Consider the following 72,089-nt stretch of genomic DNA (forward strand, 5'->3'; position numbering starts at 1 on the left):
AAGAGTGAGGTCGAATCCCATAGAGATTGATAGATTGAGCAACTTTAGTCAATGGGATATTCTAGTTGAACAAAGCATTTAATGGAGATTGATTGCACGAATTTAAATGGCAAAAAATGTAAATGGCTTAAAATAAATGATTGAAATTAAAGTGCAAAAATGTAAATTGTTTGAAATGTAAATTGTTGGAAAGGTAAATTGCATAAAGTAAAGGAAAGTTAAATGATTGGAAATTAAAAAGGAAGGGGATGATGAGCATAAGAGTAAACAAACAGAATAAAAGAAAGGGATAGATGAGAATAGGGAGGATCATTGGGTTTAGGAGATATTGAATTCTCCGGATCAATGTAATCTCATCTCTTCTTCAATCATGCAACATCATTGATATCTTGGCAATCATGAGTGATTGAACCCTAATTTCTTGGCAATTCAATCTCTCTAAACTTGAACAATTGCCAATTCCTTGATCTAATTGCTCATGAGAAGAAATGAAGTTTGGTCACTGATTATACCACACACTTTTCTAGATCAAAGCATCGGGAGGATTATATGTCACTATATCCAACCAACACCCAATCTAGTCCAGTATGAGAAAGAATTTCTAGCGGTATTCCATCATTCCTCTTCCAAGGGTCGAATAGAATCCATGTATATTCAATCTCTTTTCCAAGACAATTGAATAATTGAATGAAGCACGAAATCTTTCAAGAAAATCAAAGAGAGGTGAAGAGAAGAAGAAAACAAGAATTACTATTGATCCATCAAATTACAATAGAGCTCCCTCCCCCAATGAAGTGGGGTTTAGTTGGTCATAGCTCTAGAAAACCCAAAAGAAAGATGAAAGTGCATGAAAGTAAACTAAGTACAAGCAAAAAGAGAAGAGAGAAAAGTAGTATCTAGCTAAGACTAACAAAAGTTTCCAATCCCAGATCTCGATCCCCTTTTTAGTTTAAAACTTCACTTATTTATACTACTTCTCTAACTTCAAGTGAGTCTTTAAGTCTCTGGTTGTGGGCTCTTAGCCTTAACTGAAGTAAGTTAGGAAAACTCAGGCCCTTCTCATAGCGTTGCCATTGGTGTTATTAACATTGCCAACGTTGCCTCTTGTGCGTACGCACTCTCGCTCATGAGTGCGCATCCTTGCCAAATCTCCTCTTGTGCGTACGCACACTATGTTGTGAGTACGCACACTAGCCAATTCTTCCAATGCATTAGCAAAGACGTTAGTGTGGCAGCGTTTGGCGTTATTAACGCTAGAAATAGCATTACTAGTGGTGTTATTGGTGTTTGCAATGCCCTCCTGGTTGCTCCTGGTGTTAGCACTAGCGTTACCAGCGTTGGCAACGTTGATGCTGGCGTTATTGCCAGCGTTGCCAATGCCCCCCTTGGTCCCTTGAGGCTGGCGTTACCAACGTTGGTAACGTTGATGCTGGCGTTATTGCCAGCGTTACTAGTGTTGGCAACGCCCTTGGTTCCCTCTTGAGCTGGCGTTACCAGCGTTGGTAACGCCACCTGGTTCCCTGCTTTCCTCTGCTTCTTCTTGCTTTGTCTATCATCAATCAAATAAGTACATCAAAGCTTTGCTATTTCATGAATAATCACAAGATATTTCATCATTTATTACATCACTTAAATCTTGCATTAATCTCATGAAAATGATTGTAATTTACTGATGTTTGATGATTCAAGACATGCATATATAATTCATTCGAATGCTTGCTTATTGATGAAGATAATGCATGAAACTAGCTTAAAACTTACTAAAAATTGGCTTGTAAAACTAGCCAAGATGCCCAGGCATCACATTGGATATTTTATTCTCAGTCCAGTAAAAATCCTTAAAAAAAACATACCCCAAATTTAAATAACCCCACCATAAAAATGTATTCAAAGTTTTGACATTCACCGTAGGAATCACAGTAACCACCCCTCCAACATATTTCAGAACTCCATTCATGTTTCTCTCAAATCGTCCCTTATGATGATACACAAAAGTTATATGATTTGCCATCTGTTTATCGAAAAACCCTCAATCAAACTATAGAATAACCAAATTCAAGTAGTTTGTGCACAAATTGATGCATTTTCATATTATGACACAGATACATGTAAACACTACTTAGATTAGACAATAAAGAATAATTTGGCGACCTATTTCATTCAATGTAGCAACAAACACATATTTAAGGGAAGAAAGCATTACCTTTGATATTAGCATTAGAGATGAGTTGAGTTCCACAATTTATGAATTTAGGAATCAATTTAATCATTTTTAAAAGTCAACAAATTTGTATGAACGTTCACAATTTTAGAAACTAAACTTTGCATTGTTTCTTTAATTATATATATCACATAACTTTTTTTATGTTATAATCTCACCATCTTTCTTATAGGAAAAAGGGATAAAAGCGGTTAAACTTGTTCAAATAATGGTTGTTAAGAAGACTTTAGTTGTTATTGTTATAAGATACTTCAACAAAAAATAAACAAAAAAATTTTGTGAATTTGGGATATGAAGATCTATGTCTGTAGAGAAAAGAGGGTTACTACTATAGAGAAGAGAATGATGATTAAATTTGGGGATTAAAATTTTTAATTTTGATTTAGGGACCAAATTGCACCATAAAAGTTTACTAATCCACGTCAGCTAGCTGTTACCTGGCCAGCATGTCACGGAGGAGTCCAGATCAGCTTTCTGGTGGTGCCAGGTGGACACAATGTATCGAAAGGACGAATCTGAGTCTCAGAGTGCAACTTCAGGAATGAATATGGGTAACTTTTCAGGGATTACTATGAAGCTCGAGTGCAACTTCAGGGACCACTTTGAAACTTGTCTCGATTTTACATCCTAAAAGCCACGTTTACTTGAAGTAAGAAGTTGTAGCTTCTGCTTTCTCTTAACATGTGTATCATTTTTAGTATTTTCTTTCATATTATAAGAATTTTCATATTTGTTTCAAGTTATTTCAAATATTTTAATTTTTTATTATTTTTAATATTTTTTTGATATTTTGATTTTTTTATTAAATTTTTTATTATAATTTTATTATAATATGAATTACTGATTTTATTAAGAAAGGCAAAATAAATAAAAAATTGATCATACATAATAATAGAGTATAAATAATAAATTTTATGAATAATTCGCTACTACAAAAATAATAGAATTATAAGAGAGAAATAATGTAAGGGTAATTTTTGCGTAAATTAAGCCTTCTATAATAAGTAGTAGTGTGCGTATTCATAGATCAGCATTGGGCAACACATGAAAGTACTTCTTCATGAAAGCTTGTTTGTTATATTAATTAATGAATTAATAGCTTAGGAGTATAACAACACATATAAGTGAAACTTTGTGGCAGCAAAGAGTCAAAGAGAAGTAGTTTAGTGTAGTCCCATAGAAAGAGACGATAATAAATAATATAGAACACAATGAAATTAATTAAAAATAATTTTATTTTATTTGATTAGAATTCACGTATGCAGCTAGCAAGGCAAGAGGATGGATGCAGAAGACAAAGAAAGGGAGAGCACATTTTCTGCAGAGATTACTTGATCACATGTGTTGGTGAAACGTATGCACTTCTCAGCTGTGCTAACACAAACTTCTTTTCATTAACAGTGAATAAGCGCTCTTATTGTATTTTATAGAGTATATGGTTAAAGGTGTGTTTGGCAAACGTGTTAGAGAAGATAATAATACGTTTAGGAGGATAAAAGTATGTTTAAATTTTAAAAAATTATTTTTTTGGTATTTTGTAATTTTTTTTGCTCTAACGTTAATGTAATTTTGCATCTTAAAATTACGTTCACTTGAAGCAAGAAACTGTAACTTTTCTGTTCTCTTAACGTTCGTACAATTTTTAGTATTTTCTTTAAATTTTTAGATTTGTTTCAAGCCATTTCAAATATTTTATTTTTTTTAATTTTTAATACTTTCTTCCATATTTTGATATTTTTATTAAATCTTTTATTGTAATTTTGTTATAATATGAATTATTGATCTTATTGAAAAAGATAAAGTAAATAAAAAATTAATGATACATAACAATCCAGTAAAAATAATAAAATTTTACGGGACAAAATAATACTAAATAAAAGAATATTGAGAATTTTAAAAAAATTATAAAATATTTTTTTGTTTGGCATATAAAATTTATTATTGTAATTTTTGTGCATTATTTATTATTCTAATATTTTATAATATGTATTATTATTTCTATTAGAAATGATAAATTAAATAAAAAATTAACCATAAATAATAATAAAAACATAATTAATAAAAGTTAGAATCCAAAATAATAATAGAAACAAGATTATTAAGAGTATTTAAATAGAATAGTAAAATATATTATTTTATATGTTATTTTTAAATTTAATAAATAAATATTAATTTTTATTATAAAAAGAATTCTTAAAAATTATTAATTTTTTATGTTATTTTTAATTTAATAAATAAATATTAATTTTTATTATAATAATAAAAAATTATAACATATTAAAATAGAATACTATAAAAAATACTATATAAAAAAATATACTAAAAGAAGTATAAAAAAGATTAAATATACTTAAAAAAATAACATTATAATTTAATATTATATTTTTTAGTAATTAATTAATTATTTTTTAAAAATAATTTTAACTAATATTATCCAAGCAATATTCATTTTATCAAAATTAATTTTTGTATAAAATTATCAAATATAAATTATGTTGGTACAAATTTACTTCTATCCAAAATCAATTCTATAAAACCACCTTCATTCAAATTCCAGTTTAATAAATGGCAATCCAAACACACACTAAAATGATATTCGAAAATTTCTAGCGGCGATAAAAATAATTTTAAATGGTGCAAAAGACAAAAAAATTTCTTAAAAAATTTTAAAATTTGACAAAAATATCCAAACTTAAAATCATAACTTCAGAACGAAAAATATTGGTCTGATATTACTTGAAAATTTTTATATTTTAAAATCAATGGACATATTAAAAAATCTGATTGTGCCCTAATTTTAATTCCAATATGAAAGCTTGTTTGTTATATTAATTAATGAATTAATAGTTTTAGAGCATAACAACACATATAAATAAAATTTTGTGGCAGTGAAGAGAGGTAGTTTAGTGTAGCCCGTAGAAATGGACAATAGTAAATAATATAGAACATAATAAAATTAATTAAAAATGACTTTATTTTATTTGATTAGAATTCAAGCATGCAGCTAGCAGAACAAGAGAATGGATGCAAAAGATTGGAAGAAGAAAAGCACATTTTCTGTTGCGATTACTTGAAATCACATGTGTTGGTGAAACGTGTGTACTTTTCAATTGTACTAACACAAACTTCTTTTTATTAGTAGTGAATACGCGTCTTTCATTCATTATTGTTTTTATTGTATTTTGTAGAATATACAATTAAAAATATATTTAACAAACATGTTGAAAAAGATAAAAATACGTTTAAGAAGATAAAAGTATGAAAAAAATGGCGGCTAAAACTCGTTATCATTTTCATACACAAACACATGCAGGAGGAAAAGAAAGAAAGGATTATAATTTCTCTCGTTTTTGGCATATATAGTAGTCGTCACATTAATGTGAGACTCTTATAATTGCATCGTTGTGCTGTGAAAAATGTCAACTACATAGAAATTTCAATATGTTCGTTGGTGTCTGACTTGAAGGTGTGGATTATCCAAGACACTTTAGAATAATTTTCCTATTTGAACCGAGTTTGAAATTAAACTTTTCCTCAAAAGAATAGGTGAAACAATTCAGGTGGAATCATATAGATATAGGATCTCAGTAGTACGGAGATTATCATAACTCCTTCCTTTTCGAGTATTCATACATTTCTTATCAGCATATGGATAATTATTTTTCAAGCATAGGTTTAGGTTCGATTTTAGTGAAAAAAAAAAAAAACTAAGCACTTAATAAGATATCTTCACAAACCAAAAACTATGAAATCCCCCATTTTATTATTGGTAATAACACGATCGCATCATTCAAGCCCCTTTTTCATACTTTATTATTTAGTGTTTGCAAAAATTGTAATAGAATTTTTCTAATATTCCCTTTCTAGAAATAAATTCTTTTTTCTTTCCTGGACTAACTTTTGTTGGTTATAGAACATTTTTTAATAAAAAAGAATTTAATTTTAATGTATTATCAGTATAAATTGTAAAATAATTTTATATATGTATTTAATTTTATAGCATTGTATCGGTAAAAGCAATTACTTTTCACATTCAGCGCGTAAATAGTTATATAAAAGAATAAATATGATTGAACATTATGTAAAATATTTTACATCATTTTTCTTTATTTTATTAGCTACTTTGCTGGAATGCACAAATATTAATTAACGTTATATTATTATATTTTTAGATTTCATTTAGTTTTATTTATATTTTGGTTTAATTATTCGATTGGTCTCTATAATTTTACTAAATTTTCAATTAGGTCTTTATACTTTTTTTTTTCTTTTCGATTGAGTTCTTATATCATAATAAATTTTGTAATTAAGTTCCTTCCGTGACAAAAACATTAAAATTAACGAATATTCCATTAAACAAAACGAATATACCTAACATTTGATTGAATATTCTGTATAATTTAACAGAATATTCTGTGAATTTCAATATTTTTATTACGGTAGAGATTTTGTTAAAAAATATTATATGATATAAAGATCTAATTAAAAAAAAATATCGAAAATTAATTAAAATTTTAATAAAACTATAAAAACCGATAAAGTAATTAAACTATACGATTTTTTTCCTTCTAAGTTTGCATATAATAATTTAGGTAAATTTTATCTTACCCTCCCTAGAATAACATATAATTTACCTTCTATAATGTGTTATCTTCTAATTAAATGTAATTAACTATATTTATAATTTGAGTTACTTTAACTTAATGAGAATTAATATCTTAACTATAATAAAAATATTTTGTAATTAAAATATTATTTAAACTGAATAATTATATAATATAATGTATATTGATTATTTTTATAATTAACAAAATAGTTCTAACTCAAATTTGACAAAGTTAAAAATGCAAAAAAAAATTGACCCAAAAAAACTTGGGTAAGGAACTCCTATGATCGGTGCTTTTGAGGTATCTGAATAAATTGTATGAAATTGATCCATTATGGATTAACTCTTATTGTATTCCTTTGTTCAAATTGTAATGGCTAAAGTAAGTACACCCTTAAAATTTTCTGCAAATAAAATACTGTGAGACACTTCATCTTATGCAATTCAAGAACATAGCGAGAGTGAATCTTGAAAAAAATGACGTCGTTTTTTTTTTGTCATTCTTTTTCAGAATTCACTTGTCAGCCTTAAAAGTTTGTTTTCATAAAATTACAGAATGCGTAAAATATTGTTAGGGATCGATTTTCTTTTTTTTTTTAATTATAAAATAATCTTATTATGATTAAGATATTAACTCTAATTAACTTAAGCAACTCAAATTATAAGTTTTAAAAAAGATACAATAAAATTCACCAATAATTTAATTTGTTTCACAAGTTTGATCGGCGGAAGTTGGATCTAAGAGGAGCTAAAGTGGGTAGAATAATCGGGAATTGATCTTTTCAATTTTTTAATAATTGAGGGGTAAAGCATGATCTTTAATTTTATCATTAACTTTATAAGTGGGATCAAAAAAAATATAAAAGAGAATAACGAAAGATTAGAGATAACACTTTACACTCTCAATTTGTTTTAACAATTGAGAGGATCCATTCCCAAAATAATATACCTCTACCATAAATAAATGATACTTAAAAGATAATAATTTAAAATTATTTTATTTTATTTGATACCTATAATTTTATATATATAACATTTAAAATTATTTATTTATTGTATTTAATATGATATAATTATTTTAAACTTAATTAATAAAATATAAAATAGAATCATTTTGGAATGATTTGGAGTATTTTTATTGTCAACAAAATATTTTTGTGTCGTTGAATGGTACTTAGCACATTAAATTTTCAATCTCGCTGACAGATCAGACATAAATTATGTATCGATATATAATTTTGTAGAGCGAGATGTTATACGTTCATGTAATGATGTAATCAAGTTAGTCTAACACAAAAAAAAATTTAATACCATTAAATGAAACGTGAAATACACGCGCTCAATGCATACGAAATTGCTCAACGCTTCTTTTCTCCCACACTTCTTCTTCTTCTCCCGAGCTTCTTCTTCTTCTTTTCACGCTCGTTTACGCACGGAGCGTCTTCTTCTTCTTCGCGTTCCTCCTTCTCCTCGCTTTTCGCATTCCCTCTTCTTCACGTGTTTTCTCCTTATCGTCATTCCTTTGTTGTTGTTGCTGCTGTATTTTTTTGTCTTTTCCTCCTCTCTCTGGTGAAGAAGCAGTAGAAGGTGAGGAAGAAGAGTTTTGAATAGTGCAGAATGAACCGAACACAGTATTCATAGTGAACCGAACACAGTACTCATGGTGAACCGAAATTTTAGTTATGGTGAACCGAAATCTTAATTACAATGAAACAATTATATAATACTTAGGGAAGAAACAGAACATATTGGTCTAATTTTTGTTAAATTTCTTTATGCGGACCGAACCGAAAACATGAAAGTGATGAACTACCTCTTTAGTACTTAATGAACCGAAAAGTTACTCACATTTCCTCAGAGTTACTCACATTTACTCAGAGTTACTCACAATTACTGACACTCACAATTACTCACAATTACATATTATCAATTCAATTGAATTCAATTCAGATGTAGATCACCTCAGTCCATTCAATTCACTTCAAATAAAATTAGAAAATTTCATTCCATTAAATTCGATTCAAAATTCAATAATCCAAACCTCATCAAATTGATGCGTTTGAAAAGAATCATCAAAATCGCACTCATTCAACTGATTTGAAGTTGATTCATTCATTGTTTCAATTCAAAAGTGCAGATCGAAGAAGAAAACGAAGAAGATAAACGACGAAGATAATTGCATTGAATCAATCCAGATCCATAATGTAGAGAAGAAAAATGCAAAAGAAGAGAACAACGAATTTAATTAAGTTGAAAAAGAAGAACACGAAAGAGGTTTACGTTATATGAAAAAATTTACACTGAAAAATGTTGATAATACAAAATAAAAATTTATTATATAAATTATAAAAAATGTGTGTAAAATAAACAGGAGTGTGGGACGTAGAGTAAAAATTATTTGAATAATCGAAATACGTACCTTACCTTAGTGATTAGTAAATTATTTTGATTCTTGAATAACACTAACTAACTAAGAGACTTAAAATCTTGACGTGAGGGGACTTTTATATATATATATATATATTATAGAAGTTCGGATGCAGTTTTTCATGTAAAATTTTTTAGTGACTAATTTTTTATGTAAAATTAATAATTAAAAAATATTAAATAATTTAATAAATTTAATTAAATTATTATTTAATGATTATTATCAATTTCATAGACAAATTAATTACACCCGAATTTCTAATTATATATATATATATATATATATATTACAGAAATCTTTGAGAACACTTTCTTTTTTATTATGGTATACGATAAATGTGTGTAGATGCGTATACGAAAAAACTAAAGAAGATCCTACACTCCATAAAAGAAAGGTATATATATGTTCGGCAACAATGAACCTGTCATGATTACACAGCCACCAAACTATTCCAAATAAGAAGGAAATCGTCGCTATCAAACTAATTATAAAGTTTAAAAGAGAGAGATTCTAATTATAATATATAATTCATGTGTAAAAAATAAAAAACAACTAGATCGATATTCATGGAAGCAAAAAAATCTCTTAGAAGAGTGACCACTTCAACCTGGAAAATAGTTAAGACATGTATCTTTTGCCATTAATTACCTTGAATTGAAAATAGTGTACAAAGGGAAGCAAAACTTAACATAATCAGCACTATGAATATTTGAAACTAATACACAGTTTCCTAATTATATAATCTATAATTATATTGGAATGTTTTTCACAATTTCCTAATAATGTGGTTGGAAGATATGGGAAAATAAAAGTAGTTCATAATCTGCAAGGCAGTAGTGACAGGAAATAGTACGAAGCCATTGATCTTGATCGGAGGAAGACCACCATTTTGTTGAAAGATTAAGATTATAATTGAGCATCATTTTGCCACTGGTTTGGCATGTGTTGGAAGAACACAAGAAAGAATGATGATTAAGCATAGGAATGTTATTGAGCCACATGCTCCTAACAAAATACTTAACCCTCTTTCTACACCTTCTTATGCACGTGGACGCATTCAACGTAAGAAACAGTTCAAGTCCCTGTTTTCTCTCTTTATCGCTGCACATCAGAATCATTGAATAAACATACTTCCCTTCATCGTGACCGTTCATTGCAGCCTTCTTCAATTTCTCGAGACCCCGATCAACGTCGCCGGAACTGAAATATTCCACCATTCCTTCACGATATGCAATCTCCAAATTCCCACTTTCTCTACACCGCTTCAAGAACCAACATTCTTTCTGCTCGGTGAACCATGGAAGTGGCACCAGGGAAAAGTTCTCCATGGATGCACGCTGATACACGTGATCGTTCTCCGCCGCATTCAGAAATTCCTTGCAACTCAGTTTCACCTTGCACAGATCAACAATGGATTGTGATGCCACCTTCCCGAAAATCTCCACCAACAACTCATTCGGAAGGAATTTTATGCCAGAAGAGAAAGAACAAGAAGAAGGGAACACATGATCCTGACCTACTTGCTTCTTCTTCTTCTTCTTCATCTTCTTCATCTGCTTCTTGTTATTGATGACACCCAAATCAGCCATTGAAGGAGAAATCCAACCTTCTTGTTGTTGTGTGAGTCAAGAATTCAAGAAAGAGATAAGAGCGTTCTCTGTTTTTATAGGAAACAGAAACATGTGAGAAATACCCACCACGTTTTCTTTCTACTTTTTACAAGGATCTGTCATAGATCTAACTAATTTATTCTCATCTTTAAAGAAGCAGTTTTTAACTAACTAATTATAATCTACTCGTATATAAATATTTTGTACTGAAATATAATTATTAATCATTTATATTTTACGAATCCGCTTATTTAATATTATGATTATGATACCTAAATTGATCCAATCAAATCAAATCCCTAATGTATCCAATTTCCATAAATTGGCGGTTTGACCAGGTCAAAATCAAAGGTTAAATATTAATGCCACGTGTCAAAATTAAGTGGGAGTAGGTGTTTGCTTTACTTTTGGTTTCTGTTAAGGTGGCGCCGCCGGTGACCGGCGTTGCATATTAATTGCGAGACAGAAATCAAAGGAATCATCAGTGATGCTTGATGATGGATGGAAAGAGTGAGATTCCGACGAAGCTGGATTATTACGATGACATGTGGAAGCTTCAATCCACTGCCACACTCCTTTCGCATTTCAAGGTTTGTGAAGAACGAAGCCTCTCGAAATTTAAAAATTGATTTCATTGATTGTGGTTATACCTGAGAATAGTTGAACTGCAGGGAGAAGATGGAAGAGATGTATTGATATTGGATCGTACTATATTCTATCCGCAAGGAGGTGGTCAACCTGCTGACCATGGATTCGTCCGCATTGGCAATGGCGTTGACTCTTCCGATTCAGGCTCAGCCATCAAGTTTGTGGTTACTGATGTCCGATCCAAAGATGGCGTTGTCAGTTTTCACTTTTCACTAGTCAAACTTACCTTCTCTCTCTAGGCTGATGAATTGCTTGTTTTGCTTATCATTCATTGTGTTCTTTTAGGGTTTATGGTATAGGATTTTAACATTTATTGTTTAGAATTTTATGTTATTGGTATTTTAGAATTTAAATTAAAAATAATAGTAAATCTACAATACTGATATGGAAGATAATTAATTGATCCTTTACTGTCAGAGCATGTAAGCATTTCTCATTGTTGTGTATGTAGGTTTTTCATTATGGTTTCTTTGAGAACATGGTTGGGGAAGCAGAATCCCAACTTCACAAAGGGAAGGAGGTCTCACTATTTGTTGATGAGTCCAGGCGCAAGCTCAATTCCAGGTGCTGTTTCTTGATTGAGTTCTAAGTTGAAACATTCTGCCTTGCCTTGTTACAACCACTGATTATTAAATTATTGGAATTGAAGAGCAACTCAAAAAGATTTACCTTCTATGCTTAATTTATGATCCATTTTTAATTTTTCTGAGGTGTGGTATTTTCAATCCCATTGTTATTTCTTTGTGTAGGTTGCATTCAGCAGGGCATTTGCTTGATGTTTGTCTTCCAAGAATAGGATTAGGTCATTTAGAGCCTGGCAAAGCTTACCATTTTGCTGATGGGTATGCACTTTGCTTTCTTTTGAGTGTTTTGTTATTGCATACTTCTAAACTTTGGTAACCTTGACTATTCTCTTCCTGTTATATTCTTCCCAGGCCTTGGGTTGAATACAAAGGTACAGTTCCACAAAATGAAATGCAGAATAAGCAAAAGGATTTAGAGTTGGAAGCTAATAATTTAATTTCCATGGGAGCAAAAGTAAGTTAACAGTGTTCATAATTTGCAAATTCATAAGTGGCATCTGGTTCTGAAAACCTTCACTTTTCTGTTTAGGTTCATGCTGATATATTACCATATGATGAAGCTGCTAAGCTTTGTGGTGGTTGTCTTCCTGATTATGTTCCCAAGGTCAGTCTATAGAAGATACATCATGTTGTCTTCCTGATTCCTCTTTGCTGTTTGTCCTAAACTGGTTGTTGACTTTGTTATGACTTATAACCTGTATGGCTGTCGCCTCGCTTAGATATCGTTAAGCCCCCTTTTCAGTTTCTGCTTTAAAATTGTTTCAGTTTGTTCTCTAAATGGATAAACCAATAACACTCAATTCGATTTGATGTTAAGGGGCGATTGACAGCATTATGTTACTATATAAGTATACATATCATCCCCTATACTGTGTCAGGAATATTGCAGCTTGTCTCATTGCTCCCATTGGCCTCCAATCTCGAAATTCTTCATGGGAAATAATCACTCATACTTGTAGTATCCTAACCACTCTCTCATAACTTCAAAATATGGTTTGTTGAAGATGAAAACATTTCTTTCCTGTCATTGTAATCTAAACAATGTTTTATTGTAATACAAGTATCAGTATTGGTGAATGGACACATTGTTTTCTCTGCACTGTTTTTGGGATGAGATCATAATATTAATTGAAATGGAGGAATTATTTTGAATTAGCTGACAGAGAGCAGTATTCTGTATGTTATGATTAATGTACATAACATGCTTACAAATCCATGAAAGAATGGAAAACAATTAGAATTTCATCTCTAGGCTAGTTTTTCTACTTCAGGTTTATTTCTCTTCTCTTGCACCAGAGTATCCATTGATAATACTAATGCACGAAGTCTAACAGGAAAGCGCACCTCGAATTGTAAGGATAGGAGAGAATCCTGGGTGCCCCTGTGGTGGTACACATGTTACTGATATTTCAGACATCATACAAGTTAAGGTATGAAATCTATTTGCTTACACTGATCAACATGGTATGGTTATCTTATCTAATTTTTTGTAAGTTCTTGTCATTGTAATGAAGTCATGTTATTGGAGCCAGATGGAATCAAAACCTTGTAGACTTAGATATTCTTAATTTTGTCCAGTTTGTTTTGATTGCCTGGTAATCCTTTTCTATTGTATGTTCTTTTTTTAATCAGGTTTCCCAAATTCGCTCAAAGAAAGGACTGACAAAAGTCTCATATAATGTTGTATCAAGTCTCAAGATATAGAGTCAGTAATGTATAAATTCTACTGACAAATTATGGTTTTCATACCATGGCTGTTGAATAATAAACTACAAAACTTTGTATGAATACTGTATGTGTGGAAAGAACAATTATGCATTAGATTTGGGGTGTGGTCCTTATAGTGACACATAAATACAGCATAGCATGCCAGAAGTCATTAGCATGATGACAATAATAATATTGTTAGGTTTGATATTTGTAAAATAGAAGTACTTTCTTTACATATTCTGGTATAGGATTTCAAATTTTTTTTTCTTTTTCCGCAAACCGGACGTAGTTCTTAGTCAATCTCAACAATCACCCTTATTAATTGCTTCAAACATACGCATATTGGTATTATGTTCACATCCTCCTAATCTAAATCCAATGAAAATGGTTAAAATATTTAATGTATGCGGATCATATAATGATTTTGATCGTAGTCATTTATCCCATGGCTTCTGATTTTGATCAGAATTTGGAATAGTGTCTCCTGAAATTAAAAGGGTGGTAGTGATGAGTTTGGCACCTTGTCCAAACCTTTTTGTAGCTGTTTGAACCAAAAATGTCGGGTGCATAGCTTGGGATTATAATGTGGTCCATGGAAATCTACATGGAAGGTATTAGTTGGGGGCAACTTTTTTGAGTTTCTATCAGCCGTCATTCTTTTATTGGTCAAGTAGCATCCCTCACCAATATGGACCATAAATAATAATCCGCGAGAGTGTGAGGCATCATTACTTGGTCAAAAGCATGATAGCAACCAATCTCAAGATTTTATGCACTAATTTGAAGTTTTGGATTTTTGGTTGGTGAGCTTTAATTTACTCAAGAAACCTCTTTTAGAGAGACTAGCAGGTACAACAATCATCCTCATAAAACAGTGGGAACCCAAAGTTGAACCATCCATTGAATTCAGCGGCAGCATCTATCCATGTTAGGCAATAATACAGCACACTAAGCATCCTATTCCACGGCATAACTTAACATGATGGTTCATGTAAGTAATGCTATGCTCCCCCTCCCTCCTTATAACTAGAGATATATTTGCTCTTCACTTAAGTAAGATGCATACACAATAACACAATGCACTTTTTAAGGCTTGCTTATTTTAACACATTTCAACTAAGTAAAAGCTTATAATTATCCAACAAGGGAAAAAGATCCAATATTCGATATCAACTAAGGAGCAAATTTTTTTTTTTTTTTGGTTGGTATTAGTCAATCTTAAATCTTAAATTTTAATTCAAAATTTTAAATTTTTTAAACAAATTACAGTTAAAAAGTAATTTATAATAAAAAATTAATTAACATTAACTAAAAGAATATAAATTATAACAATAAAATTTTATAAAATAGCACACTTAGCACCTAAAATTAATTGATTAGTAACTCTATGGCTTATTAAAAAACAAAAAGAAAAATAGACAAAGCTATATTCTTCTGAATTGGTGGAAGTGGAGGGATCCATTTTAACTAGGACTCAAAAGAAAAAAGGGTTTTGAGTAGGGGTGTTTGCGGTGTGGTTTGGATCAATTTTGAGTAAAAAATTTATCCGATCTGAACACTAATTTTACTTGCGGTGCGGTTTGAATTCGATGCTTTAAAAAAAAAAAATCCGATCCAATTTCAAACGATTTGGATTGGATTGGATTTACGATTTTATAAATTAAAAATTAAATATATACAAAAAGTCTTAACATCAAATTTTAAATAATCAACAATAACATAACAAGTCTCAATAATATATTAAAAAACCAACGATAACATAACAATAGAAATAAAATTATAAGTTAGTTAAATAAATAAATAAATAATATTTTGAACATAAAATATTTATTAAATAATAATACTTGAATAATATAAAAATGTATAAAAAATTGAACATGTTATAAGTATAATTGTAAATATAATAATATTATAACACATTATGCGGTTTGGATTGGATTGGATCGATTATGAAAAGTAGATCCAAAATCCGATCTAATCTAGTGGTTTGCAAAAAATTAAATCCAATCAAATCCAAATTAGTGCAGTTTTAATCGATTTTTGATTTAAATTAAATTGAATGAATTGTTTAATTTAAATCGGTTTAAATTTAAACATCCGTAGTTTTGAGCGTTAATTTGATAAAGAAAAGTGGAATTTGAATAGGTGCAGACGGAAGGTGACAGGTGTGATTAATATTTTATGGATTTAGTCGTTTAGTTAATATGTACCTAGATAAATTTATTATTAATAAAAGGTTTTAAATTTTTTAGTAAAAGACATATCGGTCCCTAACCTTTTTAAAATTGGACATTTTCGTCCCTTAAGATTTGAAAATACTTTTAACCCCCTTACCTTGTAAAATCTGGGGCAATTAAACCTCTTCGTTGATTTAGGTTGAAAAACGGTACCAGAGAAGGCTGATGTGGCTATGGGGAGTGTGAGCTGTCCGTTTAGGTTGCTGAGCTGGATGGGAAACTAAAATTTGAAGGACAGATCGATCCCTCACACTCCAAACGACATCGTCCCTTCCATGAGCCCTATTTGATCGAAAACCTTGGAGGAACACATGGGTGTTGATGCTGCGATCGTCCATGATGAGTGAAGGGAGCTCTTCATGTACAAGACCTGGAGGGGGATCTTCATGCGCTGTGCCAAGAGGATTTGTGCGAGATCCGGTTGCGCCCAAGTGCTACTGCGGCGTCTATGCCATTATGTACAAGTCAAGAACGACTAGTAACCCTAATAGAGTGTTTCTTGGGTGTCCATTATTTCAGGTAAGTGAGCAATTTTTACAATAGTTGGGTTATAGTATGCTGGGTGTTAATGGGTGATTCACTGATATTTTTTTGCAGGCTAAAGAACCGTACTGCCGGTACTTTGTCTGGCTGGATGCACATTTGAAAAAAATTAGGGCCGTGGAGCCTGAAGCCTTGGGTGCGATGAATGAAGCTGAGGGAGTAGCCGTTGAAGAACAGCTGCTTCGAAATTAGGATATTGAGAAAAAATTAGAAGAGTTGGAGAGGAAGTTGTTGTCTAGTGAAAGCAAAAAAAACTTGAGTTTGTGGCATATAACTGTGATTGGTGTAGTAATTGTTGTTGTTACTGTATGTATGTTGAAGGGGTAAAGATGATTGATGTACATGGAGTTGGTTGTAATGGAACTTGCCATTGCTGGCTTTTGAATGAAAAGTGTATTAGGGGATTGAATCCATTTTTATTTTGTATTTAGAACATCTAAACATTATTCCAAGCATTATACAAGATAGTAATTTTGGATAGATTTTAACCAAAACGTTACAATGACAATGTATCTGATTTAATCCAAAATATAGCTAAACAGCATAAGTTAACCCCAAAATATGAAAATGTCTGGTTGGCATGTAAACAAGTTTGTCAAGATTACTCTACTAAAAAGCATTGTCTAAGTCATGATAATAACTAGCCAAAAAAAAAAAAACACAGAAATCATGCAGCTTTGTTCACTTCTTCTGAGACTTGAGAATTCTCTTTGTGGTACTGGTAGCTGCTTTCATGGTCTCCTTCGAGGGTGCCCTGCTTGGTGTATCTGCTTTGAGTTTGTTGTGTGTGTGGTATTGGATTTGGTGGTGGATTTGCACTTGTTGGGGGTCGAACAATTGGGTGCTTGGGTCTGAAAGTAGGTGCAGCAGCATTGGAGTCTGATTGGTCCACTCTTGGCAGCTGGGATGGAGGTCTAAATTGAGTCTGTGCTGGAGCAGAAGGTTGGGCCATAAATGGTGCAGCAACTGTTGCAGACCCAGATACCTCCCCAACACTAGGTTCAGTCAATTTTTCACCTTGTGATTGATTTTGATCCTATGTAACAAAGAGACAGTAATGTAACCAAATGGGGTAATTAGTGCTTAATCTAACCAATTTTTTATTAGTGACTAATAATAAGAAGTATAAAATGGTTCTAAAGCATTTTTGGTGCTAGCTTACCTCTAGTTGAGGGGCTGATTGTGAAAGGGGAAGCAGCACCAGAGATTGTGAGTTGTCAACTATCTTCTTGGGTTTTTTCTTCTTTAATTTCCAGTTGGGGTTTCTTGGAGCTCCTTTACAAGTTTTATAGTTATGCCCTTTTTCGTTGCACTAGCTACATGTAACCTGAAAGCTTATTTTCAGCTTGTCTCCCTGAATATGAGTCTCAGCAGGGTCCTTGTTGCGGTTGTGTACCTTTGGCCTCCCAATAGGCCGTTTGATAGGTGGCGGGGTAGGCCTCAGCTGCTCAGTTGCAGTCCAGAATTCTTCACTAGGAATGGGCTTGATGCAATGTGCATATGTCTTGTGAATGGACTCCATACACAACCATGGATGCACATAATCCTCAACCTGGTCATGCCTCTTTTTGATAGCAGCAATAGCATGTATGCACAGCATGCCTACATAATCAGTAAAACTTACATATAAACTGGCATAATTTTAGATAAGACGAAAACATAAGCTTTGGGGTTAAACCCTTTACCAGTCAATTGTCATGTGTTGCATGAATAGGTGTGTTTGATTAGATCCACATCCACTTTCCTCTTCTTTCTGGTTACCTCAAACCTTTTTATTTCATTGTCTCCCGCCCACTCAGCTATCCACCTACTACTTGGTTTTATCTTCATCTGCAACCTTTTCTCCTGAACTGGTGCTAGCTTATCACTATGGTGTTCTAACAATCTAATGTGCTTGGTCATCCTCCTCATTAAGTAGCACCTAATCTCCTCACACATTGTCAACACAAGTTTAAGTCTGTATTTTACTACCTTTGCATTGAACACTTCGCACATATTATTAGTCAGGTTATCCACCTTGGGTCCATGACTAAAATAGGCTTTAACCCAAGTGGTAGGTTCAAATTTCATCAAATATTCTCATGCCGCGTTGTTAACCCCCTTCAGCCTATCCATTTTCTCTTTGAATTCTGGTTCAGTTGTACACCTAGCACACTCCCACACAATGTCTCTAATATGCATGTCTTTGAACCAATTAATAAAGTTCTTTCATATATGCATGACACAGTTTCTATGATGTGCCTTTGGCATTACCTCTTTTAATGCTAGTAGCAGGCCCTAGTCAAATATATTTTTGGAAACAAATAAACACCAATCTATAAACAGTATTATAGGCTAACCTAACAAACCCTACAACTAAACACATTATAGGCTAACTCAATAAACAACAACAAATAAACAGATTACATGATAACTCAATAAACATCAACAACTAAACAGATTATAGGCTAATTCAATAAACACCAACAACTAAACACATAAAGGAAAGTAAGAGTCTTACTTTTGCTGGTCAAACATAAAGTTTCAACCGAATTGGGAGGCATCACCCAGATCTTTCTGGTGTCAGGAACCATCTCCATGATTCCTTGGTCTTAGATCTTGCAACAGCAAATGCCACAACATAGAATTGGTTGTTGGCATCCTGGGCCACTGCTGACAGTAACTGGCTTCCATGGTATGTCTTAAGAAAGGCTTCGTCTAGATGGATGAAAGGCCTACATCCATTCTTGAAGCCTTGCTTATAGCCCTCGAAGCAGATATATATCTTGTCAAAGACAGGAGGGACTGAGGGATAGGCTTCACATCAATTCTTGTCGTCGACCTAGGATTACTCTTGAGAATCTCCATCCCATAGTCCCTGAGCTTTTCATACCGTTCTTTTTCGTTTCCACTAGCCTTTCCTTGGCTTCTTTTACTGCCCTATATACCATCTTTGGATGCACAACTAAGTTAAACTCTTCTCTGAGAAAATCAATTGCCTCATTAGTTGTCATATGAGGTTGACTTGCCATTTTCTTTTCCACTTTCTTACTGATTCAGTGTTGATCAACAGCATTGCTACCCAGATCTCTTGCGCATGTGTGCTCGGACTTGTAAGTCTTAACCTGGAAGCATAACAGTGTCTTATTGTAAGATAGATGTGCCAGTCATGGACAGCTTTCATCCCTGCAGGCAACTCTCACCCTTTCCTTATCATTTTTTATCCACAACAGTTCTCTCCCCTCAGATATGAACATATCTTTGACAACCTCTTTGAAACCATCTATGGTTGCAAACTTGGTATCCACCTCAAATCTCCCATCTCCAAACCCATACTCTTCATTAAACACTGAAAATTCATGCTTGTCTCCCTCATCTTCTGAAGATACTGGTGTGTGAAGGTCCTCAGATGCGTACTCATAAACGGGGTCATCATCATCTGAATCCTCCTCATTCACATAAAGCCCTATTGGAGGCCTGTCATTGGGCTGCACAGATGGGACATCTTGTTCAGTATGCACAGAAGCACCAGTTCTTTAGGGCTTGACATTAGGCACACTTCCTTTGGGCTTGGCAGTAGGCCTGGTTCTTTTGGGCTTCGCACTAGGTCCAGTTCCTTTGGACTTGGCAGCTGGCCTGGTACCTTTGCCATCAGGCCCACCTGCAGTCTTTCTCCCAGCACCTCTCTTGTTCCCACTTGACTCGGCCCCTGGCCCTCCCTTGACAGTGACCCTTCTTTTTGGAAGCACTTTCTCCTTCCCTTTCAGAGTTCTTCTTTTCTTCATAACATCATTTTCCTCATCACAGCTAGAAGAGTCATCATCAGAACTAGTTCCACTGCCATTTGGAAGAGGTTTATACAACTCGTCCTCCCCACTACCATTCCCATCCCATGCTGTCGATGGTGATGACTGAAGCTCTCGCATGATACTGTCAACATCAACTGAATCATCAAATTCTTCCGGCCCCTGTTCTGCAGTAGCATCTTCTTCCACAATCTGTGGCTCATCAACAGGGTGATCGAAGTAAATGTAGAACTCGTTGCTAGTTGAATTTCTCAGCTTGTTCTCTCGCATTTCATTGATTCCTACATCCCCTCTCAGAATGTGCAGTCCAGACTCAAGATCATTGCTCGTTGGGTCATACCAATACACTGTCCTGTATGTTGCATAGCCCAGACCCTTGAATAGTGTAACCAAATCCCCAAAATTCACGAAGTCCAGATCCATCTCTGAAAAATTTTCAACCTTCCCACCAATATACTCAAGAGTGTCACTGGGTCCTCTACCAAAATGACCTCTATGGTGAAAAACAGGTACCGCATATATATCAACCATCTGCATTATGCACAAATATAGCAATCACACATTAAACCCTAGATTAAGTGCGTGAGATTTTGAAATCAGTTAAATCCCTATAGAATTTTTTTTAGTCTTTTCCCCGAAACAGAGCATGCAATCATGACTAACCCCAACCCCATGCATTATATTCTACCAAATAGTTAGACAAGAACGAATAGTATATTCCACTAATACCTTTACCTCTGTAGCAGACGGCAGCTTCTTGCCAGACGAAGCCTGTCAAACCCTTCGCCACCCGCAACGTCCACTAAGCACACAACACCTTCTCAACGAGTTGAAGACGTTCTTTTTTGGAGAGAGAAAGAAACTGTTTGTCTTCTGGTAGGGTTTTCAGTAATTACAGGTGTGGCTTCTGGGTGTTATAGGAATAACATTATGTGAAATAGGCTCAGGGAAGGGGAGGATGTCGTTTGGAGTGTGAGGAATCGATCTGTCCTTCAAATTTTAGTTTCCCATCCAGCTCAACAACCTAAACGGACAGCTCACACTCCCCCCAGCCACATCAGCCTTCTCCGGTGCCGTTTTCCAACCTAAATCAACGAAGGGGTTTAATTGTCCCAGATTTTACAAGGTGAGGGGGTTAAAAGTATTTTCAAATCTTAACGGACGAAAATGTCCAACTTTAAAAAGGTTAGGGACCGATATGTCTTTTACTCTAAATTTTTTTATTTAATACATTCAAAATAAATGTATTAAAAATTTAAATTATTTATATTTTTATAAAGAAAAATTCATTTATAATTTTATCATATATTTTTAGAATATAAAATAAATAAATTTATATTTTATTAAGAATTTAAATCTTTTAAATTTTAAATTTTATTTTAAAAATGTTTATACTTTAGTCCAAATGGGAGTGTTCATGGATCAGATCGTATCCGCAAATTCGCGATAAATATCCAAAAAATTGCGGATGCGATCCGATCCGCATATTGATCGGATCGGATAGAACTTGATCCGCACTCTTTACGAATCGAATCGCGGATATCTGCTCTACATCTGCCTATCTGATCTGCGGATCCGCAGATCCGCAAAATAATAATAAAAAATAAGTAAATATATATATGTTTGATATTATATTTACTTGTTTGTATGTTTTAGTTAGTAATTATTATTTATATATTGTATTATTTTATTTTTGTTATTTAGAAAAAGTTTGATTAAAAATATTTTAGAAATAAATAAATTTAAAAGTGTGAAAGAAATATTTTTATTGAATTTTTACATAAAAATATGATTAAAAAGAGAATGTTCAATTATGCGGATATATCCGATATCCGATCCGATGAAAATTGTGCGGATCGGATCAAATTTTCGGCCATATCCGATTCGATCCGATCCGCGGACACCCCTAAGTCTAAAACACAAAAGTCAAGCCTAATAAGGATGAAACGGGTAGTTTATGCTTATTTAAGTAAGTAATTGTCTCCTCAAATTTCTTCAATTATCTCTATTTTTCGTGAAAGATATATCCTAACAAACTTCCAAGATAAAAAGAATGGTTATTCATCAATAACACCCCTGAGGTATATTTACGTTCTAATTTACTAAAAATCTGTCTAAAGTCCATGCTAATTTAAGCATCGAAGTCTTTTGTAGGTACCACCACCTTCTCACGAAGAACTTGGACTTCAAGTAATTCTCAAAACAGAAGTAAAATATAATTTTTTATCATTTATTTTATTGGTGAAATATTAAAAAATATAAAAAAATTCAAAAATAAAAATTATACCTTAAATAAAAATTTAAAATTTGAAGTTTAAATGATCCAATTTCTTTTAGAGGAGTGCTACACATACAAGTCATTTGGTTTACAAATCATACAAGTTGGGAAAAACTTAACAAAAAACACGCTGACCCATATACGATTTCCATGGCGTGCTTCGTGTTCCTCCTTCTCCTCCTCTCTTCCTTCTTCTTCTCCTTCTTCTTCTCCTACTATTCTTCTTCTTCCTCCAAGAAAACGAGTTTTTTTTTATCAAATTTGTTTGATCTCCTTCGTGCGTTCTCTCTTTGCCTTTTCATTCATTGTTTTATCTGCGTTTATCACTGGTATTCTTGTTTCGTTTTTTTAGATTTTCATGGTTTCTGAAATCAAAACTTTGAAATTGTTTTGAAGATAATAGAACTTCAGAAATATATCCAAACAATTACAGAAATACACCCAACCGATTACAGAAATACACCCAAAGGATTACAAAAATACACCCAAAGGATTTAAAAAATACACCAAAAATTCGTTGAAGTACACCTTATGCATAATTCATAACTCTTTCTCTTTCTCCTCCTCATGTTCTGTTGCTTTTTCTTCTTCATTTTCTTATTTCATATTCTCATAATTTTTTTTGGAAGAAAAAAATCAAATAAAGAAGAAAAAATACATAATGTTATAAAATCAAAAGAAGAACGAAAAGAAACACGACGATGAAGATAAAACACTTTAAAATCGAAGAAGAAAAAGAGGCACGAAAAAAAATAAAAAGAAAAAGAAAAAATATGAAAAAAATAAATAACTTGTATGGTTTGTATGCTAAAAATTCCTCTTTCTTTTATTAGAGGTAATTAATTTGGAAAGAGCCGTCATGAGTGATGAGGCGTGTGCGTGTGAAAGTGAAAGTGGTTGTTAGCGTTAGCGGTAAAATAGTAACAAAGAGAGGACAAGATGAAATGAATGAATGTTTATGGAAAGTTGGAAACTATAGTAGATGTGTTGTGTACCATCCATTCTCAATATCACTCAGATTCTCCACTAACTCACTCACTCACACACACCCCCACGCTACCAATTTTATTTCCTCCTCTTCTTCTTCTTCTTTGTGATTTGTTAACTCACACTCCCACTCCCACTCTCTCATCTCTCTCTATATATACACTCCTATATTTCCTATCCTTTCTTATTCTTCTCTTCTTCACTCTTCGGGAATCACCATCCACAGTAAGTCCCCTTTTTTCTCTCCTTTTAATCTTGTCTTCTATTCTCTCATGGCATTTTGTTGTCTTGCCTCCATTTCGGTATGATTGTTTTGAGTATTACTAGGACTGACTGCGTTTCTTAGGTTTTAGTTTTCTGAGATTGGTAGCAAGCAAAGGGCACTTTTTTAGCTAAATAAATTCCCAGAGATTGTTTAGAAATGCTAGAATTCTCAAATAGAGATTGTTTAGCTTTCAGCTACTGTTTTATTTGGTTGTTTTGCTGATAGGTTTACAAAGGGAGTGCCTTTAATGGCCAATCTCACGCATTGCAGTGCTGATCCCTACCCTTACAACTGGAATTTTTATTTATTTATGTTTGGTTACATGGGACAGTAGGGACACCATGCAGACCTAGGAACAGGGTCCAACCACGGATACCGGCAAGGGCTTAATTGGGGTGGACATGATCTGAGGATGCAAATTCGAAACTTATAGAAGCAATCAAGTAACTGTTAGCTTGTGCAGAGAATGTATCTCTTGGATTAGTCTCATGAATTGTAAAAATAGACCCAACTTATAAGATACCTAGTGGTTTCAAAATAGGGTGAAATTCATGACACCAAGGACATCTTGTTCCATGTATATTTTATATTCTATAGTTTCTTTATAAACCTTGTTATGTACACTGAAAATTGTTTTGATATGGTTTCAATGTATTTCTAGCTATGTGTTGACCAATTATACTGATAGTGCTGATAATTGATCTCTGTTAAAACAGACAAGAAACATGCTTAGTCCTGAAGGAGAAATAAAAATAAGTTTTGGCTATCAGTGCAACAATATTGAAAGAGGTGGCATCCCTTGTGAGGTGGCCAATCGCCACAATATCCTTCCTGAAGTCCGTAGGACAAGCAGTTTCTCGTGCTTGTCAGGAGCGGCCTTAAGCGCAAACGCTACACTCGCCAACACAAACCTCTGCAATGGTAAGATAGGAGGTGAAATTCTTCCAAGTTGGGACTCTCCTAATTCATTTCGCAAGGTGCCCTCTTCACCAAGTCTTTCAAAGCTGGAAAGGCTATCATCTTCTCTGCCAAGTAGTTTATCTTACCTAAGTTGTAGTCCTTCCACCTCAAGTGATATACTAGAATATGACTCCTGCACATTCAAGTCCATGAGCGATCCTACCAGAACTGAAGGTTTTCTTAATGCTACCGAACTACAAGTGGCAGGAGGAGCTGCTGGTGAAGATAGAGTTCAAGCGGTATGTTCTGAAGAGAATGGATGGCTCTTTTGTGCAATTTATGATGGCTTTAATGGTAGAGATGCAGCTGACTTTCTGGCTGGTACACTCTATGATACCATCATATCTCACTTGAACAAGTTATTTTGGGAATTTGAGCCAGTTTCCATGGTAGAATCTGAAAATTTGATAAGTTTGGGTGGATCCCCTCAATATAACTTAGAGCAGAACCACAGCCTTATTTGTGAAGCAGACCGATCCCTTTCACACAGGGTACTTGATAGCCTCCAATGTGCTCTTACTCAAGCTGAGAATGATTTCTTGTACATGGTTGAGCAGGAAATGGAGGATCGTCCAGATTTAGTTTCAATTGGATCTTGTGTTTTAGTTGTGCTTCTTCATGGTAATGATTTGTATACACTTAATCTAGGTGACAGCAGAGCAGTATTGGCAACATGCAGTCGTGGCGATGGAATGCTCAAGGCTATCCAGCTTACTGATAGCCATACCGTCGACAATGAAGCCGAAAGAGCTACACTTGTAGCCAATCATCTTGATGATCCCAAGGTTGTTGTAGCAGGAAAGGTGAAAGGGAAGCTCAAGGTTACTCGCGCCTTTGGAGTCGGCTACTTGAAAAAAGTTGGTATTCCTGGCTTTTGCGTTGTGTTTGAATGGATGCAAGGGTGGATTTGATTTTCTAATTATTTCATTTTGATTGCAGAGAAATCTCAATGATGCTTTGATGGGAATCCTTCGAGTGCGTGATCTAACAAGCCCTCCGTATATTTCCACTCAACCATCACTGAATGTCCATAAAATCTCGAATTCTGATCAATTTGTTGTGGTAGGGAGTGATGGTTTATTCGACTTCTTCAGCAACGTTGAGGCAGTAAAGCTTGTTGAGTCTTATATCTTGAGCAACCCTTTGGGCGATCCGGCAAAGTTTCTCATAGAAGAGCTTGTAGCTAGAGCAGCTCATTCTGCAGGTCAATTTTTCTCCATCTTTTACTAAATTAACACTTACAGACTTTTTGCATATCTGTTTAGCTGATCAATATTGATGCAGGTTTGACCATGGAAGAGTTGATGAATATTCCTGCTGGAAGAAGAAGGAAGTACCATGATGATGTGACTGTAATGGTGATCATGCTTGGGATGAATCAGAGGACTTCCAAGGCATCAACTTGCATCTAAGACTGCCCAAATCAAAACTTGGCTTCTGAGTAGCTTTTTTTCATGGACATTCTTGGTCCATTACAGCATTATATAGGTTGAAGTTGTGATTTGAAATTGAAAGTGTATATATGTCATTTTAGAATAGTAGAATCAATTATTAGTTGACCCTTTGAAATGTGAAAAATTTGATAGTCTTACCGCTTTGTTTGAATGCGTTTGTTTTTGCCTTGGACTTCAGTGTTCATTTACATGCATGTGTTCTCAATTTCCCTTCCTATAAATTCATATAAAATACTAAGTTATATTTCAGATTATAGCATGTCTTATCTTCCAGTAGCACACAATTTTCAGGAAAAATAGCATCATTATATATTATTATTTGTAAGATCATGTTAACATTAATATCATGATACTAACAAAAAGGCCATTGGGAATAAATGTTGATAAATAGAAATATAGAATACAACTTTTAATAGAAGTTTACTCCAGTGAGTCATAAATTGAAATTGAATACTGTAGTATCAGTGTCCTATCAAGCTGTATTATCTGTGTTTCAATTCACTCACTTCACTTGAATGCATGACTGCTTGATTCACATAATAGCATCACCACTTTTTATCTTCTCGGGCTTCAAGCTTGTGATAATGGACTACACTTGTCACATGCAACTCTCCCTTTAACACTTTTTGCACTTTATTTCATTGATGCTCACAATTATTCTTAGGTCCACAACCTCAATCACTCACATGGCTCTCTTCAACGTGCACAACCATTGCAGGGGGCATTCATTGCATCCTCACTCCTCAATCCCTCATCATGGAACCATTATTTCTTTCTTCTCTATTTGAATCGCTGAAAAAGTTAATTTACTAACAATACATTACAAACTTTGCATGTGAGTTGAAACTTGAAAGCTAAAACTTAAAAGTAAGTAGAAAAACATATATAGAACTCCATGTATGGTATGCTCACAGCATATACTTATATATTTTAATTAAATTAATATGTTTTAAACTATAACTATTAAGCATCCACACAGTACAGACTTGTGATGCTGATGGCTTTGAGAATATGCATGCGATGCCGAAATGGATGGCCTTAAAATGAGACTTGGCTACTAGAAACTGATCTTCTTCTCTTCTCTATTCTTTGTAGTGATGGATGGATGTTATAATCATTACTTTAATAGCTTCACTCAGATTGCAACTAGAAACACTGATTCCCTTGGCTGCCTTTTCTTTTATATTTATTCAAGCAGAAAGTTGATGAGATGAGAAACAATAATAATACATGTTTTCAAAGATATGTTTTTGACCCAAATACACAAATTGCAGAATGTCAACCAAGCATAAGTCTTTTTAATTTGGTATGAGATGCCAATACCAATACCAAATTTAGTTGTCAAGTAGATAATTCATCAGTTGCAAATAGAAGGATGTTTATGCTATGTTTACATTTCTAAAATTTAAAAAAAAAAATAGAGTCTTAATATTGGAAAAAGGAAACATTTGCCTGAGGAGCAAATGTAGTCTAAACACAGGTCAAGCTTCATGTAACTTGACTCATTTCATTGCTGAAACTGTATTTTCCTTTACAACATGGAGGATGGTATCTCTCTTAAGAATATTTCTTTGCTTTGCTTTACCCTGTTGCAAATGACAAAGACTTCAATCTTTGTCTCAGCCCAACCCCAATGCAGCCAAAGTTTGAGATGGATAAGGCCAAAATAGGATGATTATATATATATATATACACATGCCCTCCATTTTCCATCCAAAACAAAACATTAAAGGTTCCATATTAGAACATCATTTATACACGTTGGTCCAAAATCAAATCAAAGGAAGCTAAAAAGCTATGAGCTCTAATACAGAATAAACCATATATGATATCACCATACCAAAACTAAACTAGACTAAACTATGTAAGACTATAACAAAACAGAAGGTGCAATCAAGTTCACATAAGAGAACAGGCATTAGCATTGTCATCACTGAAGATCTCAAAAGGAACCAACGGTGGAGATTGAAAGTGGTAAGGGTCATGGTCAAGACCTGCAGAGATGTAGGGCAATGGTGAAACATAGTAAGAAGGACCACCACCCATTTTGCCATGCATGGCCATGGGACAAAATCTGTTATATGTTGCTAGGTACACCAAAGGTCCTGCTCCTGGGTAGTAGTAAGATTCTGATTCTGGATACGCATATGCCCATTCTTGCTGACGTGTAGGGCTCAGATTCATCTGCCCCACTCCCTCTCCTGATCCACTGTGTGCACCTGCACCGCTTGATGATGCTGAACTCGACCCATTCTTTTCAATTCCACTACTCTGAACCTTCTTTTTCTTCTTCTTATTCTTCTTCACTGAATCCCCTTCACCTTCACCTTCACCTTCACCACCACCACCACCACCCTTACCCTTCTGCTCTTGCTCCGGTGGTGAGGCACCACCTCCCGAAGACTTCTCCGGCGACTTTTTGCCGCCGGTTTTGGACTCGCTGGTCTTCTTCTTGTTGTTGCTTGAGTTGTCTGCATTTTCAATTCCCCTGTTTTTGGCAGAGACAGAGTTTGCTTCAGCATTTGCAGGGGAACGGTGGTGGTTCTCCACGCTTTCTGCATCTCTTTGTTGTTCGTTCCTCTTCTTCGGTTTCCCGTCCTTTCCGGCGCCATTTTCCGGCCAAATCTCAGCGTGCTTCCCAGCTTTGATCAGTTTCCTTATGAGAGTCTCAACACCAACACTTCCCGTCACTGTAACCTTCTGCTGCTGGGGATCAATTGTTGTAGTGAAAACACCTGCAAAAGAAAACAAAAATAAAAACGTTGGGAAATACCCAAAATTCTGTGTCATTAACAAGAAACCAAAAACGTGCACAAGTTCTGTAAAAAAAAAGATTTTTTTTTTCTAAAAATGAAAGAACTAACTTTGAGTTGACTTGGTGAAAATGTGAAATCTTAGCAATGTTATTGTTATACAGTTCATGCATGTGTGGAAAACAAGAACTAGACCCTATAGAAAAACAGGGAACAGTAGAAAGTGTTGAAATTTCAAGTCAAAATACTGTTCATATATGCAGAGCAACCAAAAAAAATGTTTTTTAATTTATGTTTAAGCTTGGTAAATACTGAATAGTACCATCAATGTTGCGTAGAACTTTCTTTACTTTCCTTCTGCAACCTTCACAGTGTATGGAAACCTTCAAGAACCATGTCTGAGAAACAGAGAGGAGACGAGCTTAAGTGCTTAAGAAAGCAAATAGCAAAAAGCTGAAAGTTATCATCATAGTGTAACTAAGTTAGTTACCTGATACTTCAATGGTTCTGAGGCAGCACGAGGAGTCTTTGCTTCCATTATGAGGAAAGAGTGAGAAGGTTGAAGAAGGGATTAGAAACTTGAAAAAACAGAGGAGAAGTGAAAGCAGAGAGACGATAGAAAAAAAACAAAAGAAAGAAAGGGTTGGGAAAATGCCAAAAATGTAGCAGGTTAGCGAACAAAAGAAAGGAAGGGAAGGCAAAGAAAAATGGCTATCAAAGCATAATGTGACACTGACACAAGAACACCACCACTGCTTCTTCTGCTTCTCCTTCTCCCACCCCTTTACATCATTCTTTTTCTCTATTTTTATTTGCTTATTTATTTATTTATTTTCGTAACATTTGTTTAAATAAGGTAATTCCTAATTTTTATTTTTATTTGCTTAATATTTGATGTTGGGTTTCTAGGAAAACCAAAATGAAATAGGAGGCCCCCTTCCCTTGCGTTATTTTATGAACATGCACTATATCTCTTTATTTATCCTATCTTATCTTTTTGTCCCTTGTACATGTATTAAGCTTTTGTTTCATGTGAATGATTTCTACAAAAGAATTCTTTTTTATTGTTCTTCTAACTTCTAAGTAAAAGATTCTTCAGTGAAAAATTTGAGTAACTTGGGTCCTTTTGTTTAATAAGTTGGATGAACATTCTAGTATTTTTCCAATTTGCCTTGAGAAAACACGTACCAAAGTAAAGTCCTTGCATGGAAATACTGGCTAATAATCTTTAACCCATTTTTATATTATTGAAAAACTTTTAAGTGTATCGGTACATTAATATATATATATATATATATATATATATATATATATATATATATATAATGTATTTAATTAAGATGAACGATTAAAATTTACTAAAATATCAATGTGCTGATATACTTAAAACCGGTTATTTTTTTGGATATGAGAAGCATGTGTGTGTTGTGTATTATTGTAGAAAATATGGGTGCTAGACATATATGTGGGAACAGCTTTTTCTGAAACAGGATGAAGAAATCGAACCATTCGATTTCTGTGTAAAAAAAATTAAACTTACTAATCGGACAGTCCGATTAGTGGAGAAGAGGAAATTTAAATTTTGATAAAGGTAATTTATATACTCAAAAATCGGACGGTCCAATTTTTGCTCTAATATCACAATTGCATAAAGCACCTGTACACTCTATATCTACGTTCTATACCATTCTCTCTCCCACATCTAAATTAAAAAAGTGCTTAAAACCTTTTCTATATTATTAGCATGATTATGGGGTTGTTTTATATGTGAAGATGTGATATAACAAATGAAGAAAAGAAGCGTTTTTCTTTTGTCTAGGAGGTGGCAAAAGGCTAAAGAGAAGCAAGAAAATAATATAGGACAAGGTAAAAAGCGCCAAAGCTAGCTGTGTTATGTTATGGGGAAAGCGTAAGATGCAGATTAATGAGGCCTACGCTACATCACCATTGAGCAGGACAAAAAGGGTGCCTTAAATGCTTCCAATTTGGACCAAAAAACACTTGAATTTTTCACCAAACCTCGGTCAATTTAGTCCCCATTAGAGAAACAAAGGACTACCCTCATCTTGATATGCTCTATAGAGCAATTTCCCAGTTTAGACGCAGGTGGCTGCACCAAAATCTAAGACCTCAAAACATCCATTCTCAACTTGGTCAAAACATGACCAACTTCAGCAAATGCTTTCTCTTCCTTCTATCATCATCATCACCATCATCGCCTTGTCATGTACTTTTTCACCAACGAATTCCATTCATCAAAAGCATAGCCAGCCTCTTTAGTCTCTAGTAGTCTCTAGTCTCTAGGCTTAGGCTATTTCTTAATTAATGGCTTGAATTTCTTAAGAAACACTTTAACCACATTTTGGGTAAGAGTCAATAGTCAATACTATCTATACTTTGTTAAACTGGTTTTATTTGAGTGACAATTCAATACTTATTTTCTCTTGAAAGAATTCTATTATTGAGGTTGTGACTTGTGATTGCTGGATTTTATGGGTCCACAAAATCTCACATGCCAATCAAAACATTATTCCAAAGTAGTTCAAGTACAGGTCAGAAATGGCTACAGAGATTTTACTTGCCACGAAGAAAAAATTTGAGATTGCACCATATACAAAAGCAGCATTCTTACATGTTTTCAAATAGAGTGAAAGCCAAATGCTATTACCATTAAATATTGAATGTTTTAGGTTCAAATTTATGCACAAGTCTTATTCACTTCTAACCTCCTTTTAAAAAGCAGAAATTTTTGGTCTTATGATATGGTACGTTGGTAGGTAAAGTGAATAAAGTGAGCAAGTGAGAAACCAAACGTGCCCCCAGAAAAGTGTTGGAATTGAAAAATGAAGGTTATGGCAAAGTTGATAATTATGTAAATCATTAAATGATGAAGAGATTCACGTCACCGGTCATGATCGCATAATGTAGTATTAATTAATGTGAGCATCTGCGAGCTATGGTGTATCGGTGTATGTATATTAATGACACCTGCATAAACGTCACTTACAAGTCACGTTAAACTTTGATATGAAATATTTTGGCATTTGAAATTCTTAATTTTCTGCTAAAAGAAATTTATAGAATTTTTTTTATTTTTTGGTGTCTTCATTCTCACCAAATTTATATGATCCTGCAATGGGCTAATTTTTTTTTTAAAATATTGGATATAGAGTAAAAATTCGGTTAAACTCTAAATTTTAAATCTTATAATATTGAGACTTACTTTAACTTAATATTAAGTTATTTTTAGATTTTTTATTAAATATGTTAGTATTGGAGGTAGTTAGACTGAAAAAAAAAAAAGTGACTCGCGATTTTGTATAAGACAAATAAAAAAAATTGCGACCTACATAATATAGGTTCGACGCCTTATGCATGCAGTAATTCATTGGCTAGCAACAAACTCTTAAATGAAATTTAATACCGCCATAGATTAGTCATTGACTCTATACAATATTTTTGTTTAATTGTGGTTTATAAACCGACCAAATTTTCACCCAATATATATGTATTATACACCTATTAGCCAATATAAGAAAAGTTTTAAGTATATCGAGAATACTGATATTTTACTTATTTTAACTGTTGATCTTAATTATAAAAAATATATATAATATATATTAATTAAAATCAACAGTTAAAACAACTGAAATATCAGTATTCTCCAATAGACTTGAAATTTTTCCGCCAATATATGAAAATCACACTATATATTGGGTCATATAAAAAATAATTAGTACCTGCAATGCATATAGGCATATTTTATCTTTTGACATTATATTTGTGCCAATTCTTTATACACATATTTTTTTATGTTTTTTTATTTTTTAAAAGATAATTTTTTTATCAACTATTTTTAATATCAAAAATAAAAATATATAAAAATTATACATATAAAAGTAAAAAATTAAATTTAGTATATTAATTCTATAAAAATTTAACACAATCATCTAATTTTTTTTTTAAAGATAATGTGCATAAAAATTAGCTACTTTTAAATAGTAATATAAGAATATGAATTATTCTCTACATACAAGCATTTTTTCATATAAGTCTTTATAAGTTATTTATATTTACGTTCTTCGTTATCGTCATCATCAACACCACTTCTTCCTCATCCTCCTCCTTGTTCTCTTTTTTTTTCATTAGAATTTCTTCTCCTCCTTTCTTTTTTTCTTTCTTCTCCATCATCAATTATCTTGTTGTTGAAGATAATAAATAATTCAAATTCAAATTGTCAATTAAACCAGAACAAAATTGATTATTGTTTTAAATCCAATCATGTGGTTGAGGTGTGGTTCAATTCAGAAGAAAAAAAGTAGCATTAGAGAAAATATTTTTCTATATTTGCAGCAAATTTTGGTGTAATACGAAAATATTTAGGTGTATTTTTATTCTGATAAGTTCTGCATAATTCAAAACTCTTCATCTTCCTCCTTCTCATCTTTTACTACTTTTTTTCTTATTCATCTTTTTCATTTTCTTTTATCTTCTCAAGTTTCTTCTTATTTTACTCTCTTAACAAAAATAAAAATAAAAAAATCAAACAAAGAAAAAGAAAAAACACATAATGCTGCAAATTTTCTTAGAAAAAGATGAACTTACATTCATTTAACTAAGAAAGAAATAAGAAAAAAATATAACATTAGAGGAAACATTTTTTCTATATTTGCAGCAAATTTGAGTGTAACACGAAGATATTTTGGTGTGTTTTAAAAAGCTTTGGGTGTATTTTTATTCTGACCATCTTCTTTTTCTTTTTTTTTTCTTATTCATCTTTTTCTTTCTGTTTTACCTTCTCAAGATTTTTCTTATTTTACTCTCTTAACAAGAATAAAAACAAAAAAATCAAATAAAAAAAAAGAAACACATAATACTGCAAAATTACTTGAAAGATTATGAACTTACATTTTTATTTAACTAAAAGAAAGAAATAAATAAGAAAAAATAAGAAGAAGAAAAAAATGCAGTATTAGAAGAAACATTTTTTCTGTTTGCAGCAAATTTGGGTGTAACACGAAGATATTTGGGTGTATTTTTATTCTGATAAATTCTGTATAATTCAAAACTCTTCCTCTTCCTCCTTCTCATCTTCTACTGCTTCTTCTTCCTCATATTCTTATTTCGTTTTCTTATAATTCTTCTTGGGAGAAAAAATCAAAGAAAGAAGAAAAAATATATATAATGTTGCAAAATCAGTAGAAAGAGGAGGAGAAATAAAATGCAGCAACAATAACAACAATAAAAAGAACTATGATGAGGATGAAAACGCGAAAAAGAAGAAGAATGAGAAATGCGAAAAAAAAGTGAGGAGGAATGCAAGGAAGAAGGAGAATAAAAAAAAGGAGAAGGAGTAAAAGGAAGAACGTAAAATACAAATGGTGAAGAAGAACAAATTCTCATTTCGCGCTATTCAAAGGTGAGGAAGCCCGTGTTTACACCATCTTTAAATTGAGAGTTGTTTTTGTTGAGTTTGCGCTTATTTGTATAGACTTGTATACCAAAAAGAATTGTATGTGTAACAAGTCTCTAAAAATATATAATTAGTTGTTTAATGTAAATATTTTTTAAAATGACATTATATCTGCATTAAAATTAAATCTTAAAATATAAAATTACCTTTTAATAGAAAAAAAACTTAATAATAACAATAATAATAATAATAATAATAATAATAATAATAATAAAATGTCATATATGTAGACCAAGTTCAATACTAACTTGACCAATAATAATAGATAATAAATTTGGGCCATGGGCTTAGTCTCTCCCCAGAGCACAAGCCTGTTACTGGGCCGAAACTAGCCAATTCTTACCTAGGTGGCTTTCTGTCTACATAAGTAGCCTAATATAATACCAACAAAAAATGTAGTCGAATCTATATTTCATAGAAAATTATTATCAATCAACTAAACCCATCATCATCCTTCATAAAGATGAATAGTTATTTGAATGCCTAATTTAAATTAAATAATTCGCTTGCAATAATTCATATATGTGGATTAGATAAAAACTTTAAATTTAGTTGAACCAAAAGTCATGTGGATGTGGAGTGTTTGTCTCTTAGCGTGCACTTTCCTAATACTACTAATTATAAGGATGGATTGTCATGTCTAAAAAAAATTAGCATCAGAATAGACATTATAATGTTTACACAATGTTGACGAGAATGATGATCGGCATCAGAAAGCTCATTAGCCATAATTTTTTTTCTTTTAAATGCAAATAAGATTATGTGTTTTAACTCTTTTTTATCAGGTCATAATTTTTAAGTTTGCCATAAATTGTTAGATTAAGAAATAATTGAAAAAAAAATTATTTTTTTCTGTTAATTTTATCGTTTAATCTCAATATCAGAAAACATAAGAGTTATTGTATTTTTGTATGATCTTGCTTCATAAATAAATATGTTTTTATACTATCATTTTTAGTTGTTTTTTTTAATTATAATTGTTTATCAATTTTTTATTTATTTTTCTTGTTTATGATATGGATGTTTCATTAAAAGCTTTTTTGTTTGATATTCTCTATTATATTGTTGTATTTTTCTAATATATTTTTTGTACTAGTTGTTTATAATTATTTTAATAAATTTTATTAATACATAATTTTTTTAAAATTTTATTATTTTTAGTTTAACTTTGTATAATTTTTATTATGTGTTATTGAATTAGTATGTACTTTATTTAGAGTACTAAAGAATAATACTAAAAAATTATGATAAAAAGTACTAAATTTCAATATAAAAATTTAAATTCTTTAAAAAATATATATAGTGAAGAAGTGCTAAAGAAAATATAATAAGAAACTATAATAAGAAACTGTTAAAAAAAAATATAATTTCTAATGATATAATTACATATTTTTAAATATTTTTGTAAGTAAATATAATTTTAAATAATATCATCTAAACAACATATATGTTATTATAATTTATTTTAATTAAAAAATTGTTAAATATAAATCATATTAACACCAACTCTAATCAATTTAATACAAATTTCTCTTTACAAACTTTAATCCAAACATGCTAAAAAAAATTGAAATAAACGAAATGAACTACAAGTCTCACTATTTTGCAGAAATGTTGGCTCCAAAAAGCATTTACTCTTTAATCAATACTCAACAAAATCTATTAATAAGTAAATTATAACGAATTACTTAACTAACTAGAAAAAGACAAAATCATTATTACAGAATGAGAGGTTGTGAATGAATCAAGCTAAGTTCCTGAAGACGGGATTGAATCTTTTCCAAAGTACCATCAACAGTAATATCAAAAGCATCCTTCTTCATCCTTAAACCTGGAGAACTGTTATGCTTGCGATAAACAACTCTGGGAATCAATTCAAGAACCTTCTCCCTCATTCGCCGAACCCTAGCCCTGGGTATCTGCTTCAAAACATCCAAGATCTTCAAACCCTTAAACACTACATCCTCCTTTGGAATAAATACTGAGAAACTCTCAAATTCGTTCTCTGATAAGTGCCACCCGTATTGCGCCTTTGCTGATAGATCTTCAAAGAACACTGGTATGCAACCCGCCACGATCCCATCGAACGTTGACCTCCGCGTCGGTGTGTCCCCTGGCGGCTGCAAGCAGAAGCTCGACTTCAACATTGGCCTCATGAACCTCAAAGGGTCATGCTCACAAACACCGTTCGAGCAATCCACGAATTCGCACAGACTCTCGTACCCGTCAACACCGGTGGCATTCGCCGTCGCGTACTCGCACTCCATCCTGATACTCCGACGGACATTGGGACCACCCGTGGAGGATCCACCACCGCCCGCAAACATGGCCAGATTAGAACGCTTGGAGCGACGCACGCGCTGCACCCAGGACTCTAACAAACCCAGATTCGGAGGATGAAATGACGTTGGGTAAGGAACAGCGTGCTCCTGCCAGGGCCACGCGCGAGATTCGAGCGTGAGAGCGGTGACGTTGTAGAACTCGGGAAGCTCAAGAAAGGAGGTTCCCCAGAGAGGCGGGTCATTATGTAAGGGCTGCGTGAAGTCCCAAGCGGGGCGAGCCATAACAAGGAAGTGATCGTGGCCCATTCTGCGGGCCCAGATCTCAGGGGAGTCATCCTGGAGGAATTCGAAGAGTTCGAGGCCGTGATCAGAGCTTGAATTGTAGTCTGGACCGTAAAGGTAGCGGAGAGCGTCTAGGGAGGCGTAGTACGGAAGGAAGATGGCGTCGGCAAGAGAGGGGTCATGGGTGAGGCATGGGTATTCTAGCATGCGGCGGTGGAATATGAGTTCCAAAGTGGACGGGTCGGTGCGGTACCAACTGTTTGAGTGGTTGTGCGTCTTCTGACCCAGGCCATGGTTCGCAAGGTACGGGCAGAAGTCGTCAAACAGCGGGTATTCGGAGCATTTTGACAGTAGATCTAAGTTGAATCTTGGTGGTATCTTCCTTATGTGTATCCATCTCTTGTCGCACCTTTTTTCTCCTTCAGAGTTGGGTTCTACATCTGCAACTGCATCATTCAAGCAGATGACCAAGCACACCAATATAGTTTGAATCCTGTATGTGGAGGATGCCATTGTTTTTGGGGTTTAGAGAGAAAGGGGTGGAAGTGGAAGAAAAACTGTAAAAACAAAATAAATAATAAATAAATAAATAAATAATGGAAGATAGTGGGGAGTTTGGCAGCGATGATTTTGGTATGGAAGAGAGTTATTTGACCCAAAATTGTCGGTGCATGCTGAAATAGATACGACGTCGTATATATGGAACCAGAACCATCCATCTTTTATAACTTTAACGCCCATTCATGGATCAGTATATGCGGCTCACATTTAGAGCATAGTGTGGGATCACTGCCTCCACGGCCTCTTATATAAATAAGAACAATAAAAAATATGTAAGGTCAAGTCTGCCCTCAGTAAAATACAAGTTAGAGAAAGGTTTTTCTCCATTACTTCTCTCATAAGGGCAAATCAAGTTCACTAAAAAATAATATCTATTTGTAAGGATAACTATTACATTGGTGAATCCAATTCAAATACGGGTATATAGCAATAATAGCATACTATTTGCTAAATGGAAAAACTAAATACATTCCTAAATAATTGCTCTTCCACTGATTACTATAACGATATTAATTATGAAATAATGAATTTATTTTAATTTATTTATTTTTATTATTCTATAATTATATTATTTTAATTTATATTAAATTAAAATGTTGCTATTAGTTTTTATTTTAATGGTAATTTAATTTATTTAAATATTTAATTAAAATAATTTTTTAATTTTATTTTTAATTGTTTCTGTTAACCTTGATTAAAATTATTTTATTTGTTCTATATTTTAGGTTAATCAAATTATCACTGCTTATTTGTCATAATTTAGGTTAATTAAATTATATATTTTTTTCAGTTTGTGTTATTTAAATTGGTTATTTGATTTGATATATTTTATATTTATAGTTTTTTTTTTTTACTAAAGATAGGGAGAGTGGAACCCATAATCTCTTGAATAAGTATAAAAAAATTATGCCATTTAAACTATAAGAGCTTATTTATATTAGTTTTAGCTTGGCTGGTATTTTTATAATATTACTATATTAGGTTGATTTATATTTCTCTAAAGTATATATAAATAACGTGGATCAAATAATTTATCGCTATTATAATTGAATGCAGAATTTTTATCCTATTTAATAACTTAGATATGTTCTTTTATTTTTTATTTTTTTCTATTTTTACCTTTTATTTTTTATGTGTATTCTTATCTAAATATTAAATGAGTTTTTTAAATTTCTATTAAGAAATATTTCTTTATTTTGATTAGAGTAATGACCATCACAAAAGTTTAGATTATTTTATTGGTTTGTGATCCAAAATTTTTAATTAAATTATTGTAGAAGAGTACATATAGAATACATAGTTCATTATAAATTGGATCTTTACGTAGTTAATTGTTTTTTCTTCCTAAATTATTTAATTGCTATATAAAGTTTATTTTAATTGCTATATAATATCTAAAAATAATAAATAGCTTATTCAAAATAATTTTTTGCAGGAGCAATGTTAATGTAAAAATAAATCCAAAAAAAAATTAAATACTTTACAACACATCTAATATACGAGGGGAGCTTCACACTTCTACCACTAGAATTAATAGTTAGTAGTTAGTATTTGAAAATAGTGATGTATTAAGGTCACCCATTTAAGCAATAAATCTCAACTGGTGTATTTGTTAGTGTGAATTTGTTACAATTTTGTATTAATTAATTTAGTATTTTATTGTACTATATAAGTCTTTATTATTGTTGATTAGTTATAGTATAAAAGTTATATTCAAATTTGTTCTGCTTAATTTTAAACTTATAACTTACAAATTTAATTAATACTGTTACTAATTTAAAAATAACATTTTTATCTTTTATTAATATAATTGATTGATTATTCAAAAATAGGTATTTTATATATTTTCAACCCATTTTAACACTAACATATAAAACGATGGTACTGTGTTAACAAGGGTAGTGCATCAGCCTTCATGTGGATTACTTTTTTTTTAATTACATTAAAGATTAAACAAAACAAAAACCGTGTTGCAACAAAGACATCTTAAAGCATGTTAAGCATCAATATGTTAAATGTACACGTAAAGTTTGTAAATACTATAAATAATTATTTATAACATATTAACATTAAAATTTATACGGTGCTGTGTATAAATAAAAAAATAATAGTTATGTTATATATTTAAACTTTTTTACGTCCAAATTCAATTAAATTAGCATAAATCTAAAAAAAATTACTTTTATTTCTAAGAGCTATGCAACATAAATTTTTATTTTTTTTTCTCAAATTTAAAATCTCTCTTAAAATCTCACAACAAACAATCAAAACTCAGCGAAAACTCAAGTGAAAAGAAAAAGAGAAATCATTGAAGGTACTTTCGTCTTCTCTCTCTTGCGAGATAGTTGATATAGTTAAAAACAAAAAATAGAAATAATAGTTCTTTTTATAGTGTACATTTTGTGATAACAATACTCATTCGGTGTTATCTAACTCACATAGACGCTTTTCTGGATATAAAATTGATTTGCACATGTTTTGGTTAATGATTGAATCTCGTTCTCCTGGATTTCGTATAGTTAGGGCATATAATAGACTTCGTACTGCTTCTGGTGTAATTTAGACTATTTTTTCTTATCAAAAAATGATTTGGATGTGTTTTTGTTAATTATTGAGTTTTTTTGTTTATTTGTTCTGAAATAATTTTTTGTGGTGGGATCATTAAGTAATTTTGGTTCATTACTTAGTTTAATTGAGGTTCATTTGGTCTCGTTCACTTGAATTTACTGTGCTTAGGTCATGGAATATTTTTGTTGATGATTGAGTCTATGTGTTTGCTTGTTTAAATAGTGAATTAATTTTGGTTCATTTATGAATTAACCGAGGTTCAGTTGATATTGTTGTTAAGTATTGACCAAATTTTTAATTCCTTACCGTCTAAATGAGAAAGAAGAAAGTTGCCAAGAAGACCGTCTTAAAAAGAAAAAAGCCAGTTTATGATGTAAACATATACACATTAAATCAACTCTACTTTTGTACTATAAATATATCGTATAACATAATTTCAAATTATTGTAGAAAACTCACAATTTGAGATGCTCTATAAGAATGATAGCTGAGATATTTGCCAAAATGCGTGATCAAAAGAAAGCAATCATCGAGAAAATGGGATTTGGCGCACTGAGACATATCTCGTCATTAAATGTCCCACACAACCTCTTGAGGGAATTGGCACATTCCTTCGATCTCTATAAAGGATTCTTAGAGACGTGCTTTGGAAAGATCGACATAACCATAAGAGATGCACCGGGTCTAAATTCAACTGGTTATAAAAAAAGATTTTTCTGCTATATTCTATTAATAAAGTTTTGCTGTTATTTATGTGTTACTTTGTTTATATTAACCTATTTCAATGCTGGTGCTATTGTAGGAAATTTTTTCCTCAAAAAGTTGTCTACAAGAAACTGAGTGACGAGCAAAAGGAAATTGTCGAGAGGGGCTTACTCAACCTCAATTGTCCACATCGTGGTTTCATCATAAAACCCAAAAAAAAATTTTAAACCTCTAAATAATTCTGAATTACAACTATACTAGTTTATGAGGTATTTATAACCTTTTATTAGGTTAAAATATAGGAAACTTTAAGCCAACAAACATAAGGCCCAATCTAGTAATTAAATAAACAAAATCATTGTACATGCAGCAACTCATTAGCCAGCGGCAGACCCTTAAATGAAGCTCAGATCCGCGACGGATTAGTTCTTAACTTGTCGGGTTGGGGGATACCGTTTGGGTAAACAAAAAAAAAATTAAAACATTCTAAAAATATAAACTAATATCTTCTAGTAACACTTGAACTCTTCATATCACGAACATTTGAAACACGTATCATTCTCTTCCTCTTCAAAAAAGATTCATCTTTGGTAAAAAAAAAACTAGTATAAGAAAAGGACAATTACAAAAAAGATAATTTTTTTTCTTTTCCTTTTTGTGTATTTTTCTTTTTTTCTTTTTTTTTGCGCTGTATGTTTTTTATTTTATTTTTTAAAACAATAAAATCAACAATAACTACAAAACAATAATGAAACTCAAACAGAAGACACAAATGACAAAAACATAAAGAAAGACACGATAGACACTAGACTTTTTTTAACGATAAAAGAAGAACAAATATAGATTAATAATAATTAATCTAATACCCAAGCTCTATACCAAATGATACACAAAAAGGAAAAACAAAATGACACGAATTAAAATTGAATAAGAAAGATACATTAAAATTGAAATAGAAACAAAAAAGATCAGTTGAAATTGAATACAGAGAGAATCACTATATTTTCTATCCAATTTCTTGAAACAACAAGAAAGGGACTCCTCAACTAACTTATCTACATCATAATTTGGGAATTTCATCGAAGGAACTCATCAACCTTCCACTCAATTTCCCATGCAATAAGAGAAGAACTCACTCAACCTCACTTGTCCACACCATAATTTCATCACAAAACCAAAATGTGTTTTGTCACCTCTAATCACTCAATACTACGACTACAATAGCTAAGAAGGTATTTAAACCTCTTATTAGGTTAAAACAAAGAAAACCCTAAAACCCACAAACATAAAGTCCAATCTAGTAACTAAATAAACAAAAATCAAAATACATCAAAATAAACTAATAATTTTAAATAATATTTGATCTATTCATATCACGAACATTTGAAGCACGTATCACCATACTTCTTGCATCAGCCCAAAAAGCATTTTTGATAGAGTGATCAACCTCAACATCAACCTCATAAAAGAAATTTTGATGCTTCTCTTTCATTCTTAATAAGTATTTTCCAATTTTTTTGCATCATCTTGTTCAGACACGTTGCGGACTTCCCTTGTAATATAATTTCTCACATCTTTTTTTTTACAAAACTTAGTTCACGGTGATCACCTATTGCTGCCACAAATAATTGGTATATTTTGCTTGGTCTAATTCCTGTTTCATCATTATTCTCGATCGTACGATGCACAAACATGATTAGCTCCATGTGCTGTTTAAGCAACTCTGTTCTATTTGGACAGCATGTATGTGAATGATCCAGAATAATTTTAGAAATGATTAAAAAACTAACGTCCTTCATTTTATGTATATAAATCTTTGTTGGAAAATTGATTCCAGTTGAGGGGTTTATATTAAGAGTTGGAGATATCTTTGATTTTCATTTCTTCTTTCTACTACATGTAATTAATTGATTCTTAATTTTATTTCCATTTCGAATAGTGTTTCTTATTTTCGTAGAAAAATCAGCAAGTTTGGAATAATTTTTATAAAATTTTTCAGCTTCATCAAGTGTCTTGAAAATCATACCAACCTTCGGGACAAACTGCTCATCGACAACACATAAATACTAAAAACGAACCAAAATGTTATAAGCACAACACAATTATATAAAAACAAATGAATTGAATGTATAGTAGAGAATTTCATATTTATAATAAAATGATTTCATAAGCTCATTGTTGGTTGAAATCACATAAAAGTTTTAAAAAAATAATTAATCCCATTTAAAATTGAATTAAAGCATAAGAACCAACAACATCAAACATAAACAAAAATGAACTGAAAAATGTCCCATATAACACTAAATAGATTCATCTAAAAATTCAGAAACTATTACATTCCATCCAAATTCAAATTTAGAAATAACACTGATTTTCACAAAAAAGAATGAAATTATTTATTATCATTTAATTGCATTTGATTCCATTCCATTCAATTTAAATTGTTGAAGAATGAAACTACATAAATTAGGAATGAACCAAATCTCGTCCACTTAATTTGATTCAGAAGAATAATCTAATTTACCATAGTTCAACTGATCTAAACTTGAATCATTCATTGTTCTCAAACACGCGAAACTATAGGAATTTGATTGCAGTGCTGGATTTCAAAAGAAATGCAAAGTTTGGTTGAAAAACAATGCAGATTTGTTTTGTCAATTTTTTGCAAATCGATAGTGGTTCGATTCTAATAGTCTGGGGGTGAAACCTACTCCTCTTTGCAGGTACCAGTTTTTCTAAAAGTGCATCAAAGTATCTTCCATTAGATAAGTTTCGGGAATAAAAATAAATTAAACTCTGTGAATTGAAAAATAAAAGAAGAAATAAAATATTTGAAAAGGAAATTGTTTATAAATTAAAAGCTATTCGCATTGAAATTAAAAGGAAACAAATAAACTGCCTTCAATTGGATCAAAGGACTTCAGCATGAAAGATTAAAATTCAAGAAGATAAATTGAACAATTGAAATAGAGAGAACTTAGAAAATAAAATTACTTAAAATGTCAATTTTACAGAAAAGTGAATTGAAAAGATGAAAAGATGGAAGGAACTCTATAAAAAAGTTACTCGATTGCAGATTCAGGAATTCGTTGGGATGTGAGTGTGCTTGAATGTTTTTCTGAGTAAAAGTTCCAACCCTTATTCTCTAACGCTTCCTAGTATTTATAATCTATTTTACATAACTGACGATTAATTACAATTAATTACATGATCACAATTTTGAATGCAATCCCTCTTGATAACCGTTCCTGCCATTTGATTGTAAGCGTTTCCCATAATTTTCTCGTGTGATAGAAACCTCTAACTATTCCACTACCATGACGATTTGGCTTGCCTATCAAATGCCTCACTCGATCACTTATTTTGAATCTCTTATTTGATCAAACTTATCCAATTAATAAGTCAATCGAAATCTAATCTGAGCCAATCATTTCCAACTTAACTCGCACTTGACCTACTCCGAATCAGCTTACTTTTATCGAATATATTTTTTTGATCAACAAATTGCCCCCTTGGATTAATGTATTTGATTTTGATAACATTATCAGAAGATAAAATACTTAATCCAAAATTGAAAACGTCAGTTTTCAAATCAGTAATAATTGTCATTTAAACTCCCCATTAATACTGACCCACTCGACACGTTTCTCGAGACTTGTCTCTTTCTACCACTTCATCTTCCTTACGAAGTTACCTATATCCACATCTCTCTCACAGCAACGGCTATAGTAACACTTTAAATCCATCATTCTCACCTTTGTTCAAATCTTTCAAAACTTACCATTTCCTGAATTTCCCTTACACCAAGGACTTCCTCACAAAAATCCCAACCTTTAGTCTCCTTTTCTCTATTCAATAATGGCTGGTTCCTCTTGTCAAGCTACCACCCAAGACAAAGGTAAAAGTCCTGCAGTAGCACCGCCATCTCCGCCAGCCCTTCGCATTCTTAATCAAGTCAATGATGAAGTCATTGACGATCCCCATTTGCAAATTAATGATACCAGAATCTTAATCCCCTTCACAATCAGTGCAGATACATACTGCTTTCTCGGACCAATTGAAACACTTGAGAGAGCAAACAAAAAACTTTCTTTCTTTCTAAGTGCTGAAGGGGAAGATATGCTAATGAACCAAACTTTTAACATTTCTCATTTCATCAACCAAAAATCCTTTAGGAATAATCTAAAAATCAATCCTCGAGGATTCGATTTCACAACTTGGTACCAACGCCTTGAGCCCACAAAAAGTGCTGCCTGGGAAGCTTTAGGAATACAAGAATTACTAAGGCTTTCTCATTTCTCACTTACAACATACCCTTGGATGATTAGGGTTGTGACTTGTTTCTGGAACAGGACAACCAACAATTTCCATCTTTCTTGCGGAATGATCGGAATGTCTCTCCTTGACGTAGCTGCTATTACAGGACTCCCAATAAATCCTCCGGATTGTACCCCGGACATGCAGCCTAAGCGCCACTATAATTTTGTCTGAACCAACTCCTATAGTGACTTCATTGCCCATAACATGGGTGCAGAAAGTACAAAAATCACAGATAATGAACATGTAGCCTTCTTATTTTATTGGTTAAATGCAATTCTGTTCTGTTCTCGAAGCATACAAATGTCGAAGCTTTTCCTTCCCTTAGCTACTATTCTTCACAAAGGAAAAGTTCTCAACTTGGCCAAACTCCTTCTAAGGCACATTTTTGAAGAACTTGGTCAATTTGTTTGTGACCTTCGAGACAATAAAATAATCAGTACAGGAGGCCCTCTGTGGCTTCTTCAATTATGGCTCAATGCCGTTTTTGGAAATTTTATGACGAAACCTGGAGGTAGCAGTACTGACAAGCAACACATTGAAGGTTTTAGATTGTCTAATTACAAATCCAATTTTCCAAACGCCCAATCGGACGAAGATAGATTCTGGGCTGTTTTCTCTCTTTTTCATTCCTGCAAAGATTTTGACAATGATCAACTCAATTTCACTCCTTTTCTACATCGCAATTGCGGTCCTGTCTGGCTTGATTGTTTACTCTTTCCTAACACTAATGAAGAGAGTGAACTTGAAAATCGAAGTTGGGCGAACCTACTAGCTGTTCAAGTAATTCCGGCCGCCTTTACACAAAAAAGAAAAGTTCAAAATAACTCTATATGCACCTCACTTAACAGCCAGACAACTGGAGTTTTCTCAAGCCATTCCAATGCCACAACCTCGGCATGGTGATCCATTCTACCACATTGTTTTAACAACTCAAGAAGATTTCAATACATGCCTTTCAAAAAATCAACAACGCAGGGATCGTTTCAATTTCTTGATCTACGATCGCAGCTCATACATCACCAAATCCTGTTTCAAATGGTGAACTGCTTATTATTCAAGGTACACTCATACCTTAGAAGAAATTCAACAAACTGTTATTCGAACAATCCCTGCTGCTGAGAGTTTCCTAAAGAGAACTCACAAAAGAAAAGCTGACACTTCTCGACCACCACCTCATAAAAGTAGAAGGACTCCTACCAGAACCTCTCGAAAGGTAACTACTTTTACTCACAACTTTTCCTTTTAACTTGGAATGCTTTACAAATTGTATTTTCTTAACCATACTCAATTTTGAACTTCTTACCAGTTAGTGTTGCCATCATCAAGTGAGGGTTCTGATGAAAGTGAACCAACCAATAAAAATGTTCACACTACCTCTTCCCAATCGAAAGATACAGCCGATTTAGATCCAGATTCTCAACTAATCCGGCAACCAGAACCTGCTCTGGTAACACTTAACATTTCTATATGTGTCTTATTCAAATTGAAATGAATTTTAACTCATAACTATGTATCTTTTATACCAGCCTTTCACTGCTGCTCATTCAATTACATCCCCTGTGATACTTGACCAACCAATTCTGCAACAACATCATGATCAATGGCATTCTTCATCCCATGATTCCATTCAAGCTACAGGATCTACTCAACCACCTGACGCTATTTTTTCACCTTCTCATGTAACATCAGTGGTCGATTTGACAAAAGACCCTCCACAGCATTCTCCAACTCAAACTCTCATACTTGAATCAACTTCACCCAAAAACCAGGCTGCACCTTTTGCGGAAAACCAAGTGGCTCCAAATTTTGACTCTACCTCCCGAAATGTTGAGACAACAAATTCAGATTCGTCTCGGTCCAGAGTCTTGGAAACCCCTCCAAAAACTACATAGTCCTCCTCATCGAGTTGATTTTCAGACTCCTCCTAGACCGAGACCGGAAACATTGAGTGCTTCCACCACTCCTACAAGTGCTACCTTGGCCAACTTGATCTCTGTTTTAAACCAAGTTATCTAAGAAAATAAAGTACCTATGCTAGTACCCACACTCTCAAGACCTTCTACATCAAGGCCTTTATTCGAGTTAAATGCCAACACTCGAGAGCAACTTCGATCATTCATAAAGCTCTTGGATCATCCACCTACCACATGGGTTAATGACACAATTCTTAACCAACTCCTGGCTGATCTTTTAAATTCTTCCTTCGAACTTTCGGCTAACACACCAAATTTTGCCTCAATTCAAGGATTCAAACAACTTCTCAATGAGAGCATAGCATCTCAATTTTAACTCCAAGAAACTGAGACTGAAGAAACCAATATCAAAACTAATATAGAAAGTTGTTTGGCAGCCGCTCAACCAGTCCAAGCTTCCCGTGAAGAATTTAATCTGAGAATCTCCCATGCTATTTCTGTTCAAGCTTTTCATGACCAAGAAGAAGCAAAACTTGAAGCGAAATTAGCTCAAATCAATGAAAAACTTGCTAAAGTACAACAGAATCGAGCTACTGTAGCCAAACCTCTGGCAGCCACCCAACAAAAACAACAACACCTCATTCAAGAACTTGTTTCCATTGAGACCAAGCGAAAAGAATATGAAAAACAACTTGAGAAGGTCCAATTTGACAAATTCAAACAAATCGAGGCACTTTCAATTCTGGAAAACAAAAGGGCAAAGCTACGCTCTGATTTAGCAAAACTAGTATCACTTTGAATTTCTTTTCATTTCAAGTTTTACTTTTTGTAATGATTTCCATCTTTTCTGGACTTATGTATGTTGAATTTCTACTTTTTCCAACAATAGAAATGTTTCAAGTATTTTCTGTTAATCGAGTTAATCACCTTTCCTGACTCGATATTTTTAATCTGATAGGCATTTCTAGAATACGTCCCTATAACTTGAAAAGGACCTTCCCAAGCATGGGACCATTTACCTAGAAATCTCAATTTCTTTTCTATTGGTAAAATGACTTTTAAAACTAACTCACCTATCCTAAAAGATTTTCCTTTGATTCGACGATTATAACTTCGAGCAATACTTTCTTTTTGTCGAATCACATTATCGAGTGCCAAGATTCGCTCTGAGTCTAATTCATTTAACTCATCAAACATCGCATTCCAATAATCATCAACTGGAAAATCATTTTGTCTCGATACTCTTAAAGTATTCAAATTAATTTCTAACGGTAATACTGCATCATGGCCATACACCAATTTATAAGGTGAAGTTTCCGTCGAACCTCTTGGAGAATTTTGATAAGCCCATAATACTTGGCTTAAAGTTTCATGCCATGTTCGAGGCTTATTTTCGATATGCTTTTTAATCAAACTTATCAGGATCTTATTCGCTGCCTCCACTTGCCCATTAGCCTGCACATAATAAGGAGTTGAAGTAACCATATTAATACTCCTCGAGGCTGCAAAATTTTTAATTTGCTGACCAGTAAACATAGTTCCTTGATCAGTACTTAATGTCTGAGGAATTCCAAATCGATGGATAATATGTTCCTCGACAAAGTCCATTATTTCACTTTAACCAGCTTCTTTTAGGGGAACAGCTTCAACCTATTTTGTGAAATAATCAATTACTACTAAGATAAACTTGTGTTGTTTTGATGAAGGGGGTGAATCAACCCAATCAGATCCAAAGTCCAACCTTTAACCGACCACGGCTTTATTATCGAATGCAATTTAGCCGCTGGGATCTGTTGTATCGAACCATGTTTCTGACATTCTTGACATGCCTTCGCATAATCAATACAATCTTTTATCATAGATGGCCAATACACATGATTGCAATATAACACCTATTTTATCTTTTTTCCTGCCTGGTGAGCGCCATATATTCCATTATGGACCTCACCTAATGCAATGTTCTGATCATCTCGGCCTAGACATCTTAACAAACTCCCATCGATCCCTTTTTGATATAATTCATCAGCCATTAAGACAAAAATTATTGCTCGTAATTTTATCTTTCTATCGACTGCAATATTAGGATCTTTTAAATAATGAGCAATAGGTTTTCTCCAATCAGAATCCTCCCATTCATCTATACACAAAACTTCTCTTTCATTTGCTGGTACTAAAATTTGATGGATACTAGATAATTTCCTAATAGTCTCTGGACCGATCTGATACCTTGAAGCGATTTGGGCTAACTCATTAGCAATTTTATTATGAATTCTAGGGATATGTACCAGAGAAACTTTTCAAAAAGACGTTAACAATTTCCAAGCAGTTACTAAATATTTTTTGTAACGTCTCATTATTACACTTAAACTCCTTCAATAACTGCTTTAAAAGCAACAGTGAATCCCCTAAAATTTGAATCTCTAAAGCTCCTTTTCCGACTAAAATTTCATGACCCAAAACCAGAGCCTCATATTCGGCTACATTATTGGAACAATGATACTTTAATTCAAACAAAAATTCTGATTGAATACCTTCTGGCGAAATAACAAGGATTCTAACCACTGCACCATCTTTATGCTTCGATCCATCAAAATATAATTTCTAATAGTTAACTTCCACATCGATTATATTTGCCCCCTGGTCATGCAGGTCTTTCGAATTATCCACAAGAAAATCTGCAATGACCTGTCCTTTTACAGCCTTCACTGGAACATACTGTAAATCGAATTCTGTCAACGCTAGCATCCATTTCTCTAAACGTCCCCTTAACATAGGGAAACTCAATATATATTTAATAAGATCAGTCTGTACTTTAACTTTCACCGATTTAGCAACCATATAACACTTTAATTTCATACAAACATGATACAGAGACAAACACAATTTCTCAATCGGGGAATACCTTGTTTCGATATCAGTTAAAACTCGACTAAGGTAATAAACTGCCCGTTCATACCCGTTTTTATCATCTTGGGCTAACATACACCCTATAGTATTTTCAGATGCTCCAATATATAATTTCAAGGGTTCAGATAGACGAACATTCGCCATAACCGGTGCTTTAGACAAATAAGTCTTAATCGAATCGAACGCCAACTGATGTTCCGTTGTCCATTCGAATTGTGAACCATTTTTAATTTACTAAAGGTGCAAACACTCTAGTTCGATCCGAAAGATTCGAAATGAATCTTTGAAGATAATTTACCTTACCCAAAAAAGATTGTACTTCTTTCTTCGATTTAGATGCAGACAACGCCAATATTGCATCTGTTTTATTTTTATCGATGGCAACCCCTTTTTTATGAACAAAAAACCCAAAAGATTTCCAGCCGATACACCAAAAGCGCATTTTAAAGGATTCATTTTTAACCCTTTCTTCCTCATAGTGAGGAATGCTCTCCTTAAATGATCAATGTGCTGACTTGCCGAAATTGATTTGACCATAACATCATCGATATATACTTCCATAAATTTTCCAATAAATTCATGGAAAGTAGCATTCATTTCCCACTGATATGTTGCTCCAGCATTCTTCAAACCAAAAGGCATAACTATCCATTCATACGTACCTAATACTCCAGAACAACGAAAGGCAGTTTTAGCCACATCATTTTCTGCAATGAAAATTTGGTTATATCCAGAATAACCGTCCATGAAACTAAGGATTTTATTTTCCACTGCAGAATCGATTAGCATATCTGCGATAGGCATAAAATATTCATCTTTTGGAGTAGCATTATTCAAATCTCAAAAATCGAAGCATACTCTTAACTTCCCATTCTTCTTCATAATAGGGACAATGTTCGATACCTACTCAACATAACGTACAGTTCGAATAAACTTTGATTTGATAAAGCATTCTATCTCTTCTTTAATTCTTATATTAATTTCAGGAGCAAAATGTCTTGGAGTCTGTTTCACAGGTCGAGCATTGGGTTTCAATGCTAATCGATATTCCACTAGTGAACAATCGAGACCAGGCATATCATGATAATCACAAGCAAAACAATCTTTAAACTCATGTAAAAGATTGAAGAGTTCAGTTCGAAAAGGATCAACAAGATCTTTACAAATGTATGTAATTCGAACATCATCAGGAGTCCCCAGATTAATCTTCTCTAAGAGATCTTGAGATTCAAACCCTTTATAATAATCATCATCTTTTATTGAGTATTTTTCAAAATCCAATGGTTCTAAATGATAGATGCAATCAAAAGTGAAATCAATAGAATCATCAGAAACAGAAGAAACTTGACCATTGATTAAATCTTTATTACATCTTTTTTCTACACAATGAGCCTCTGCTATTAAATCGGTAGTCCAGCTTGCATCATTATTTTCATTACAAGAAATAGGGAAATCACAACTAAATTTGATTGAAGATGTCGAATCGAACACATTACAGCTAATAAGATTACTAACCCTATTTGATTCAACTTCATCAGAAGAATCAACTTTATTTTCTAAAAACTGAAAATTATTTAAATAATTATGCAATGTTACCAGGTAGTTAGAAATTTCCTCAACCTGGTCCATAGAGCAATTTCTTCAAGATCTTCAAGAAAGACAGTCCCAACCAATTAGCTCGAAGCCCAAGTCTGGGTAACGTAACTTCACCGGTAGGCCTTCCGAAGACAAATAACACCCTTCACAATTATAAGGGTTCAGTGATCGATCAACATTTAGGGGCTTTGACCTACGACTATACATCCTGAAATCGACATGCAGCTGTTCAACATACAAGTTTGAAGCTACCTTGACGATTTCAGGTTTACCCTCCTTAGTCCACAGAAGTACGCTTTGATGCACAGTAGAAAGTAGAGCCCCCACGCCATGAATCCAATCTCGGCCCAACAAAGCATTATAACTGGCCTTTGATGGAACTACCACAAACACAAAATGTCTTTCCGATGACCCAACTTTCACTAAAATCAGTTACAGCAATATTCGTAAGGACCAAATCATCAGGATGCTTCCCCACTTTTCCTAACATCCTCTCGGGCAGAAGACTAATTGCTGCCCCACCATCAATCAATACTTTCTTTATCTTGAATCCATTCAAAATGGCGATAATAAGAAGTGGGCGCAAATGGGACATTTGCCTTTCAGTAGGCCTAGGGAAATACACCGGTTCATCTTCAATTCGAATAAAGGAGAAAGCCTCCTCATCTTCTTGATCATAATCTTCATCTGGATTGCTCTCACATTCCCCAAGGTATTCAGTTTGGATGATCGAAATCGTCCTATCATGTCGTCATCTACTTCATCAAAATACTCTTCATCGACATCGACATCTTTATTTTTGTCGACTCCTGAGGTCTGGGTCACTGCTTTGCCTTTTTCCATCTTTGCAGGCGATGGAATCTCCTTGGGATAAGTCTTTCCATCAGAAGAAAAGACAATTCGAGAATACACAGAAGGCGTTGCCCCCGTGCTTATCTCCTTGCCTGCCTCTAGCTGAAGTTTCTTACTCTGATTGAAACTTCTCCTTCCACCTCTTTCTCTTGGTTAACCCCTGGCCCGACCTCGATAGTATGAATATTATGTTGATACAAATGATCACGCCTTTAGAATTTCTGACAATTCCTAATTCATTGAACACCTATAGCCTGGGATCGGCTTAATGGTGCAGTCACATCATGCTGAGGGATCTTTGAACTAGAACTCTCCACGCATCGAATTGGTTGCCTCTGGTGTGCTTGCTCTTCCCTATGAGCCAATTCTTTTTTTATCCTTTCCTTTTCAAAGATTGCTGCTGCTTCAGCATCAAAAACAGCATTGCACCTTGGACACAGAGATACGTCCCGGTCTTTAATCTTTTGCTGAACCAAGAAATCCAGCAAGCCAACCCCTGTTCTGGGGTATACAGATCTCACTTGTGACTCAAAATCATCAAGAGCCACATCAAAGTCATAGGACATGCCAACCATATTCACCCCTAGGCAAGGTTCGACATAACTAGCATCAACCTCGAAGGGATCTACATCAACCTTCATCTCTTTCTTGCCATCGTCAAATTTCAGTCGTCCTTCCATTATTGCTTCTTGAATCAAGTCCCTGAAACGAACACAACTGTTAGTCGAATGACTTGTTGCTTGATGAAATTTACAATAAGACTTTCCTTTTAAATCTTTCATGAAAAGTAAAGTTTTACCCTCAGGCAAAACTAATTGTTTATCTTTGAGCAATACATCAAAAATCTTATCAGATTTCAAAATATCAAAACTATATTTCTTTCCACTTTTTAGTTTTGAATCATTCGACTTTTCACCACTAGAAAGTTTTTTTCAGTAAAGAACAAATATATGGAGGACCTTTCTTAAGTTCGGCCAAATCGACTTCAGTTTTGAAATAGAGCTCCTCCTCTGAGGACTCCATGTTTACATAAGCAACCTTTTCTTTTCGAGTAAAAGGTTTACTCTTTGACCTCTGCTCATTTCTATACTTTTCTTTTTCTTTTTTCATGAGTTCAGTCTGTCGAACCTTTTCAACCAAATGGGCTAAATCAGGAATATGCACATTAAGCAGATTTCTACGCATATAGAATCCTAACCCCATGGTTGCTATTTTCACTATCTCACTTTCGGGTAATGTCACATAGCATCTACTTCTAGCATTTTTGAATCATATTAAGTAATCATCGATGGTTTCACCATCTTCACATTTCAAAGCCACTAGATCAGTAACTGCTACATTCATCTCCCCTCGATAAAACTGAGCTTGAAATGCGGTTTCTAACTGATTCTATGTTGTGATCGAATTTGGTTTTAGATTTGAAAACCAAGTAAATGCATTCTTCGTCAGTGAAGAAGAAAAAAAACTTCATTTTCAAATTTTCATCATTAGCCAGGTTCCTAATCTCGACCAAATAACGAGCAACATGTTCAGTAGTTGATTCTCCAACTTCACCAGCAAATTTTGTGACTGTCTTTGGATTCTTCACCCCTCTTGGCACTTCAGCCATTTGAACAACTTGGAAAAAAGAAGACACAAGATGTGGTCGGTTCATAAAACCAACATTCAGCCCAACTCGATTTAATACTTCTTCCACAATTCTAGTGACTTGATAATGCTCACCGCCATGATTAGCACATAATTTAGCTAAAACGTCATCAGCATTTTGACCTTGGGGAACCACATAAGGATTTTCTTGATTTAAAACATTGTTTTCATTTTGAAAAACATTTGCCGTTTCTTTGTTATTTCCCTGGCATTATGCTCTTCACCTTCATCATAATCAACAATTCAAGCAATTCTTTCGACTTGTCTAGCAAGACGCTCGGATTTTGATTCATGATCAGCCATTATGGGATTCAGAATCATAGTCATTTGTTGGGTCAATAAATTGACAAAGTCATGGTGACTTTCCTCCATTTGTTGTCGATATGCTGCCATTGAATTAGCAGCATTCGAAGTGGAGCCCACATTATACTCTCGAGAATACTCGGAATGTTGTTGTAGGTTTTGAGTATTATTTACTCCATTTGCATTTCCAAAGTGGATAGGCAGAATAAAACCACCCACCGGTGGGGTATAACCAGGACGAAGACCACAAGGAGGCCAACCAGCGGTTAATGGAGGTTGATATGGTGGCACAAAGCCACGTGGATGAGTATTACGTCCAACATTTTCAGTCTGAACAGTTGTAACTACAATACTTTCAGTTCTAATTGCAACCTCCGAACGTGAAGACACATCGGCCTGTTGCACAAATACTGGTATGCTATCATTAGTGGATGAACAACCATTCACAATCGATATTTCATCAGCTATGTGAATGATCTTCCCACTCCGTAATCGCATACACTAAGTAATATTGGAAAAAATTATTTGACACACTTCGATTTAAAAAACTGTCCCACTGGGTATGCCAATTTATTTTGTCGATTTTTTGCAAATCGATGGTGGTTCGATTCTAATGGTCTGGGAGTGAAACCTACTCCTCTTTGCAGGTACCAGTTTTTCTAAAAGTGCATCAAAGTGTCTTCCATTAGATAAGTTTCGGGAATAAAAATAAATTAAATTCTGTGAATTGAAAAATAAAGAAGAAATAAAATGTTTGAAAAGGTAATTGTTTATAAATTAAAAACTATTCGCATTGAAATTAAAAGGAAACAAATAAACTGCCTTCGATTGGATCAAAGGACTTCAGCATGAAAGATTAAAATGCAAGAAGATAAATTGAACAATTGAAATAGAGAGAACTTAGAAAATAAAATTACTTGAAATGTCAAATTTACAGAAAAGTAAATTGAAAAGATGAAAGGATGGAAGGAACCCTACAGAAAAGTTACTCGATTGCAGACTCAGAAATTCGCTGGGATGTGAGTGTACTTGAGTGTTTTTCTAAATAAAAGTTCCAACCCTTATTCCTTAACGGTTCCTAGTATTTATAATCTATTTTACATAACTGACGATTAATTACAAGATCACAATTTTGAATGCAATCCCTCTTAATAGCCGTTCTCGCCGTTTGATTGTAGGCGTTTCCCATAATTTCCTCGTGTGATAGAAACCTCTAACCATTCCACTACCATGACGATTCGACTTGTCTATCGAATGCCTCACTCGATCACTTATTTCAAATCTCTTATTCAATCAAACTTATCCAATTAATAAGTCAATCGAAATCTAATCTGCGTCAATTATTTCCAACTTAACGCTTACGCGTACATCTTCTCGAGACTCGCGCATGACCTACTCCGAATCAGCTTACTTTTATCGAATATATTTTTTCGATCAACAATAAGATCAAAATCTGTAGAGAAAATAAGGAAAAATCTACAAAGAAATTAAAAAAATATGAAAAAAACCAAAAAAATCGTAAAAAAAATGCCAAAAAAAAGTGTTTACATAATAGAAAATTGTTTACATTAAATATTTATTAGGAACATTTATACGTAAGTGTATAAATGTGCGTGACTCTAAATTATTTAGTTAAACTTAGTTGCTAATATTATTTTGTGGCAGAAATTTATTAAAAAAATAAATCTCCACAAAACTAATAAAGGAAATAGAAAAAATAATTAGCATAACAGAAATAAAGATACTTGAAGCGTGCATTTAAGTAAAGTAATAAATATAAGTTCGTGTGTTGAAGAAAGGAACAAAGAAATCAATAAAACGAAAGTCGAGAAGAGGCAAAGCATCGCAAAAGCAAAGTCCCCAAAGCTTCCTAGAATTAGCGCCTACTTTAGCTTTAACCATACAGTTTTATTAATGATAAAATAGGTGTACTCAGCGAGGCAGCACCATTGTAATTGGATTAGAATTTAGATTCGTTTTAGTTATCAAATACTACAAGATATTGTCGTCTAATATAACCCACAATAATAATTAAACAGCGCCGAAAGAAAAAACCAAAATCCGCGTAGTAGTAGCTAGTGTCACTGATGAGTGATGAATAGATCACACTTCACACAGGTCAAACCCCGGTCAATGATTACAGCTCAAAAAATAGACAAAAACCAATTTATTTATCCATAAATAAATATAAATACTAGTATTATATTAATTTTGTGATGCGAAAGGAAAAACGCCGTGGGTGCTCTCCAATGAATAAATGACGGAGAAAAGGGGAAATTATTTCTTTCTTCAGAACAAAGAAAAAGCGAAAAAAGAAAACGGGGCCTAAAAATTACTAACTTAATTGTAACACCGGAACAACAAACAGAACTAAAGAAGAACGATTGAGACTTGTTCCTCTCTGCCTCTGAGTTTCCGAGTTCGAGACTCAGTTGAGATGGGTCAGGAATCGTTCATATACAGCTTTGTTGCTCGCGGCACGATGGTGTTAGCTGAGTACACCGAGTTCACGGGAAACTTCCCGGCGATTGCAGCTCAGTGTCTTCAGAAACTTCCGTCCTCCAACAACAAGTTCACCTACAGCTGTGACCACCACACCTTCAATTTTCTCGTCGAAGATGGTTACGGTAACCTCGCTTTACTCCGATCTCTAACTCTTTTGTCTCTTGTGCTTGTGCACTCTTTAGAAGCTTTTCCACCACACGGAACTTGAATTGACTGTTTCTAAGTGCTGGATCTATTCTTTGAAATCGATGTGACATGGATTGCCTTATAGATTCATTTTCTTTTTAAATTGATTTTCCTTGTGTGCTTACTTTACCTTTTATGAGTCATTCATTTCGCTGATTTTGTCAGTTTTTTCTTTCAATAATTGCTGCAATAGACAAAGTGAATGAGGAGAAACGGGATTTGGATTTGGGTTTGGGTAATGCTGTTCTCCATGTCCAATTAAGGTTCATTGATGAAATAACAAAAAAAAAAAAAAATAAAGAAACCTTTTATTCTGGATTTGTGGTGCATGTCTGTAGATTCTGTACCATTCCAAGGTGTCATTTGGAGAATTATTTGCTTTTGGTGAGTGGTGGTATTCAATTTTTGTTTTTCCTTTGACCACATCCCTTTTCATTGTATGCATGTTCCCTCCACCATGAGTAATCAGGGATCTTAGTGGGACACCCAATTATTTTGTCCAGCATTTAGTGATATTAGATTAATCATGCAATAAACAGTCTTCATACATGAGCTTATCTTGTGGCTGTGATCTTGTGAGTGCTTCTTGAGTTGTTAGGGTTAGGGTGCCATGGTAACACATGGTCAATGGGGTCTTTGCATGGCCATGTGCCATTGCCAGGTTATACCAAAGCTACCACTTCTAAATGTCGGTCTCTAACTTTCTGTTAATTTAGCTAATACGTCAAATAAGTCAAACCACTTGAGATATCTCTTTGACTTCCATTGGTTTCTAGAACCAAACTACCTACTTCTAAGTTTTACTGAAACATTGGGTTGTCAGGGTTCTTAAGTGCGGCTGCAATATTGTTTTTGCAATGCCAACTGCATTGGCAACATTGGTGTCTGCATGTTTAAAACCATCAGTTGCTATATGACTAATCAGGATGGGCTTCTATGTGATCTGCAGCATACTGTGTTGTTGCCAAGGAATCTGTTAGTAAGCAGATATCTATTGCTTTCCTAGAACGTGTCAAGGCGGATTTTAAGAAAAGATATGGTGGAGGAAGAGCGGATACAGCTGTTGCCAAAAGCCTCAACAAGGAATTTGGGTATGCCTATTTCTGTCCAAACCCTTGATGATGTGTTTATTTATTGATAATTAGATGCTTGCTTTGATATAATATGTGTGCACTTTGCAGACCAGTTATGAAGGAGCACATGAAGTACATCATTGACCATGCAGAGGAGATTGAAAAGCTAATTAAAGTGAAGGCTCAAGTTTCAGAAGTTAAAAGTATTATGTTAGAGAATATTGACAAGGTATATATGTTACGGTTTTGGAGTAAGACAAGGATTTTTTTTAATGATAATCGGCAATTTTGTTTTGCAATTGTCTCTGTGCAATGTGCATCCAAGTCTAACCTGTAATTCATTGTCATTTATATACCATGTTTCTTGAAATAAAGATGGAGGGAAGGGGGAATATGGCATTGGGAGGGGGTTGCTATGTTAACAGTGGACTGCTTTATTGCAACTTGCAATGTGTGGCAGAAATTAGGGGGGAAATGGCTATTGTTGCGTCTGCCCTCTTTTGCTTCTATCTATAAATTTATTGGAATTGAAAATGTTGAACACAACACAGTTTCAGTTCACAATACTTCAAATACAATTACTGTTAAATAAGTGACTAAATTGCAACCTGTTCAGTTCTGTGTTCTGTAGTACAATTACCACTTTCTCCATTATCCTGTTTGCATGTGTTACTATCACTCTAGCTGAGTTGCCTTAGCTGGAATTCTTGATTGATTTCACTTATATAGACTAGACAGTGTGATACTTTGGAATGTTTGTTTTTGCTATTGATGCTCCCAGGCTATGGATAGAGGAGAAAATCTAACGGTTCTTGCAGATAAGACAGAGACATTGCACTCACAGGTAATTTGACTAACATTTGACAACCATCATTTGGAATCTTATGCTTTTCTAGTTTATGGTGCTCAACTATCTCCTAATTTTCAGGCCCAAGACTTCAGAAAGAAAGGAACACAAATCCGTAGAAAGATGTGGTATCAGAATATGAAAATTAAATTGGTTGTTCTTGGGATATTGTTGTTTTTGGTCCTGGTTATCTGGCTTTCAGTCTGCCATGGATTCAGCTGCTCAAACTAGCAAAGAATGAGCAAGTTTGCGGATAGTTTTTGAATTGATGTTGTAAAAGCAATTTAGCAAGAATTTGCTTAGAAAAAGGAAAGGTAGTGAATGGAAAAAGTTTCCTACCTTCTTTGTTGGTCGATAATGATATATGATATATAGTTGGAAATCCAAGAGTGGGGAAGGGTTGTCTTGTATCTGTACTGGACTTTATGCCCTTGTCAAACAAATTGTAATTTTCTATCTCATTTTTTTTCTTTTCTTTTTTATAATCTTTAATACATGAAAGAAAAAAATATTATCGAACTTCGTTTCTCCATTCTCCTTCTAAACACAACTGACTTTATTCCTCTCTCTTCAAGAAAAGGGGATTTGATATTTTCTTTTAAAATAAAAAAAAGGATCGGATGGGCTTAGGAAATTATGGCCGAACAAATGGACCAAGTGAGACAAAGAATAAAGTGTGTCTAATGTCATTATTCTTGCATAAGAAACTGAATGTTCTTGACTATTTATTTTTGAACTAACTCTGTCTAACATGGGACGAATAGGGAGGATTTCTTTTCTGTTCAATCCAACATTGCTAGCGTGGTACTAAATAACCAACTCAAAAGATTAACATGTTACATCACCGATTTCTGTTGGTCGTTGACAAACATCACAGAAAAACCACGTTGTTTCGCCACAACAAGAATTAGGGATCGATTTGTTCCTTCATTTTTGCCAAGAGTTGTGATGTTATTCGGTAAAATGGACAGGAGCGTGATTGAATGTTTACTCAAATTAAAAGAGTGGTTAGGATTAGGAAAAAAAAAAAATCTCAAGTGTGTTCAACTCATGCTCAAAACAAGAAAACATCGAGCAATGTAATTTCTTTGTTTTCATAGACGCTTATTAACGTTGTATATCCTGCAGTGATGGAGAGTTAGAATCATTCATTCATATGGTTCTAGTTAGATAGGATAGGGCTTCAACTTTAATGTGTAATATCTTGGAGAGAATATTTTGGGGGTATGCAAGATTTTCCTAAGTATAAACGCTCCAAGCTAAGATTCTTCCACTCATTCAATTCATTCATACAGTCCTTCTGTCATTTCAAATCATTACAGTCGAATGAATACCCTTTCTATATCGTGATAACAAATTCTTCCCAAATTTTGACGACATATCAATGCTATTTAATTAACCATAACTTTATAAACTTAAATTTAAGTTAGCTTTCTCAAATGCTCAAAAGACCTTTCTTTCTCCTTTACTAGAAGCTTTTTCATCTACTTTACTTTACGTTTACAATCAAAACAGTATCACGAAATATATATTTTCTTAGGTAAAAACTCACGTGCAATTGTTTTTATCTAAAATTGATAGTTGAGAATCGTTAATATAATGAATTTTGGATTATTGGGGTGAAATAAAAAAAATGTAAAACGAGTTTAGTTATAGTTATCTTTCCAATAATTTACATATATGTGGCCCAAAATGGCATCTGAAATCAAAAGGATTGCTATAACAAAAAACATATACGTGCTCCTGAAAATGAAAATGAAAAAGAAAGAAAACTTTATTAACACACTCCCTCTATGGCGACAACTAATGTCCAATTCAGCAAAAAGTTGGTAAGAAAAGTCAAAATGTCAACCAACGAATCTCCTCACCTGCTCGCACGTGATCACTTCATTTCCCATATTCTCATCCATGCAACTTTTTTTTTTATTTTTAACTCATATGTTCATGCAGAAATTCCTCCTTCAACTCGTGACCACCATTGTACAGAAAGCAATAATACCAGTATACCACTTCTTAATTAGGGAAGACAGCATTTTAACGCATTAACAAATATTTTATTTTTGTACATTCAATTTGCTAGTGAAGAATACTAAGTAGTTAATATTTTTAATAAAAAATACAAAATTAATTAATATTAAAATATAAGATAAATATAAAATATTAAGTACTTAATATTTTTCAGTATTATTATTATTATTATTATTATTATTATTATAGTAAAGTATATTTTTTGTCGCTAAAATTTGACAAAAGTTTTAAAAATATCTCTAAGTTTTATTTTATTTCAATTTTTTTCCAAAAGTTTTCGATTTGCATCAAATATATTCCTAACGGCTAATTTTTCAAAAAATTTAAGACCATTTCAATAACAATTTCATAAGAACAACCCTCAACACAAGCAAATCAAGCATAATTTTCATGTACTATTGTTAGATTGGTCTTAAATTTTTAAAAAATTTAGCCGTCGAGGGTATATTTGATGCAAATCGAAAATTTTTAGGACAAAATTGAAACAAAATAAAATTTAGGAATATTTTTAAAATTTTTACCAAATTTTAAGAACAAAAAATATACTTTACCCTTCTTCTTCTTCTTCTTCTTCTTCTTCTTCCTTCTTCTTCTTCTTCTTCTTCTTCTTCTTCTTCTTCTTCTTCTTCTTCTTCTTCTTCTTCTTCTTCTTCTTCTTTCTTCTTCTTCTTCTTCTTCTTCTTCTTCTTCTTCTTCTTCTTCTTCTTCTTCTTATTATTATTATTATTATTATTATTATTATTATTATTATTATTATTATTATTATTATTATTATTATTATTATTATTATTATTATTATTATTATTATTATTATTATTATTATTATTATTATTATTATTATTATTATTATTATTATTATTATTATTATTATTATTATTATTATTATTATGTGTTCTTTAATTTACGCACTTTTACTTCTATCCTCTCTATTCTTAGATTTAATTAATAGGCATATAAACTGAACATCAATTTATTAAATGGATCAAGTTCTTTAAAGATAAAAAATTAATTAAATGAAAAAGTAAAAACTTATTTATTCTTAAATTAATATATTATTTTTTAACTAATTACTTTATAATAACGATTTTTTTATGTCATGAAACAATTTTTTTTTGCGTGAATTTAGACTTAGATATTTTTATTTGTCTTATACTAAAATTAATTTTTTTAAAGCCAATAAAAAAAATTCTAGACTTTTAGGTCATAAAAGTTCTGATATTATATCATAAAATTATTTAAAAAAATTAAGCTAATAAAAGGAGTTAAATGCATGAATTATTACATACCTAACCTATCATTGTATATATGCAAGCACAATATTTGAGTAAATGGTCAAATTTACTGCAGGAAAAATATGAAATTTCGTTGAATTTACCGTCGTCCTTAGGTTGACGGAATAAATGACACTGAAAATTGATTATTGACAGATTTATTTTATTTGACGCTAATTATTGGCACCGTTTCACAAGTTTAAGTCCGACGGTAAATTCTACAGCAATTTTAGTTTTATTTTTAAATTTTTTTAGCACAGTTAAGCCATAATTAGTAGATTTTTGTTAACGAATTGTTAGCAGAAATTTAATGTTGCCAGAAATCAAGAAATTATTTTATTAAAAAATAAATGATTTGAATGAAATAAAATGTCACAAATGTAGAATACAATGAAATAGACAAATAAAAATGCGTAAAACCTTAAACCCTAAAGATCCGGTAATCTTCATTGTTGTCGTTGGCCTCGTGGACCCCCTGCTGAGACGATGGAGGAGGTGCTATTGTTGTGCCCCTCCAGCGGCGCCGCTGCTTTCAATGCACATCTGCTGTCTATACTCCTCCATCTGCTGTAGCAACTGATCGAGCTGCTACAACTTCTCTGTCAGGTTCAAGCTGATGGCAACGCGTGCAAGAATCTCTCGATACCTCTGCTCAAACTGCTCCGCCTGTTGGTGAAGTTCCTGTGTTAGTTTCAACACCTCCTCCCTCAGGTTGACAACTTCTTGGGGATCAATAGGGCTGGTGGCAGAGGTGGAGGCAGAGGAAGCCGCCAATACGGAGGAGCGGAGGCCACTGGTGAAGAACGACCCCAAGTCGAAGTGGCAATTCTTGTGGAGTTAAGAGGTGGTCTCACACCAAATCCTATCGGGATCCACCACTAATGTCTAGGAGCCGGTTTCATCGGCCCCACTAAGCGGCTGAGATTGCTGGGTCGCGGCCTCCAACCTCTGCGCGTACTCCTCCTGCATCACATACATTAGTTGTGATTAGGATAATAGTTAAATAATTGACTTTAAACCAAATAAAGTTGAAACTTAGGATTAATTTAAATCCACATAATGGGCCACAGACTGCTCGTCAACAAATCTTTTCTTGTTTGCCTTCAAAGTATGTGTATACTTGAAGGTCTTCGCCAGTGTCGCCTCACGATCTAGAGATTTAGACTACAAATTAATATATCAACCAAGTAATAAAATAAAGGAACAAATTAAACAAAGATAGACAAATATAAGTATGAACCAAAATACAGAAAATCTTAATTCTAATTTCGAAAACGTAATTTTAATTTTTTTAGTTTCACTGAAAATCTTATGTAAATTTCGACAAAGTATCCCATAAAATTCGGATTTAGCCACTCTTGAAGAGTTTCATCCAAAATTTTCCAAAAATCTCAAAGAAAAATCTAACCTATCCTAACCACCTAAATCCACTAAAACAAAAAATTAAACTAACATTTACTCTACTAACTAATTAATTAACTTAATAATAAAAAAAGAAAGTAAAAAACTAATTCATGTAACTTCAAAACCATTAAACAATACCAAAATTTTTACCCGTCAGGTCTTCGTCTTCATGAAGGTTGCTAACCCTCCTATATAGCTCGACGACCTGGGTGAAGCCCTGTTAGCGATGTTCGTCAGACGACGACGCTTCAACCCCTCGTTATCTCTGAAATAGGCCCCCAATTCATGCTTGACATTTGGACAGATCCATGATGTTAGGTAGTCTTTTCCCTGACAAACGTCTCCCATCATCTGCTGAAAACGTTTGGTTGTTCGGTGGTCATAGATCTTTCTGATCATGACATTGTGTTTTGCATCACATATGAATTTCACATGTACAAAGTGATTCACCAAGATTAGTTAGTTGGAATAAAATACAGTTCCTATACAGTTAAGTATTTCAAACGAAATTAGGTTCTTACCGTCCACTTTTGAAACTAACTCTCTCTTACATCAACTAGGATCTGCGTGTAGGTCAGCCACGGATGGTCGTACATGGACTTAATGACCTGGGATATCTCCTGTGTGCAAGCATTAAGATTTGGTGCAAACATGTCAGAGAAAAAAACCTCACATTAATAAACAAACTTAATATAAACAAACTTAAGATAAACAAACTTAATATTAAAAAATTAAAATCACGACTGCATGTCATTGGGCAAAATCCTCGGCTAGATGATGGACAATGGTGGAAGGACATCTTGCTCGAGGGCATGGAGGAATCACCTACCGTGGGTTCTGTTGACGTCGTCACTGCATCTGCAGGGGAGGCGTATCAGAAGAAGACACCCAGTTCGGGTTTGGGACCATGATGAATTGCTTGTTTGATGGATCCGCTTGTGACGTCACATGGGTCAACAAGGTAGCCGGAATAGAGGGCGATGACTGGGCAGTCTTGGAGGATTCGGTGGAAGCCCGCCCTTTACCATGACCACGCGACCCACTCGACCTACCTCTACTACCTGTTGTCATGTCAGGACAACAAATATATTAATAAAATATTAATAGCATGACAAACACCAACAAATAATAACATAAGAAGAAATTCAAGAAATAACAAACAATTCTAAAAGTGTTTTAGTTTAGTAAATTAAAGAAAAAAAAGTACGTATGTTTTAGTTTCAAAATAATTAAATTAGAACGAATAATAAAAAAAACATAAACTAAGATAAAAATAATTATTCAAATGAACAATTGCACAAAAATACAGCAACACAACAATTAATTATAACAATTTTAAAAATATAATTTTAATTTTTTTATTTCATAGAAAATCTTATAAAAACTTCGATAGAGTCTCCCCTAACATTCGAATTTCTCCACCTTTTAAGGGTTCCATCCAAATCAAATATCCATCAATCTTTTCTAATTGGTTAATTTTTCAATCATTATTATGCTAACATAAAAACAATCCAATCATTATTAATACAATAAAAAATTTTCTAACAATTTTAGTAGCAATAATCAACAAACAGCTCAATAATCTAATATTTTTCATCAATCTTAGAGTCTATTCTAATCTATTCTAACCTATTCTAACCACTTAAATCCACCAAAATAGAAAATTAAACAAATTAATCTCTACTAATTAATTGATTAACTTAAATTTGAAATAACCATAGTTCAAACAAAAAACCTTGAAGAGGGATGGAGGTGTAGGGGTATAAGTTACCGAAGCAAACCGAAATTTACCACAAAACCGAACCGAAATTTACAACAACCGAATTTAAAAAAAATCGATTTTTTGGTTTTTTTCGAAGTAAATCGATCGGTTCGGTTCGGTTTTCGGTTGGCTCAGTAGAAACCGAACCGAACCGCAGAAGTGGTTTAGTAATACATTGAAATGAAAATTTTAGACTTAACAAATGTGTTTGTTTTATGTTTAGTTGTTGAAATGAGTTAAAATTGTGTTAAATTTGAATGTAATGTGATATTATTTCAGTTTATTGATTGTTTTGAACATCATTTTACTAAGATTAATTTTCTATTAGTTAGGATTTAAAAACCGAAAAACCGACCGAACTAAACCGCTTTTGGTTCGGTTCGGTTTGGTGCGATTGTTGCACAGACAGCAAACCGATTGGTTGGTATTATGTAAAAACCGAACAGATCGGTTCGGTTGGTTTATGGTCTAAAACCGAACCGATAACACCCCTATGGAGGTGTAGTGGCGACAAAAGCAGAAGCAGCAGGGACATTGCAGCAGCAGCGGCAGGGATGTCTGATGAGCGGATATTTTATACGCTTTTTGGGAGTAATTTCATGTAGTTTTTAGTATATTTTTATTAGTTTTTAGGCAAAATTCATATTTCTGGATTTTACTATGAGTTTGTATATTTTTCTGTGATTTCAGATATTTTCTGACTGAAATTGCGGGAGCTAAGCAAAAATCTGATTCAGGCTGAAAAAGGACTGCAGATGCTGTTGGATTCTGACCTCCTTGCACTCGGAATGGATTTTTTGGAGCTACAGAAGTCCAATTGGTGCGCTCTGAATTGGGTTGGAAAGTAGACATCCAGGACTTTCCAGCAATATATAATAGTTCATATTTTGTGCGAAGATAAATGACGTACTGGTGTTTAACGCCAGTTACATGTTGCATTCTGGCGTTGAACGCCAGAAACAGGTTGCAAGTTGGAGTTAAACGCCAGAAACAGGTTACAACCTGACGTTTAACTCCAGAAACAGCCCAGGCACGTGAGAAGCTTAAGTCTCAGCCCCAACACACACCAAGTGGGCTCCAGAAGTGGATTTATGCACTATCCATCTTAGTTTACTCATTTCTATAAACCTAGGTTACTAGCTTAGTATTTAAACAATTTTTAGAGATTTATTTTGTACCTGATGATATTTTTAGATCTGAACTTTGTACTCTTTGACGGCATGAGTCTCTAAACTCCATTGTTGGGGGTGAGGAGCTCTGCAGCGTCTCGATGAATTAATGCAATTATTTATGTTTTCTATTCAAACACGCTTGTTTCTCTCTAAGATGTTCATTCGTACTTAGCCATGATGAAGGTGATGATCCGTGACACTCATCACTGTTCTCAATCTATGAACGCGTGACTGACAACCACATCCGTTCTACCTTCGATTGAATGAGTATCTCTTAGATTCCTTAATCAGAGTCTTCGTGGTATAAGCCAGAATCCATTGGCAGCATCCTTGAGAATCTGGAAAGTCTAAACTTTGTCTGTGATATTAGCCGTGTGGTGACAACGCATTTGGACCATTTTTACTGAGAGGACGGATGGTAGCCATTAACAACGGTGATCCACCAACACACAGCTTGCCATAGAAGGAACCATGCCTGCGTGAAGAAAATGACAGTAGGAAAGCAGAAATTTAGAAGACAAAGTATCTCCAAAACTCCAATACATTCTTCATTACTGTGTAACAATTACTCATTTCATGCTCTTTTACTTTTTACAATTGAGGCTAAAGAACCCTATTGGTATCCTGACTAAGAATAATAAGATAACCATAGCTTGCTTCAAGCCAACAATCTCCGTGGGATTGACCCTTACTCACATAAGATATTACTTGGACGACCCAGTGCACTTGCTGGTTAGTTGTGCAGAATTACATAGTGTGAGTGTAATTTTCGTGCACCAACGTCCAGCAGCGATGGTGGTGGAGCAGGCAGTGACAGCGGCGGAGCAGGTTGATGGAGTGGAGAGATGACAAGGTTAAAGAGAGAGTGCGAGGGTGAGAGGAGAGAGAGACAAAGGTGAGAAGTTAGACAGAGAGAGTGAATTTGAAATGAAAAAGAAGGAGTTCGCGGTTTTAATTTAGGAGACACTTACTGTCAAATTTACCGGCGGATATTTTCGACAGTAATACGATGCGAATCTCTAAAACGCAGCGCTCCATTAAACGTCTCTATCGTCGGATATCCGACGATAACTTTGATGCTATAGTTTGGCGCTAATTTATTGTGGTTTTCTACTAAACGTTACCGACAAATTTACCGTTGGAAGCGACTATCCGCCGGCATCCATTTGATATGACAAATTCCTCATCAAACCCATCGTTAAATCCGACTGTAATTGTCACCACTAAATCCAATGGTAAATCCGACAATTCTCAATGTTTTTCTTTTAGTGATTTATCTTTGAAAGATCACTTGTTCTCCAAAGATTTCATTGTCTTGATGTCCTAATCAATTTGGAGTTAATTTAATCTAATTGCATAAATTTATCATATTAACAATTAATTAAGGCTACTAAATCTATTTTGTGGTCAGTGTGATGTCGTTTAACATACTACATCATTAAATTTTGATGCTGTTAACAACAGAAGTGACATAATAACTAATGTAACTAACTTAAAATTTTTTAAAGATAAATTTAATTAAAAAATATTTAAAGACCAATTTAGAGAACGAATAATTTTTTGTTTCACTATGTATTTATTTTTGAGAAATTATTATATGGATTATTTTTGTGTATATCTATTTTAATTTGTATATCTTTTATTTTTAATATTAAAAATAATAAATTTTAATATATAAAAAATGAAAAGAAAAAACATTTCATCTTATACAGATATTATTTCTCCTTAATTCTATTCGGAAGCGGATGTCGTTTTAGAAGAACTCTCGAATAATGTCGCTAGTTGCAGAAACCAACTTATTCATTTACAACAACAGATTGGTGAATATATATGTTAGTGATCATATAAAAGAGAAGAAATGGATGAGATGACTTAGCGAATAGGAAGCTGAGTAGTTAATTGCATACAAAGAAATTTACATGCATACACATTCACACACAAATAATTAACATCATCATCATTAAGACCTACATACATAAACAAATTAAACATTCATTAATTCTGAACCCCCGGCCCCCTAATCTAAGACAAGAAACACGAACACGTGATGAATGGAAAGATAGACAAATGAAATTACATGTCTCTAACTTCGAATGAGTTCTTGTTCTTGACGACGATGTCGTACATGTGCATGGACTTGAACTTGTTGAAGTCTTTGGGGAGGGAGATGAGGTGCACGGTGGAGCGCTTGTGGAACTGAAGAAGGTCTGGATCATCGTAGTAGCGCTCCCAGCCGAGACTGTTGAGCTTCCTCTCCAACACAGAATAGGAAGTAATCACCTCATTGCTTGTGCTGTGAACCAGCACCTTCTTGTTCCTCCCATTCCCTCCTCCACCTTGCACTGAATCCCCGCCTGGGTTCTCCACCAACCTCACCACCCCGTTCTTGAATACCCATACCCCCGACATCTTCTTCTTCTTCTTCTTCTTTTCTTTCTACAATGCCACCCAACTTTAATTTCTCATCACAGTGTGTGCGTCTATTTATAGACTATTCGTTAGGGGACTTATTCTTTTCTATTCACTTATTTTGATTATTATTATATTATATGGAATCTCCATGATATGAACGCTGAATATAAATTTTGGAGGGGAGGAATTGAATTGAAGGTATATATATTTGTAGTGTACTTTTCTGCGTGATGATGTTTGGATGGGAATACAGCTAATTCAATGTGGTGGGGACACACAGATAGAGGCGAGGGGTCCTATTCTAATTTTTTTACTATTCCTTTTGGCTGCGTTCGGCATCATGTAAAGTTAATAGTTGAGAATCGTTAGATAAAAATTTAATCAAATCAGTCAAATTATCTAACCATTCTCATTTATCAACTTTACGTGAAGTTGACTGCACATGAATTTCTACCATTCCTTTCCTCCTCATAATTTATGAGTAAAAATTTAGCTCCTATTAACATTAAGTGAAGTTAATAATTAAAAATTATTAAATAATTTAATTAATTTAATTAAATTTTTATGTAACAATTTTTAATTATTAATTTCACATAAAATTGACTACATTTAAATTTTTGTCGATTTATTTAAATTTTTTCTAGAAGTGGTTTTAGATAATAGAAAAATTTAAGCACTAACTAGCAGAATTTATTTATTGCTTTTTGTTAGTACTTTTAGTTATTAATATAAATTTTTTAGTCTAATAATTAAATAATATATTTTTAATTCATATTTTTAAATATTATTAATTAATTGCTAGCTAAAAAAATTCTATTAGTATTTTAACGTTCTTCTTTAGATAATATTTAAAATTAGTTTAAAGTAATAAAAAAATTCTATGTAAATTTTATATAAAATTAATATATAAAAAAATTTAACTATTAAATCAACAACTTATATAAAATATATATTAAAATATAAAATACATACTATAAATAAATTAAATTATATATAATTATATATAAATATATAATGATTTTAATTTATAATTAATTATACATATAATATTTTTAATATAATTATTTATATATTTTTTTATCGACTTAAATTGGATCAAAGTGTTTTTTTTTTTAGCTTCACCCCATCTTAATAATAGGATTGGGAGGAGAATGTTGATTCTCTTTTGCCCATATGGCCAGTTGCGAATATAGTCCCAAATATTATTATCATTGCAACCCCACACTGCCGGAATCTTTGTTTTGTTTGGCTGAGAATAGCTTTATTCTGCGACAATTTTAATTGAAAGCATATATATCATTAATATTCAACTTAGTTAATTAGATGAATAAGCATATATACAGGCATGTAACAAAATTGACATGCACATTGTATTTTATGTGAGGAAAACACTAGTATGGAGAGTCACCGTATCTTCTTTCGTTCTCACATACATTAAATTAATTCACATGCACTATATATTTTGTATATATCTTTTAACTTCTCACCAAGTTACTTTATATATTTAGATATCATTTCTTTGCTTAGAATTATTAAAAATAAAATTATTTACGTATCTTTTTTATTAGTTTATTATAATATAATATCAAAATTTTTATCAGTGAAAAGTTTGAAGTTTAATTTTTGTTAATCTCTAAAAAAAATAACGTAAAATAAATAAAAAATTATATAAATTATTTAATTAAATCCAAAAAAATTACTTAAAAATATTTTAAAAATATAATTATTTATATACCTACCCATATGTGACAAAGGTTTACAGTTTATACTTTATACCGTGCTATTAGTTAACTGTACTCTAATTTGTTTAGCAAATCAAGTTAATGTGAAATAAATTTGAGTGCCTCTAAAATAAGTCTAACAATTTTGTGTTTATTAAATGTGTCATTTTTCATGAACTATTAAATTTTATTAAATAAAAACAAAAATATTATAAAAAATATTAATAAACTTTATAAGTATAAAATATAAATGCATATGTATATAAATATAATTTAATATATAATATTTTAAAATTGATAAATATACTCTTTTGCTTTAAAATAATAATTAATAAAATATATAAATAAATACAAATATATTTTTACATATTAAGATTAATTATTATGTAGTATTATTTTTAATTAAAATATAAAATAATTAAATTATTTTATATTACATGAAAATAATTAGATTATTCATTTAAAAAGATAAAAACTTTGTAATCGTTAATTTTGTTAAAAATATATTATTATAGAAATATTTTTTTTATCTGAATATTTGTAAACATGAATTTTATTAAAAATATTATATATAATATTATTTAATAAAATTAACTATTATATAATCATATATTTTTTAATGTACATAAAGTTATCCTTTCATATTAATATATGTCTTAAAATATTATTATCTATAAAACATAAAAATGTTGATTTTTTTATTTTTATACTGTTAAACAAACATTTTTTAACTTTTTTATTTATATTTTTAAAAAATAAAAATAAATAATTCACATTATTTTCATTTTTTTAAATATAGATAAAATTCAATTTTAAAGATCACATATATAAATATAGTCACGATTCAAAATCTTTACATATGTAGGAGTGTACGCGAATAAGATCGGATATGGTAGAAAATTCGATCTGATCCGCACAATTTCCATTGGATCGGATCGAAAATAATATCGCATTTTTAGTGTTAGATTCGATCCGCACATTTGTAGATTGGATCGGATCGGATCGAAGTATATCCACATAATTGAACATTCTCTTTTTAATTATATTTCAATGTAAAAAAAATTCAATAAAAATATTTCTTTCACACTTTTAAACCTATTTATTCCTAAAATATTTTTAATCAATTTTTTTCTAAATAACAAAAATAAAATAAAATAATATATGAATAATATCTACTAACTAAAACATACAAACAAGTAAATATAATATCAAAAATTATATATATATATA

The 72,089-nt window shown here is 32.9% G+C and overlaps 7 protein-coding genes across 12 annotated transcripts; 3 read left to right on the forward strand and 4 right to left on the reverse strand.

The window, feature by feature from the left end:
- Positions 1–10,031: 10,031 nt before the first annotated feature.
- Positions 10,032–10,844, reverse strand: LOC112704014 (F-box protein At1g67340). Its single transcript, XM_025755606.2, has one exon. The coding sequence runs from the start codon at positions 10,842–10,844 to the stop codon at positions 10,032–10,034; it is 813 nt and encodes a 270-aa protein (XP_025611391.1).
- Positions 10,845–11,311: 467 nt separating this feature from the next.
- On the forward strand, positions 11,312–14,042 carry LOC112704003 (uncharacterized). The gene is made up of 8 exons (XM_025755599.3): positions 11,312–11,455; positions 11,537–11,707; positions 11,965–12,077; positions 12,263–12,355; positions 12,449–12,551; positions 12,627–12,701; positions 13,432–13,527; positions 13,730–14,042. Exons 1-8 carry the CDS (start codon positions 11,360–11,362, stop codon positions 13,799–13,801), a joined length of 819 nt encoding a protein of 272 aa, XP_025611384.1. The 5' UTR covers positions 11,312–11,359; the 3' UTR covers positions 13,802–14,042.
- A 9,541-nt stretch (positions 14,043–23,583) lies between these two features.
- On the forward strand, positions 23,584–26,467 carry LOC112704023 (probable protein phosphatase 2C 40). Of its 6 annotated transcripts, none has more exons than XR_011868158.1 (5): positions 23,584–23,862; positions 24,619–25,719; positions 25,802–25,837; positions 25,929–26,066; positions 26,147–26,467. XR_011868158.1 is itself a non-coding variant. In XM_025755627.2 (5 exons), the coding sequence occupies exons 3-5, from the start codon at positions 24,628–24,630 to the stop codon at positions 26,272–26,274; spliced, it is 1,485 nt and encodes a 494-aa protein (XP_025611412.1). In that variant the 5' UTR covers positions 23,640–23,862; positions 24,234–24,345; positions 24,619–24,627; the 3' UTR covers positions 26,275–26,467. The 6 variants fall into 6 exon arrangements, 5 of the variants coding, with proteins under 5 accessions (XP_025611416.2, XP_025611412.1, XP_025611400.1 ...); XM_025755627.2 differs by adding an exon at positions 24,234–24,345 and having other exon boundaries at positions 23,640–23,862; positions 25,802–26,066; XM_025755615.2 differs by adding an exon at positions 24,128–24,345 and having other exon boundaries at positions 23,659–23,862; positions 25,802–26,066.
- Positions 26,468–27,974: 1,507 nt separating this feature from the next.
- LOC112704061 (uncharacterized) lies at positions 27,975–30,018 on the reverse strand. The gene is made up of 3 exons (XM_025755635.2): positions 29,560–30,018; positions 29,392–29,467; positions 27,975–29,051 (listed from the first exon to the last, which is right to left on the reverse strand). The coding sequence occupies exons 1-3, from the start codon at positions 29,605–29,607 to the stop codon at positions 28,216–28,218; spliced, it is 960 nt and encodes a 319-aa protein (XP_025611420.1). The 5' UTR covers positions 29,608–30,018; the 3' UTR covers positions 27,975–28,215.
- Positions 30,019–36,038: 6,020 nt separating this feature from the next.
- On the reverse strand, positions 36,039–37,905 carry LOC112704075 (probable xyloglucan galactosyltransferase GT19). Its single transcript, XM_025755641.3, has one exon. The coding sequence runs from the start codon at positions 37,617–37,619 to the stop codon at positions 36,261–36,263; it is 1,359 nt and encodes a 452-aa protein (XP_025611426.1). The 5' UTR covers positions 37,620–37,905; the 3' UTR covers positions 36,039–36,260.
- An 18,371-nt stretch (positions 37,906–56,276) lies between these two features.
- LOC112704089 (vesicle-associated membrane protein 724) lies at positions 56,277–59,608 on the forward strand. The gene is made up of 5 exons (XM_025755648.3): positions 56,277–57,105; positions 58,119–58,260; positions 58,351–58,471; positions 59,024–59,086; positions 59,171–59,608. Exons 1-5 carry the CDS (start codon positions 56,916–56,918, stop codon positions 59,318–59,320), a joined length of 666 nt encoding a protein of 221 aa, XP_025611433.1. The 5' UTR covers positions 56,277–56,915; the 3' UTR covers positions 59,321–59,608.
- An 8,990-nt stretch (positions 59,609–68,598) lies between these two features.
- Positions 68,599–69,193, reverse strand: LOC112704101 (flowering-promoting factor 1-like protein 3). Its single transcript, XM_025755654.3, has one exon. It carries the CDS (start codon positions 69,133–69,135, stop codon positions 68,800–68,802), a length of 336 nt encoding a protein of 111 aa, XP_025611439.1. The 5' UTR covers positions 69,136–69,193; the 3' UTR covers positions 68,599–68,799.
- Between the last annotated feature and the right edge of the window lie 2,896 nt (positions 69,194–72,089).

This window comes from Arachis hypogaea, chromosome 1, assembly GCF_003086295.3.
Source record: "Arachis hypogaea cultivar Tifrunner chromosome 1, arahy.Tifrunner.gnm2.J5K5, whole genome shotgun sequence".
Lineage (NCBI taxonomy): Eukaryota > Viridiplantae > Streptophyta > Magnoliopsida > Fabales > Fabaceae > Arachis > Arachis hypogaea.

Excerpts from the sequence above, each read along its gene's own strand:
- LOC112704023 (XM_025755631.3), top strand. The coding sequence starts at position 23,599 with ATGAATGTTTATGGAAAGTTGGAAACTATAGTAGATGTGTTGTGTACC. Across the intron at positions 23,863-24,618 it reads TTCGGGAATCACCATCCACA|ACAAGAAACATGCTTAGTCC; the intron begins GTAAGTCCCCTT and ends CTGTTAAAACAG. Across the intron at positions 25,720-25,801 it reads GAGTCGGCTACTTGAAAAAA|AGAAATCTCAATGATGCTTT; the intron begins GTTGGTATTCCT and ends TTTTGATTGCAG.
- LOC112704101 (XM_025755654.3), bottom strand. The coding sequence starts at position 69,135 with ATGTCGGGGGTATGGGTATTCAAGAACGGGGTGGTGAGGTTGGTGGAG.
- LOC112704061 (XM_025755635.2), bottom strand. The coding sequence starts at position 29,607 with ATGGAAGCAAAGACTCCTCGTGCTGCCTCAGAACCATTGAAGTATCAG. Across the intron at positions 29,468-29,559 it reads CAGAACCATTGAAGTATCAG|ACATGGTTCTTGAAGGTTTC; the intron begins GTAACTAACTTA and ends TCTGTTTCTCAG. Across the intron at positions 29,052-29,391 it reads AGTTCTACGCAACATTGATG|GTGTTTTCACTACAACAATT; the intron begins GTACTATTCAGT and ends TTTCTTTTGCAG.
- LOC112704089 (XM_025755648.3), top strand. The coding sequence starts at position 56,916 with ATGGGTCAGGAATCGTTCATATACAGCTTTGTTGCTCGCGGCACGATG. Across the intron at positions 58,261-58,350 it reads AGCCTCAACAAGGAATTTGG|ACCAGTTATGAAGGAGCACA; the intron begins GTATGCCTATTT and ends TGCACTTTGCAG. Across the intron at positions 58,472-59,023 it reads TGTTAGAGAATATTGACAAG|GCTATGGATAGAGGAGAAAA; the intron begins GTATATATGTTA and ends TGATGCTCCCAG.
- LOC112704014 (XM_025755606.2), bottom strand. The coding sequence starts at position 10,844 with ATGGCTGATTTGGGTGTCATCAATAACAAGAAGCAGATGAAGAAGATG.
- LOC112704003 (XM_025755599.3), top strand. The coding sequence starts at position 11,360 with ATGATGGATGGAAAGAGTGAGATTCCGACGAAGCTGGATTATTACGAT. Across the intron at positions 12,552-12,626 it reads TAATTTCCATGGGAGCAAAA|GTTCATGCTGATATATTACC; the intron begins GTAAGTTAACAG and ends TTTTCTGTTTAG. Across the intron at positions 12,702-13,431 it reads TTCCTGATTATGTTCCCAAG|GAAAGCGCACCTCGAATTGT; the intron begins GTCAGTCTATAG and ends GAAGTCTAACAG.
- LOC112704075 (XM_025755641.3), bottom strand. The coding sequence starts at position 37,619 with ATGGCATCCTCCACATACAGGATTCAAACTATATTGGTGTGCTTGGTC.